Source organism: Nomascus leucogenys, chromosome 11 (genome assembly GCF_006542625.1).
Source record: "Nomascus leucogenys isolate Asia chromosome 11, Asia_NLE_v1, whole genome shotgun sequence".
In the NCBI taxonomy this organism is placed as follows: Eukaryota; Metazoa; Chordata; class Mammalia; order Primates; family Hylobatidae; genus Nomascus; species Nomascus leucogenys.
In genome coordinates, this window is record NC_044391.1 from 27,157,221 (window position 1) to 27,229,309 (window position 72,089).

The 72,089-nt window shown below is 37.4% G+C and overlaps 1 protein-coding gene across 2 annotated transcripts; it reads right to left on the minus strand.

Moving 5' to 3' along the window:
* Positions 1-6,200: 6,200 nt before the first annotated feature.
* SEM1 (SEM1 26S proteasome complex subunit) lies at positions 6,201-47,159 on the minus strand. Of its 2 annotated transcripts, none has more exons than XM_012510476.2 (3): positions 46,950-47,123; positions 31,835-31,928; positions 6,201-7,144 (listed from the first exon to the last, which is right to left on the minus strand). In XM_012510476.2, exons 1-3 carry the CDS (start codon positions 47,023-47,025, stop codon positions 7,045-7,047), a joined length of 270 nt encoding a protein of 89 aa, XP_012365930.1. In that variant the 5' UTR covers positions 47,026-47,123; the 3' UTR covers positions 6,201-7,044. The 2 variants fall into 2 exon arrangements, with proteins under 2 accessions (XP_012365930.1, XP_003252577.1); XM_003252529.4 differs by lacking the exon at positions 6,201-7,144 and adding an exon at positions 25,808-26,014 and having other exon boundaries at positions 46,950-47,159.
* Positions 47,160-72,089: the final 24,930 nt, after the last annotated feature.

Sequence of the window (72,089 nt, forward strand, 5' to 3'; positions counted from 1 at the left end):
TCCTGCCTGTGTCCTAGAGATACTGAAGATGTTCTTGATGCAAGGCCTATGTTCGTTCGGATCCCTGCACAGCACCCACCTCAGGGCTGTTCCAGATCACCCATGTGACCCCAAAAAATATGCTCCCCTAGCTTCCAAGTCTCCAGTCCTCTCCTCTTTAGGCCAACTTGCTATATCCATGGCAATCCATGATATTACTTCTGCCAAGTAAAAGCATGATGTTAACACATTGATTTGTGTATCAAAAATTCAACACCGTTGGTTTTAAAGTTTGGGCTGAAGGATGAGACAAACCTTCCCAGTTTCCTCAGAGGGATTCCAGCCTAACCCAAAGCCACAAATGTGGTTGGGACGGAACTCTCATTTATTCCAATCGTTGCATAAACATAGATAAAGAGGCATAATTCTCTTGAGAGATTTTCAAGGTCCTCCTTAAAGTGTGTTTCCCTCACTATTGTGGTTCTAAACTATAGCCACAGCCTCAAGACCAAATTACAGCCTTTGGCGGCCGGTTTCAGTCTGGTGGTTACGGCAATGAATTTGGAGTCAAGAATCCTGGAGTCTCAGCCAACTATTCCCTGGGTAACCACAAGCAAGTTAGCTGCCCTTGTCTCAGTTTTTCTATCAGTCAAATGGGGTAATTTTTCCTTCCTTCCATTTACTTCAACGGCGTAGGTTATGACAATTAATTACCTATTGGCCACAGTAAACTTGGAACTTTCTGTGCAGTAACAAAGCTATTGTCAGCTTTTTCCTTCAAAGCATAATCCCTGAATCTTGGGATTATTTTAGCTTTTGGATATATGAATGTCACCGCTGGAGGTTCATTCAGGGATGTTTTTTTTCTAGGGTTACTGAGCCACATACTCAATTGCCTTAGTGCTGGCAGATAGAAGCAGAAGAATCTTCCAAAACATTAAACCAAAAAGCCTGGATTCAGCTGAAGAGAACCACATTGCTAAATCATATGGGTGGCTTTCTTTAGTCCCAACTGCCTGAGCTTCCCCATAATATACACACCTAATACCACTTGAAAAATACTGTAAAGAATGTAGTTTGGTATTTGCAGGTAAATATGGCCTGGTTAAAATTTCCCATCTCCTCTTCCTGTTTGTGTAACACCAATATCGTTCTTTATCTGCCATGTCTCTATCACTTTTAGTTTTGAAGGGATCCTTTTTCACAATCCATAATTTAACACTGAAAAATTCTATTAGCTCCTTGTATACAACCAGTGACAGACCTGTGGAGGTGGAAACCCACCCACGAATACTACTTTTAGAGCAACTTTGAGAAAGAAACAACTTGAAAGTTGAATTCCTATAGCTGATAAAAGTGATAGCCATTGAGAAAAGAAATGAAATTGTAGAGTTAGCAGACATTTTATTTTAATTTTTGTGCATACATAGCAGGTGTATATCATATTATTTTTAAATGCTTAAATTACTATTTATATTGCTGGGTTTTCCTCTTTAGTATTGTTTTGTACGGCTGTCACTTCTGAATAAGAGTATAAATTTTGACAATTTAGTAGAATGTTACTGTTGCCACATAATGTAGATTATGAACACATTCCTGTTTTTTAGAATGGTTAGCTGACAATTGAAATAGAACAAATACACCTCATCACAATTATTCTTCTCTGCTATAAAATAAATAAAAATTATAGTACTGGGGATTTTAGCCAATTACTGTCCTCAACTTTAAATAGTGTGTTTCATTATTAATGCTTAAATAGATATATTCTAAAAAGGACTCAGTGAAATTAAGTATTGCATATACATTAGATACAACAGATTAATTTACCTTGATTCGTGTGGTGTAGTGTAAAGATTATTCATCAATCAGCTACAGATTCAGCTTCCCAGGTTTGTCTTGCTTCTTCCACTAACTCTCTTTGTGACTTTGAATAAGTTCCTTCATATGTCAGGGCTCCAATTTCCTGATTGTAACAGGTTCATTTGTGTTCCTTTCCCCTCTACCAAAAAAAGACATGTGGAAATCTTAACCCCTAGTACTTCAGAATGTGACCTTACCTGGAAAGGGGTTCTTGCAGATGTAATGAATAAGATGGTCCTACTGGAGTAGACAGGTCCATTATCCTATAAGACTAGTGTCCCTGTAAGAAGATGGCCCCCTGAAGACAGAGGCACACAGGGAGAATGCCATGGGACAACAAAGGCAGAGACTGAAGTTATACAGCTGCAAGCCAGGGAACATGCAAACCACCAGAAATTAGGAAGAGACAAGGAAGGATTCTTTCTCACAGGTTTCAGAGGGAGCATGGCCCTGCTGACACCTTAATTTCAGACTTCTAGGATTTCAGACTTCTAGCCTCCAGAAGCATGCAGCAATAAATTTCTGTTGCTTTGAGTCACCCAGTCTGTGGTACTTTGTTATGGCAGCCCTAGGAAACTAAAATGCTATCTTTAAATTGAGAGTGCTGAACTCTGAAAGCCTCATCCAGAAATATATTTTTATTTTTCTAAGTCAGGAGTCAATTTTTCTGTAAGCTTTTCCTGTAAAGGGACAGATGATAGGCTTTGCAGGTTATGTAGTCTCTGTCATAAATACTCAATTCTGCTGATTAAAAGCTGCCATAGATAATATGTAAATCAATGAGTGTGGTTATGTTCTATCAAACTTTATTTATAGACACTGAAATTTGAATTTCATGTAATTTTCCTGAATCAGAAAATGGTATAGAAAAAAATTCCCTACTACTTAATAATATACACGTGATTATTAGCTCTTAGGCCACACAAAAACAGGCGGGGTAAAGGGGGAGGGTGTGTGTGCTGGATTTTGTCTACAGATGCAACTTGTTGAACCTTGTTCCAGGCTGATAACATAAATTTGACCCACTTGGTCAAAAGCATGACAGAAAAGCAATATGCACTCTTTTACTTAAGACACGTAAGATAAGTGGCCTGACTTGTGAATGAGAATTGTATTCATGGAGTGATATCTGTCTATAATAAAAATATCTTTATGAACCCACCTGAGAATCACATTTCAAAATGCACGATAGTGTAGTAGTTTTTTAAAACTCCATTTTATTACTTTATCTCTTTTCTTTAGTATTCAAAGATATTTTGATAGTTGCACAAATATTAATAATGAAAACGATCACTATTTGTTGACACAGGGCTTCATTTGGCACTGTGCTAAATGCTGTACAAAATTATCTCATTAATCCTACAATAATCCTGCAAGTTACATAGTCCTTTACCTCCTTTACAGATGAGACTAAGTAACATGCCTGAGGCAACATGACTAGGACATAACTGAGCCAGGAGTAAATCAGGTGATTCTGACTTCAAGGTATACCATTGAAACAACTTTAAATACTATTGTTAATTTCTTGTTATGGTTGATTCTAAATTTCTAATGTTAATCAAGTAATAATAAAATCTACAATTTTATTACTAATAAATAATAAAATCTATAATTCATATTAACAGCAAATAATGGAAGAAAAATGTACTTCATTCTAACTCATTAAATTAGATCAAATATAACATTTGATTTCTTTGTCTCAAATACTGGAATTACAGGAGCAAATGGCCCAGACTTAATCTTAAGGCTTACTTAGCTTTGGAAAAAACATAAATTATGATGTAAAACTAGACACTGCTTTATAATATACTCTTTTTTAACTACCCAGTGACAGAGAAGGTAGAAAAAAAAATCAAACTGACCTGTTGATAGCATATGTGATTAGGTTATTCGTTCAGGTGTATTGACAGATGGCAGAAAATAGAAGAAAGGCTATAGATGCCAGGGAGATGGAGGGTGGTGTAATCAAATACAAAACCATCTGGATCCTGTCCCTGTGCGACCTAGTGTTTGTATTTAAGTTAAACTTTTTGTATCCTCATCTGACAGATCACAGACCAAATTTCTAAACTGAAGCATTCTTTTGGCAAACACAGAGGAGCAAAGCATTGTTTGAGGAAATTATATACTTCATTCATATAAAGGTTAAGTCAGTGAAATTATTAAAATGGTAGAACAGGGTTTGAGAGCTTAACCTGCAAGGATGCCATCATGCCTGATTTACAGAGAGCATGCAATGTGCCTGATATAAAAATGTCTGCAGAGTACAAACCCAGCAATCTGCTTTGTGTTACTTTCTAATAAATGTCAATGGGGAAACTGTATTTATAGCTTGAAATATAGGGAGGGAGAGAAATCCAGTATCTTGCCTCATGGAGATTTATCCTGTTTGTTGATTCCAGGAAAATGTCAAATCAGTACAACTGCTCCAAGGCTCTTGGTCTTCACTTCTGCACTGATTAAGCTGCATGCACGACATTTTGGGAATAATAAACTGCATTCATAATGTGCTGACTCAGTGAGAATAGCAAGCCCCACAGATTTCAATGAACACAATGTCCACAGCTATTTTGCAGCTAGACAAATTAAGACACCTTGAAAAAACAACCTGTTTCAAAACAAATTAGAATCAGAAATCAGCAATAAGACTTAAGTCTATCCCTTTTCTGGGACAGCTGCATTATGGGGTTTAATTTTGGTGACACTGTTTCAGTGATAGTTTAGTAGAAACAATTCTAACTTCCAAAGCTACAATAGATTTATGGAACTCTCACTACATCTTATTGAAAACCAGCTTTTACCCATTTAATTTGGCTTAACTGACATTTATGAAGAAGTTTACTAGATCTAGAGGTAAAAATGCTGAGTAAAGACAATCCCCACCCATGAGGACTTTAGAATCTAAAGAGGGGGAAAAACCCACAAAAGAAACTTCAGGGTAGATAATTTTACTTGAATGAGCCTAAAGAACAAGATAAAGATACTGAGCATGATGGAAAACTGAAAGAGAGGCACAGAGCTCAACCTGGGAGTTCAAAAAAGGCTTCTAAAAGAGGATAATGCAAAAAAATGAATTCTTAAAGGTAATGAACATTTAACCGATTGAAGAAGGGAGGAAAAAGCATCCTACCCTGGAGAAACTAAATAAGCAAAGTTGAGAGGTATAAGACATTGCAGAGCATGCCTGGAGAGGATGCTCCTCAGAGAGCAGAATTACTCATGTAAAAACTCCAATTTATGGCTATTCCTAATTGGAAAAACTAGGTATCTGGACAATATTATTAAGGGCTTTGGATTCACGGTGTAAACAGTAATTGGGGAAACCTGTTGTTATTACATAATGCCCATATCGGGATAGAAAATCTGATCCTAGAAATATCTCTTATAAAAATAGGTTTAATTTTAGAAAACCAAATATAGTACTCCCTGGCTGATGATATGGTCTGTGCTTGCTCTTAGGTCAATGTCCTCATTGGGTGAAAGTCTGTGGTAACTCCAAGTAAGACAAACAGAAGCTCAATGGCCTCTCATGTATAATGACCTGAAAATTATTTACTGAACATCCTGCACACCCAGTGATTCTTCCCAGGACTTCTGTGTAGTACTTTGCACTTCTATACCTTTTCTTTTACAAGGAAAGAATGAACAGTGGTGGGCAGGAAACCAAGAGTTGTGCCTGTTCTGCCCCAAGGTCACTGCTGGCCACTGAGCTGTAGAAGGTTGCAGGTAGCTACCCAAAAGTTTGATGGAAACAGCCTCCATTATTACAATAAATGCAGGCCCACCTAAGTATTAGCCTTGAGGGAAGACGTTGTAGGTAGGAGAAGGCAGTCGTCCAACACCTCCAGCTTCATCCCTGCTGAGTTTTTCCTCACTCTAGTTTTTTACGCTTTGATTTTGAGTACCATCACTTCCTGGATGGTGTGTCTATGACTTGGGCACTGGAGAAGGTTCTCCAGAATCAGACTGGTTCTCCAACTGCAACAGTCTGAAGTGTCCAAAAACACTTAGTATGAAAGAACAACAATACCACCACTGGAAGGACACTGTCTAGTTAAGCTAACAAAATAGTGGCTTCTCACCATCCCAAATCTGATTCTTAGGATAAACACTAACTCCAAAAGGAAATATAACCTCATTAGCATACTACATGCATACCTTTTCCCTGTCCTCTGTCCTGCCCCTGCAAGATGCAATAACACTTCCTCTTCTACAGGGTCAGACACCTGTTCACCAGAGTCCTTCCTGGCCAACACAAAGAAAACATTTTTCAGCTGTATGAGAGTAGTATAGTGGCCAAAAACCACCTGAGTCAGACTGCCTCGGTATCACTTACCAGAGGTGTGACCTTAAGTAAATCACTTGGTCTGTTTTTCTCTGTTTTATCATCTGTAAAATGGGGATAATGATACTACTTAGAATTTAGTGAAAAAATGCATGTTATATTTATCACACATACTATATAAAATTAATTATTATTAATAGTTTCTGTCTTTTAGGAGGCAGATAATTAATAAACTAATAAAACATGGAAGTCACTTCTTCTAATTTTTATTTTTATTTTTTATTTTTATTCATTTTTTTTGAGACAGAGTCTTGCTCTGTCACCCAGGCTGGGATGCAGTGGCGCAATCTCGGCTCACAGCAACTTCTACCTCCTGGGTTCAAGCAATTCTCCTGCCTCAGCCTCCCGAGTAGCTGGGATTACAGGCGTGCACCACCATGCCTGGCTAATTTTTATATTTTTAGTAGAGACAGGTTTCACCATGTTGGCCAGGCTGGTCTCGAACTCCTGACCTCAGGTGATCCACCTGCCTTGGCCTCCCAATGTGCTGGGATTACAGGCATGAGCCACTGTGCCTGACCTCCTTTTTATATGAAAGACATGACTTTCCACTGAACTCTGGTGACTGAAACAATAGGGTCACCCTTCAAGTAAGCCCGTTATGTAGCTACAGGAAGTATCATAATCTCTTACTACCCAACAATACTGCAGTATGCTAACCATAATCCTACCTTGCGCAGGCTGGACCTTCACCCAGGCTGCTCTCTTTGCCTGAAATGCTGTAGCACCACCCCACTCCCTCCTTGCTGACTCCATGCACATATCCACATGACTAGTGCTCAATAATAGCTCTCCACTCCTGTGCATCCCAGCTCTTTACATTTAGGTGGGGCCATGAACACATACAGGTTGATGATCTGTTAACAGCAGAGGAAAGCACTGCACATCCTTTCCTTTTGATGGAGAACATAGCAGCCATATGGGGTTTCACAGACCAATACCATCAAGAGTACAGTTGCCCTGGAAAACAGACTTTGTGTAAGCAAACTTTTAAGTATCAAGCCACTGTGATCTGTGGGCTGCTTGACCACAGCATAAGCCTGGCCCATCCTGAAAAATGTACACCCCTTATGCCCCAGTCCCATCCCCATCTCTACCTCCCCTCTCCCTGACTCCTGCCAGCCAAATTTTTAGATCATGACTTATATGTTCCTCAGATAAGCCTAATGGTCATTCTTTCTAGGTAGGTCCCACTCTTGCTATTCGCTATTACAGAGTCCTGTTCTTTCTTTAAAATTATTTTCCTCATTATTTGTAATTACATATTTACACATTTGTCTACTTCTGTCTTCCTTGTCTCCACCACTAGACTGTTAAGATCCACCAGAGATCTATAACTAGGGTCATCTAGGCTTTACTTACCAACAAAATAGGTAAATCAACCAGGGCTTAGAATATTACTAGGGCTTATAGAACAGTGTTTATACATATATTTTAATGAATGAACATCAGTCCATCAAAAGAAGTATACAGGCTGGGTGCAGTGGCTCACACCTGTAATCCCAGTGCTTTAAGAGGCCTAGGCAAGAGGGGGATCGCTTGAGCCTAGGAGTTAGAGACCAGACTGGGCAACATAAGGAGACTCCTTCTCTAAAAAAAAAAAATTAGCTGAGCATGGTGGTGCATGCCTGTGGTCCCAGATACTTGGGAAGCTGATGTGGGAGGATGGCTTGGGCTTGGGAGGTCAAGACAGCCGTAAGCCATGATTAAGCCACTGTACTCCAGCCTGGGCAACAGAGCAAGACCATGCCTCAAAATAAAAAAAATAAAAGTATACATACAACGCGTACAACGGCAGGAAATTTGTGGTTTCATAATAGGAATGATGAATCAGGGGAAGGACAAATTCCACTGAACCCTGTGCTGGGCCAGAAATTTTGTGCACAGAAGAAACTCATGGGCATTGAAAAATCACATCTAAGAGAAAAATCTGCAGACTCTTGAGCAAGAGCCAACGAATGGAATCCCTGTTATGCTCTCTTCCATCCTGGAAAGCTGTGCACAAGCACCAGGGTCCTCCATGGAGGAAGGAGGAGCAGGGGTGGGTGACATGGAAGGCTTTGGATCTTGTAGGAGCCTGGGGACACAATACCTCAGCCCACTCAACAGGCAGCATCGTTGATTGTCAGGACCACTTCTCTGTTATTCGTGGACATGGCCATCATCCTGAACCCCACCCCACCCCCCGAAAATAAATAAAAATCAAAAAAGGAAAAGGTGGAAAATATAGTTGCATTTCTGTCTTGGAGAGAAGAGATGATAAAATTTGAGGCCTTTTCTCCTTTCTCTGGAGAAAACTGTCTTCTGCACACAGTATGGGGCAAACTACAGAGAACCAAGAGGAATAATAAATTCATAGAATTGCATCTTGAGTATTTCACTATGAACTGTCACTTGATATTCTTTCCTTTTCAGGCCATCAGTTTCTGCCGTCACTTCTAGGCATAGAGAAAAGGACATGCACTAAAACACTGGGCCAGGAAACTGGTCACTTAAAGGCTGTTAGTTCTAACACTTAATGTCCCTATCTTTGGAGCAGTTTTGTATGGCAGCTACAACTAGATACCTTTAGGTGATATTAACAGCTAAGTATATAACAGACATTTACCATTTTATAGTTATCCAGCACCCAATTCTCTCCACACATACACAGCTTCCTAATAACACCCCAGTCTCTCCTTGGGGATAACTCAAATGGCATGTGGTCTTAGTGGGAGGACACTAAGTGCCAGCCTTTACTGTCATTTCCTACTTCAGAAGCTGAGGAGCCTGGTCCTTCCTCCACCAGCTCCCTGTTATAGCCAGGGGGCCAGGCAATCAATATCACTCTTGGGACTGTAAATCCTAAGTGAGTGATGCAAAGGAAGAGGACATGGACAGATGCCAAATCCTTTGCAGCAGCACCTGGGGTCCAGCTACTGAGTTAAAGCCTCAATCAACTTTAAGGTCCTGATGCCAGAGATGTCCTAGCTTCTGTTACTTTCTCAGGTTCCTCTTGATCTATGAACTCCAATATTCTGCCAGTAACTTATCATTTAGCATAACATATTTAGGGTTGGATTCTGTTGCAGGCAACCAAGAACTCACACCAGGGCTGTTATATATAGCTATGTAGGTTGTACTCTGTACAAGAGAATCCAGCAAAAGAAACCAGAGGCTGAAATCTAGCCTGAGCTCCATTTGCCAAATTCATGAGGCTAAATTATCCTGCAGGAAGGGGTGAAATTTTCCTGTTTACATAGAGGCATTGTTTAGGCTGGCAGTGGCCCTGCCCTTGACCCATACATCCCCATTTTCCAGTTGTGAAATAAAGACCTAGAGATTAAGTCATTGACAGTTTTATGATTACAGTAATGCAATGACATTGCACTGGGCTCTTCTGCTGCCTTTCTCTCTACCTATATATAGGTTGAATGATTGAACAACCTCTTTATTCCTGCCAGGAAAATGTGAAAGAAGGAATGTTCCTGCAACAATTCATCCTCCTATGATAAGGCTGACCACAGTCTGTTACCTATTATTTACCCACAATTATTAAAAGGGTTGAAATTTAAATGTAAAATATATGTATATTTAATACTCAGTGCTACACTACAGTTTTTAATAGTTAACCCTTTACATTCATTAACAATGGCAGAAAAACAAGTAAAGGACTCAAGAACTTTCCATTAATTCCCTACAAGCTACATTTCTGCCAATTTTATTGAGAGATATCATGGAACGGTAAAGATGACAAATTTTGCTGTACAATGCTCTATTCCAACCTCTTCAATTTTCCCATGACTGTTTTACATTTCCCATATCTTTTTCTCTCATTTTACATCACAAATTTATACAGAGGATCTATGGGCTAGTATATACCATGCCTAGCATGTGAACAGCATTTATTGTTAAGAAGGAAATTAGAGAGTCACCACTCCTTCCATTAGGAATCTAACAGTTATGCTTCTTTTCCTTTACAGAGTTTCCTTTTACCATATTAAATCCTCCAGTCTTCCTTTCATGTTACTTTAAGACACTGATCAAAATCTTTTGTTCCTACTTCCATTCCCCATAAAAGAAAATTAGATTTGTTTTCAGGCTTTAATCCGGCTAAGATAAAGCAAATCAGCACTGTTTTCATTACTGTCCAGTCAGTTCCATCAATCACCGAAGGGAATCACTAAAAGCAATCAGCGAACAAGGTCAACAGCACTCAGCAGAGGGCCGGCGCAATGGTACTTTAGCAGATCAAAATGAAGACTGGGAAAAGGATGACAGTGCTTCACAGCCCTAAGAGGCCCAGGACAGCTTCTCAGGAGTCATCTCTAAATGGGGAGAAGATAATCGAGAGAAGGGAATTATTTTTATTGTGTAACAGGTCTCCTGACATCAAGCTTGTTAAGGTAACAAAGAGCTAAAAGGTTCAGTTGATGGTTGGCGTCATCTTTTCTTGGTACAATGACTCAGGTTTTGGACTTTGAGACAAAGGCCTTAATTTCATAGATCTTGTTCTTCTCTAGCAGTTTGTGTTGTCACATCTGATAAATACAGAATCTCTCACAAAGAGATATAGATATCATTTAGAGTTAATTGGTTGCAAGCAACACAAGACAACTTTGATTAACTTAAGCAGAAAGGGGATTTACTGAAAGGATGTGAGAGAGTTATTAGAATCCATCATGAGATTGAAGAGCTGTGCCTGGAGATAGGATCAAAGGTGCTCTGGTGGGGAGAGGGTCTCAGAGCCGGAACTATTCAGTGGTCTGGGCTGAATGAACTGACAGTTTTCCTCATCATTATTATCTCTTTTTAAGACAGAAAGTCTTCAATTGGCTTCACCAAGACGGCAGAAAAATGAAAGAGGGTGGGGAAGGGGAGTAGGGAAAGGAAGTGATGGTATTAATTACCCATAAAAAATCTAGATGTTATTAGCAACATAAAGGACAATGTGTTCCCAGTAGTCAAGATAAAACCAATATCCACTATGGTATTAAAAAAGAAGTTTTCACCCTAAAGTCCAGGAGCAATCTACTTAACTTGCATTAACAAACATCACATAAAGCACACATACGTTTTTCATATGTGAACTAACAGACTAGTTTCAGTGAATACAATGCCTGACACTTGGTAGCTGCTCAATAAATATTTGTTGAATGAATAAATTTCTTTTGCAATGTTATTCTCATCCTTTCTTTATGCCATTTATATTTCCTAATATCTAGCAAATATTCCATATTCAAAATTGGTGAAATAGAACCTCTAAAAGAGAAAGCTCAATGCAGTGAGAAGAGTACCCAATTTGATTCATTTCTTGATTCTGCCCAATGTGACCTTGGGGACGGGTCACAATCGCTTTGAGGTTATTTCTTCATCTGTAAAATGAAGTGGTAGAGGTAGATGCTTTTTAAGCATCCATCCAATTCTATAAGTCTAACATCATAGTCACAAATATATAGATGACAGAGGCTCAGAAAACTTAGGAAAAATGTTTATAATTTTCACAGTATGAAGTGGTTGTACCCTGAATCTGGACAGAAAGTAAAACCTAACTTACTTGGTAGTATTTAGGAGAAATTGCCAATATTGTAGAACATCTAGATCACTGTTATCAAACTTTAAAAGAAAAGCAGCAGAATCAAGTTTTCAAATGAAATCGTATGCTGAATTCCAATGTCTAAAACAAATAAAAGTCAAACTATTCTGACTGAAACAAAAGAGGGGTGCCTAGAGCCTCATACACCCTTTCCCACAGTTTCCTGGGAACACCATTTGACATCACCCATTTAATTCCTGATTGACTATCCCTAAATTTTTCTGTACCTTGAAATAGTTTTAAAATGAGATATCAAATTTATTTGGATGAGAAAAATTAAGAAAAAAGCTTTCCATGGAAAAATAAAAGTATATATGCTCTCTTTCAGAGTCAGTTGACTTAAAGACAATTTTATTAGTCTACAACAATAAATTTTAATTTGTAAAGCAAAATAAAATCTAGCAGCACTGTTTGATACAATAGTCTTGGTCTAGTCCCTACATTATGAACTGGTATTATATAGACTTGTATCAAATGGTGAAAACTTAGTTTCCAAAACAAGACTTATTTAACAAGTTAAATTATAAAATATGAAGAAACTTCTTCAATATATAAATCATTAGCTTTAATTTTTTCAACTGTCTTACTTAAGAGGAATGATGTATATGTCTCTGAAACCAAAGTAATTTTGCATATGCCTTTTTTAATCACCAAAGAAGTAATTGTTGAAAGACAGTAAAAGAAATAAAAACAAATTGTCATCTCTGTGGCTCATTGTAGTGGCCTTATTAGCTTTAGCAAAAAGAAGCAATTGTTCTTCTCATAAAATCAGTATCCTGTGCATTCCACTACTTTGAAATATCATCATCAAAATCATTAAGACACACCCTATTAACTTGGACCATGGATTTCTATACATAAAATACCAACCATGAGTCTGTTTTTGAGTACGAGTTTTGAAAAATTAAAACATCTTTGTTAAATCTTTACTTATGAACCCTAACATAGACAAAAGCACATCATTTATACCTTAAATAAGGGATTAATCTTGGTGATCGATTTGTTGAACAGTTATTGAGCTTTAATGATGCCATATTTTTAATCAAAGCAAAAAGCTATGAAGATTTTTCTGAAAGACATTTCACCATAGGCAGCAACAAAAAAGTATATTTCTTAGTCATTAATGATCCGATTGACCTCTTTTGGCAGGACATAAGGTTTAAATTGTATAGGTACAAACAATTAGACGTGAAATGGCTTATTACACAGATTTGTGACTCACAATCAAGAAGGAAGGCAAAGCCCATCTCTCATTGTTATAAAAGGTCTCTACTGTTTCCTAATTTATGCTGATTCTGCCAATCATTCTTCTGATCTCTTGATTCAATGGTTTTAAGATTCACTTTATAGCAAATATTTAAGACACACCAAGTGATGTAGCAGATGTGATTGGTGCCCTGCCCTTATTTCTTCATCATTTACCACTTCCACGCAGGAAAGCTCCACTTTCAGCTGCAACTGTAATTCTGTCTGAATACTTTCTGTGGTAGCCAGAGCCTACTCTGCCTACACATGGGTCATAACAGAAGATCCTGGGGGATTTTCCTGAGTAACTCTCAACCAACGACTGACGAGTTGATAAATACTCTGGCTCCCCTCCCCTAGGACAGGATAACTCTAAGATATGTCGTATATAGCCTCCTAGAGTTCCCAGGTGGAACTGAAGTTGAATTCCCTATGGTATAGCTTGCTAAATATACACTCTTTTTTAGCTTCTCTGTCTTTCCTGACTCACTTCCCCACTCCCCTAGTACTTCTGTAATAAAATACTCACATTTGAATCCTTATCTCTATTCTAAGTTGCTTCTGAGACAAACCACAGTAAGACAAGGGGATATAAACATGAATACAATGGGAGTTCTACTTTTAAGGAATACAGTCTATAACAGAAAACCATTAATAAACACAACCAACAACAAAAAGAGTAACTAAGAGGAGAAATACACAATGTTACATTGTAAACAGGGATGTGCTGGCCCAGGCAAAGATGATAATCTAGAGTTTTAAATGTGTTGTGCACCACTGGAATGTTAGCTAATGGTTCTTCCTGTGATTCTAAATATTATCCTTATCAGTGAAAAGTGGCAAGACTTTCTCTAATAGTCATCTAGTCTAAGAAAGTCATCTTGCAAGGGTAACAAAGAGGGTAGGAGTATAAGCTTTCTTCAATTTCATGACAGCTGAAGAGGAATCAGAATAACATTATAGCGATTCTACCTGACCAGTGAATAAAAACTATAGCTAATATAAAATGGAATTTATCCTCGTATCAACCTTTTTGACAACCCATCAACCCTCAAGGCAAATATGTGGAGAATAAAATGAAATCAATATTCTGGCCATTGTTTGTCATTGGTTTCTGACACACAAGGAGTTGGCCATTGCAATGCAACAGCAGTGAACTAAAAAATCAGGCAGTATTGGAGAGCAATTTTTAGAAGGTCGTGTTGTAGAACAACCAAGTAGATACCTTAGCTTAAATGATCAGGGAAGGCCTGACTTAACAGGATGAGGACAAGCATCCCAGGGAACAAGTGGTGCAAAAGCACCTGGCCTTTGCATGTTCAAGCAACTGCATGTAGTTTAATCACTTTTTGCTTGGGTGATTTATCTTTGATTTACTCTTCAGAAGTGATCAAAATATGACAATACTGAAAATCAAGTGGTGTGTGTCAATAAGATTGGCAGGAGCCAGACTACATTGGGCTTTACAAGTAGTTTAGATTTTATGCTGCTTTAAGAAGCACTGACAGCATTTAAGGAAAACGGTGACATGATCTAAATTTCAACAATGTGGTGTTTTTTCTAGAATAGATTATAGGGCAGAAAGAGTAGAAGTAGGTAGACTGGCTAGGTAATAATTGCAGTAAATCCTAATAAGCAATAGTGATAATACTAATACTAGTAGTGGGAGTAGATAGATTCTCAATTTATCAGTTAAGCTGTTTCTGGGTACAAGTAACAAAACACCCAACCTAAGATGTCTTAAATAAGGACGTTTGGTTTTAGGTCTTACGTTTAAGTCTTTAATCCATCTTGAGTTAATTTTTGTATAATGTGTAAGGAAGGGATCCAGTTTCAGCTTTCTGTGTATGGCTAGCCAGTTTTCCCAACACCATTTATTAAATAGGGAATCCTTTCCCCATCGCTTGTTTTTGTCAGGCTTGTCAAAGATCAGATGGTTGTAGATGTGTGGTGTTATTTCTGAGGCCTCTGTTCTGTTCCATTGGTTTACATATCTGTTTTGGTACCAGTATCATGCTGTTTTGGTTACTGTAGCCTTGTAGTATAGTTTGAAGCCAGGTAGTGTGATGCCTCCAGCTTTATTCTTTTTGCTTAGGATTGTCTTGGCTATGCAGGCTCTTTTTTGGTTCCATATGAAATTTAAAGTAGGTTTTTCCAATTCTTTGAAGAAAGTCAATGGTAGTTTGATGGGAACAGCATTGAATCTATAAATTACTTTGGGCAGTATGGCCATTTTCACAATATTGATTCTCCAATCTATGAGGATGGAATGTTTTTCCATTTGTTTGTGTCCTCTCTTATTTCCTTGAGCAGTGGTTTGTAGTTCTCCTTGAAGAGGTCCTTCACATCCCTTGTAAATTGTAGTCCTAGGTATTTTATTCTCTTTGTAGCAACTGTGAATGGGAGTTCACTCATGATTTGGCTTTTTGTCTGTTCTTGGTGTATAGGAATGCTTGTGATTTTTGCACATTGATTATGTATCCTGATACTTAGCTTAAGTTGCTTATCAGCTTAAGGAGATTTTGGGTTGAGACAATGGGGTTTTCTAAATATACAACCATGTCATCTGCAAACAGAGACAATTTGACTTCCTCTCTTCCTATTTGAATACCCTTTATTTCTTTCTCTTGCATGATTGCCCTGGCCAGAACTTCCAATACTATGTTGAACAGGAGTGGTGAGAGAGGGCATCCTTGTACCAGTTTTCAAAGGGAATGCTTCCAGTTTTTGCCCATTCAGTATGATATTGGCTGTGGCTTTGTCATAAATAGCTCTTATTATTTTGAGACGTAAAACCATAAAAACCCTAGAAGAAAACCTAGGCAATAACATTCAGGACACAGGCATGGGCAAAGGCTTCATGACTAAAACATCAAAGCAATGGCAACAAAAGCCAGAACTGACAAATGGGATCTAGTTAAACTAAAGAGCTTCTGCACAGCAAAAGAAACTATCATCAGAGTGAACAGGTAACCTACAGAATAGGAGAATTTTTGCAATCAGACCATCTGACAAAGCATAGATTGTATCCTTTGTCTACCCTTGGATAGATAAATATCCAGGCTCTACAAAGAACTTAAACAAATTTATAAGAAAAAGACAAACAGCCCCATCAAAAAGTGGGCAAAGGATATGAACAAACACTTCTCAAAAGAAGACATTTATGCAGCCAACAAACATATGAAAAAGTGCTCTTTATCACTGGTCATTAGAGAAATGCAAATCAAAACCACAATGAGATACCACCTCATGCCAGTTAGAATGGCGATCATTAAAAAGTCAGGAAACAACAGATGCTGGAGAGGATGTGGAGAAATAGGAACGCTTTTACACTGTTGGTGGGAGTGTAAATTAGTTCAAACGTTGTGAAAGACAGTGTGGCGATTCCTCAAGGATATAGAACTAGAAATACTTGAAACAAGGATCTAGAACTAGAAATACTAGAAGAGTGGGTGAATGATATGAACAGACACTTCTCAGAAGAAGACATTTCTGCAGCCAACAAACATATTTAAAAAAAGCTCATCATCACTGGTCATTAGAGAAATGCAAATCAAAACCACAGTGAGATACCGTCTCATGCCAGTTAGAATGATGATCATTAAAAAGTCAGGAAACAACAGATGCCGGAGAGGATGTGCAGAAATAGGAACACTTTTACACTGTTGGTGGGACTGTAAATTAGTTCAACCATTGTGGAAGACAGTGTGGCGATTCCTCAAGGATCTAGAACTAGAAATACCATTTGGCCCAGCCATCCCATTACTGGGTATATACCCAAAGGATTATAAATCATTCTATAAAGACACAAGCATATGTATGTTTACTGCAGCACTGTTCACAATAGCAAAGACTTGGAACCAACCCAAATGGCCATCAGTGACAGACTAGATAAAGAAAATGTGGCACATATACACCATGGAATACTATGCAGCCATAAAAAGGATGAGTTCATGTCTTCTGCAGGGACATGGAGGAAGCTGGAAACCATCATTCTCAGCAAACTAACACAAGAACTGAAAACCAAACACTGCATGTTTTCAATCCTAAGTGGAAGTTGAACAGTGAGAATACATGGACACAGGCAGGAGATCACACACTGGAGTCTGTCAGGGGGTGGTGGACTAGGGGAGGGATAGCATTAGGAGAAATACCTAATGTAGATGATAGGTTGATGGGTGCAGCAAACCACAATGGCACATGTGTACCTATGTAACAAACCTGCACATTCTGCACATGTACCTCAGAACTTAAAGTATAATTAAAAAAATAAAAAATAAGGACGTTTGTAGGCTTGTTTTACAGGAAGCCTAGTCCTAGAACAAGCTCAATAACACCATCAAAGAATCCTCTTCCAGACTTTCTAATCTTCACCCTCAAACTGCAATAGCTGTTACATGACTGTCACTAGCAATTGAGACTACATGCTCCCTTATTTATATTTGGAGGGAAAGGCTGGCTTTATGTGCTATTTTATGAAGCAGGATTTTTCTTTGCCAGATGCTCCTAGCCCCCCTCTTGATTCATTGCCCCAAATTTATTTAAAGCTATCCATCCTTGTATTCAATCAGTTGTACGGGGCACGGGATTACTAAGACTGGCTTAAGATGAAGCAGACCCCCCAAGCTGGGAATGGTGTTGGCTTGCCTTGTGAAAGAAGGCTTGGCCCATGTGAAAGAAAGATGGATATCTAACGGTTGGGGGTGGGGGGGGGTGGCAGGGGAGATGAGGATTCATTAGGAAAGGGGAAGGGAAGAATGGAAAAGGCAAGCAGTGTACTAACTACATGAAATATGCATTTGAGGTAGAGTTGCTAGGGCTCACCAATGGATTGCATATTGGGAGAACAGAAGATTCAATAAATTTCTGTATTTTTGGCTTAAACGATTGGGTTGAATGTTGGTGTATTTACTGAGGTGGGGAAGACTGGAGGAAAGATCAGGTTTGAGAAGGATAATGAAGGCTTCTCATCAAGTTAATTTTAAGATACTCATACATGGAGAGGTAATCAAGTTGTTAGTTGAATATATGAGATTAGAGTTGCAGGGACAGGCCAAAACAGAAGAGATCTGAAATCATACATGTGGAATTTGTTTAAAAGCAACTGACACTGGTGAGATTACTAAAGAGAACATATGGATACAGCAAGAAGTAAACTCAGGACACTTAAAAGCAGAGTGCAATAGGAGCCATTAAGGTAGCTGGAAAATCCAAGGCCAGTCCCCCAGCATCATGTGTATGGGTGGAATGAGGGTGCTGCTAATTGTCTGCTCTCTGCCAAGTGGGTGGGATGTGTTACCTCTCTCAAAATGGGAAGTGTGGAACAGGAAGGATATAAATGTTTAAAAATATATGGTGCAGACGACAACATGCTGTAGAAAGCATTATTAATATAACATTCAATCTTTCAAAAGGGAGTTGGCTCATTATGATAGTCCTCTAAACTTTTAGTGGGAATAGGATGGACATGGCATCCCCTACAGCAATTTTATGCCAAGGCCTAATGAAAAATGCTGACCATTATTACATCTACAATTTCATTTCAAACAGAACTGAATTTTGGAAAATAATTATGAAAAATTACAAGGGAAATAAGGGAGTCATTGCTAACAGAAACATTTATGTCTGTATCAATAAAAACTTCTACCATGGAGCAAATTTGCAGTAAACTTCATTTTTTCTGTGTATCTACTCAACTAAAATTTAAGGAGCATTTATGTGAGACTATATTAAGTGCTGTTGAAAGAGAAACCCTAAGTTGTGCAGAATAGTCCCTTCCATTGAAGATGTTTTTTTGTTTTGTTTTGTTTGGAACCGCTTCCTGAGTGACTATGGGCACATTATTCAGCATCTTGGTGCTTTTCTTCATATATGACATGTACATGATAACATTACCTATCTCAGGGTTGTTGTGAAGATTAACACATATAAACAGCTGAGAACAATGTCTGGTACATAGTAAGCATCAGTTATTAAGGGGAGGTAAGGCAACTTCCACATAAGTGGTAGCATGGCTCAGTAAAAAAAAAAAAAAAAATTTTGATTACTACCACTATATTATCACATGCTAATCTTCAGCTCAACCCTGCAAGGATTCTTTCCATTTTATAGAAAAGGAAAACTGTTAACAGGCTGTTCTGAAACTTAACACACAACTAATAAGTGGTCTAATTATGAGTCAAACCTTGAAGTAACATCAGAACTCATGCACTTTCCAAAATATCATGCAAGAAACCCAAGAGTCCGGAAAACTAGATTCTGTATATGCCACCTATTAGCTGTTGCAATCCTGGGCCCTTTTACTTCCTAACTTACTCTGAGACTGTTTTCTATTTGACAAAATTGTTTACAATAAACAGGCCTCTCCTCCCTGCTTCACAGGGTGGGTCACTGTGAAGGTCAAATGAGAGAAATCTATAAATTGTAAAATTTCAAATAATTTTTTCATCTGCCTGACTAATCTCCTTTCCTACTTCAGATGTGTTTTTATCATCCTGATGCCAAATACCAATTTTCAGGTACCCAATCCTTAACAACTACTACCTAAATTTTGATATTTAATTAAGGACAAAACACTGGATAACTACAAATAACCCATTAAGGCCTCTGCTCAACTCTTATGAGGTTTCAAAATTATACCACAATAATTTAAAATCATCACATTAAGTGGCCATCATTCAGGCCATCACTTAGTAGTGTCAGTAATGTGACACTGTTAGGGTGACCACCTCCTGTAACCACAGACCAAAATACTGAGAAAATGCACATCAAAATACTTCTTAGCATGTTACAACATTAACATGGCTGCCTGTGCTTCATTATATTTATAAAAATATCACTTATCCATTCAAAACTTTTATACTTTCCAAAGTTCTTTGGTGTTCCTTATTCCATTTGATCATCTAGCAGTTCTGTTAGGCAGGCAAGGTAGGTTTACGCTCTTCAGACGATCAAACTACTCCGAGCTACGGGAGGAAATTCAAAACAATGGCAAAGAAGTTAAAAACTTTGAAAAAAAATTAGACGAATGGATAACTAGAATAACCAATGAAGAGAAGGGCTTAAAGGAGCTGATGGAGCTGAAAGCCAAGTTTCAAGAACTATGTGAAGATTGCAGAACCCTCAGTAGCCGATGCGATCAACTGGAAGAAAGGGTATCGCTGATGGAAGATGAAATGAATGAAATGAAGCGAGGGAAGTTTAGAGAAAAAAGAACAAAAAGAAACGAACAAAGCCTCCAAGAAATTTGGGACTATGTGAAAAGACCAAACCTACGTCTGATTGGTGTACCTGAAAGTGATGGGGAGAATGGAACCAAGTTGGAAAACACTCTGCAAGATATTATCCAGGAGAACTTCCCCAATCTAGCAAGGCAGGCCAACATTCAGATTCAGGAAATACAGAGAACGCCACAAAGATACTCCTCGAGAAGAGCAACTCCAAGACACATAATTGTCAGATTCACCAAAGTTGAAATGAAGGAAAAAATGTTAAGGGCAGCCAGAGAGAAAGGTCGGGTTACCCACAAAGGGAAGCCCATCAGACTAACAGCTGATCTCTCGGCAGAAACTCTACAAGCCAGAAGAGAGTGGGGGCCGATATTCAACATTCTTAAAGAAAAGAATTTTCAACACAGAATTTCATATCCAGCCAAACTAAGCTTCATAAGTGAAGGAGAAATAAAATACTTTACAGACAAGGAAATGCTGAGTGATTTTGTCACCACCAGGCCTGCCCTAAAAGAGCTCCTGAAGGAAGCACTAAACATGGAAAGGAACAACCGGTACCAGCCCCTGCAAAAACATGCCAAATTGTAAAGACCATCGAGGCTAGGAAGAAACTGCATCAACTAACGAGCAAAATAACCAACTAACATCATAATGACAGGATCAAATTCACACATAACAATATTAACTTTAAATGTAAATGGGCTAAATGCTCCAATTAAAAGACACAGACTGGCAAACTGGATAAGGAGTCAAGACCCATCAGTGTGCTGTATTCAGGAAACCCATCTCACGTGCAGACACACATAGAATCAAAATAAAGGGATGGAGGAAGATCTATCAAGCAAATGGAAAACAAAAAAAGGCAGGGGTTGCAATCCTAGTCTCTGATAAAATAGACTTTAAACCAACAAAGATCAAAAGAGACAAAGAAGGCCATTACATAATGGTAAAGGGATCAATTCAACAGGAAGAGCTAACTATCCTAAATATATATGCACCCAACACAGGAGCACCCAGATTCATAAAGCAAGTCCTGAGTGACTTACAAAGGGACCTAAACTCCCACACAATAATAATGGGAGATTTTAACACCCCACTGTCAACATTAGACAGATCAACGAGACAGAAAGTTAACAAGGATATCCAGGAATTGAATTCAGCTCTGCACAAAGTGGACCTAATAGACATCCACAGAACTCTCCACCCCAAATCAACAGAATATACATTTTTTTCAGCACCACACCACACCTATTCCAAAATTGACCACATAGTTGGAAGTAAAGCTCTCCTCAGCAAATGTAAAAGAACAGAAATTATAACAAACTGTCTCTCAGACCACAGTGCAATCAAACTAGAACTCAGGATTAAGAAACTCACTCAAAACCGCTCAACTACATAGAAACTGAACAACCTGCTCCTGAATGACTACTGGGTACATAATAAAATGAAGGCAGAAATAAAGATGTTCTTTGAAACCAACGAGAACAAAGACACAACATACCAGAATCTCTGGGACACATTCAAAGCAGTGTGTAGAGGGAAATTTATACACTAAATGCCCACAAGAGAAAGCAGGAAAGATCCAAAATTGACACCCTAACATCACAATTAGAAGAACTAGAAAAGCAAGAGCAAACACATTCAAAAGCTAGCAGAAGGCTAGAAATAACTAAAATCAGAGCAGAACTGAAGGAAATAGAGACACAAAAAACCCTTCAAAAAATTAATGAATCCAGGAGCTGGTTTTTTGGAAAGATCAACAAAATTGATAGACTGCTAGCAAGACTAATAAAGAGGAAAAGAGAGAAGAATCAAATAGATGCAATAAAAAATGAAAAAGGGGATATCACCACTGATCCCACAGAAATACAATCTACCATCAGAGAATACTACAAACACCTCTATGCAAATAAACTAGAAAATCTAGAAGAAATGGATAAATTCCTCGACAAATACACCCTCCCAAGACTAAACCAGGAAGAAGTTGAATCTCTGAATAGACCAATAACAGGCTCTGAAATTTTGGCAATAATCAAAAGCTTACCAACCAAAAAGAGTCCAGGACCTGATGGATTCACAGCCGAATTCTACCAGAGGTACAAGGAGGAACTGGTACCACTCCTTCTGAAACTATTCCAATCGATAGAAAAAGAGGGAATCCTCCCTAACACATTTTATGAGGCCAGCACCGTCCTGATACCAAAGCCTGGCAGAGACATAACCAAAAAAGAGAATTTCAGACCAATATCCTTGATGAACATTGATGCAAAAATCCTCAATAAAATACTGGCAAACCGAATCCAGCAGCACATCAAAAAGCTTATCCAGCATGATCAAGTGGGCTTCATCCCTGGGATGCAAGGCTGGTTCAACATACGCAAATCAATAAACGTAATCCAGCATATAAACAGAACCAAAGACAAAAACCACATGATTATCTCAATAGATGCAGAAAAGGCCTTTGACAAAATTCAACAACCCTTCATGCCAAAAACTCTCAATAAATTAGGTATTGATGGGACGTATCTCAAAATAATAAGAGCTATCTATGACAAGCCCACAGCCAATATCATACTGAATGGGCAAAAACTGGAAGCATTCCCTTTGAAAACTGGCACAAGACAGGGATGCCCTCTCTCACCACTCCTATTCAACATAGTGCTGGAAGTTCTGGCCAGGGCAATCAGGCAGGAGAAGGAAATAAAGGGTATTCAATTAGGAAAAGAGGAAGTCAAATTGTCCCTGTTTGCAGATGACATGATTGTATATCTAGAAAACCCTATTGTCTCAGCCCAAAATTTCCTTAAGCTGATAAGCTACTTCAGCAAAGTCTCAGGATACAAAATCAATGTACAAAAATCACAAGCATTCTTGTACACCAATAACAGACAAGCAGAGAGCCAAATCATGAGTGAACTCCCATTCACAATTGCTTCAAAGAAAATAAAATACCTAGGAATCCAACTTACAAGGGATGTGAAGGACCTCTTCAAGGAGAATTACAAACCACTGCTCAATGAAATAAAAGAGGATACAAACAAATGGAAGAACGTTCCATGCTCATGGGTTGGAAGAATCAATATCGTGAAAATGGCCATACTGCCCAAGGTAATTTATAGATTCAATGCCATCCCCATCAAGCTACCAATGACTTTCTTCACAGAATTGGAAAAAACTACTTTAAAGTTCATATGGAACCAAAAAAGAGCCCGCATCGCCAAGTCAATCCTAAGCCAAAAGAACAAAGCTGGAGGCATCACGCTACCTGACTTCAAACTATACTACAAGGCTACAGTAACCAAAACAGCATGGTACTGATACCACAACAGAGACATAGATCAATGGAACAGAACAGAGCCCTCAGAAATGATGCCGCATATCTACAACTATCTGATCTTTGACAAATCTGACAAAAACAAGAAATGGGGAAAGGATTCCCTATTTAATAAATGGTGCTGGGAAAACTGGCTAGCCATACGTAGAAAGCTGAAACTGGATCCCTTCCTTACACCTTATACAAAAATTAATTCAAGATGGATTAAAGACTTAAATGTTAGACCTAAAACCATTAAAATCCTACAAGAAAACCTAGGCAATACCATTCAGGACATAGGCGTGGGCAAGGACTTCATGTCTAAAACACCAAAAGCAATGGCAACAAAAGCCAAAATTGACAAATGGGATCTCATTAAACTAAAGAGCTTCTGCACAGCAAAAGAAACTACCATCAGAGTGAACAGGCAACCTACAGAATGGGACAAAATTTTTGCAACCTACTCATCTGACAAAGGGCTAATATCCAGAATCTACAATGAACTCAAACAAATTTACAAGAAAAAACCAAACAACCCCATCAAAAAGTGGGCAAAGGACATGAACAGACACTTCTCAAAAGAAGACATTTATGCAGCCAAAAAACACATGAAGAAATGCTCATCATCACTGGCCATCAGAGAAATGCAAATCAAAACCACAGTGAGATACCATCTCACACCAGTTAGAATGGCCATCATTAAAAAATCAGGAAACAACAGGTGCTGGAGAGGATGTGGAGAAATAGGAACACTTTTACACTGTTGGTGGGACTGTAAACTAGTTCAACCATTGTGGAAGTCAGTGTGGCGATTCCTCAGGGATCTAGAACTAGAAATACCATTTGACCCAGCCATCCCATTACTGGGTATATACCCAAAGGACTATAAATCATGCTGCTATAAGGACACATGCACACGTATGTTTATTGCGGCACTATTCACAATAGCAAAGAGTTAGAACCAACCCAAATGTCCAACAACGATAGACTGGATTAAGAAAATGTGGCACATATACACCATGGAATACTATGCAGCCATAAAAAAGATGAGTTCATGTCCTTTGTAGGGACATGGATGAAACTGGAAAACATCATTCTCAGTAAACTATCACAAGGACAAAAAACCAAACATCGCATGTTCTCACTCATAGGTTGGAATGAACAATGAGAACTCATGGACACAGGAAGGGGAACGTCACACTCCAGGGACTGTTGTGGGGTGGGGGAAGGGGGGAGGGACAGCATTAGGAGATATACCTAATGCTAAATGATGAGTTAATGGGTGCAGCAAAACAACATGGCACATGGATACATATGTAACAAACCTGCACATTGTGCACATGTACCCTAAAACCTAAAGTATAATAATAAAAAATAAAATTTAAAAAAAAATACAACATCAACAGGAAAAAAAAAAAGCAGAAACATATTTATGTTCAAAATCATTTTTAAGTATAACTTGTATTTCAGGCCACCAACCCCTATTTTGGTATCTGCACTGCATTGTTACATAAATTTTACAGTTGAAATTACTCAACATTACAGATTGATTGTAGTTCTTAGTGACAACATTTACATTTGAAAATATTCCTAAAAAATATCCCGTACATTTAAGTCATCACAAAGAATCCTTTACAAACCAAATTAAATCTCCCATTCACAAAAGTAGATGTGGCAACAGCTATCACTCTGTGAAAACTCAGTTGTACTAAATGAGCCTGCTATGTAGTACCTGAAAATATGCACTTGTTGATAAAGTATCTTGAGCCCACTTCCTCAATTTTAATAGAAGACACCATTCTTACTGTAATTAAACTACTTTGGACTTTAAGTACCAATAATATGCTAACAACCATTAATAATATTATTAATGGCTCAGGAACTAAGTAAATTACAGCAATTTAAAATGATTAATATTTTTAAAACACAGGTTTTGAAAGGTCACCTTATAAATGTCAGCAAATGTTGCCTAAGCTATCAAAATACAGAAGAGATTAAGGTTCAACATGATGTAAAAGAAATTCCTTATAAAATAGAAGTAACAATTAATTGATGTGGTTTAAGAAAAGTACTGAATTGGGAATCAGGTGAAATCTACTCCAGATCATTTAACCTGAGCCTCACACAGTTAACATTTAAAAAAAAAAAAAAAGAAAGAAAATTTCATAATATGCAATTTTACTTTCTATATATAATAAGGTTTTGGGAAATCTGACAAGAAAATTGATTAGAGGCAAAAGATTAAGACTTCTGAACCAAACCAAGATTATATCAAAACATTTATTTTTTTGTGTTACAAAAAACACAAACAAATCCAAGCAGATAATGAAATAAACACATTTTTTTAGTGTCCCATCCTGGGTTCTCTGTCCTACAATGTATTAAGCAGGTCAAGTTTAGATTACTTCAACACTTCTTCTGGATGCTATGAAGTCTCCATCTTATAACCATGTTTCTCTAGTTCAGCTCTACGATAAAACAGAAAGAACATCACTAGGTATTCTTTTAGAAATAATAAACAAACAAATAAATGAGCTATGCCTGAGACATCAGTTTACAATACCACTAAATAGTTTTATTTTTGTCTCTGAAAAAAAAAAAAAACTACATAAGAAAATTGGATATGAGTCAATATAATACTATAAAATTTTGCTTTTCCCATTAGTTAACTTATATTTTATCTTCCTTAATTTTCTTATAAGTCTATTTGTGGAAGAAATGTGAGGGACTTACTGCTATCCTTCAAATACTTTCCAAATTCCATATGAATGTTGTTCCTAATAAATATTTAAACATTAAGTTTTGAGACTCATTAACCTCAGGCAAAGTACACATCACTATCAAACCTTTAGGGATTTTATAATGATCATAACAGGTATTACTATATTACTGTTGTATATGCAGAAAGAATAAACAGATTGCTTTCCATATTGACATATATCTATTGCTCTAACCTTATTTGCCACAATTCAGATAAAAGTTTATGACAAAATTATTAGATGGCTAATCCATGATAAAACACTGAGTAAATTTAAAGTATGATTAATATGCTTTACATCATTACATCCAATAAGATAGACATTTGTTCTCAAGTAAATTTGGCTTAGACACCACCACACTATTTCAATGCAAACACATGACAGGAATAATGTATGGTATTTAGTATTCATTTCTCAAAACTCCTTTGCTTTCCTAAAATTTTTATAGTTATTTAGAATACAAATAGTGAGCTAATTTCCATAAATTATATCAAGGCCACAGATTGTTCAAATGAATCATCCTTGTTTTCTGCTAGGTTATAGTATGGGCTGGTGGTATAAACAATGGATTAGGAGTCAAGACTCCAGTGCAAGACTCTGACTCTGGCCCTTTCTTTGCTAACTAATTTGCTTCCTTTGAGCCCTTCCCCCACCCCTCAGGAAACTGGAGATTATATTATCTGCCCTTCATTTATAACAACTTATCTCCATTGTTTTGAGAGCTAAATGAGAGAAAGTTATACAAATCTAATGTAGTATACATTAAAATAAGAATCAAGGCTGAAAGGAAAAGCTAAAAGACTGTATTTCTGATGATCACAGAAAACCCAAATGTTTCATACAAAAACTCTTGCTGCCAATCTTCAGGGAATGTGATAACTGTCTTTGAATTTTATCTCATGCTAAAATTTTATACTTTATTTAAAATAAAAGTAATTTTACAACTTTCTTAAACCTTAGTTTTCTACTCTGTAGAATATTCACTTTAACAACAGCAACAAAAACAAACAATGAACAAAAAAACCCCAAAGTTCAACCTACAATTTAAGTAACAAGTATACCAAATCTGTCCTTCAGGTTTGTGTCTATTGGCTTTCCTAATGGGAGGTGGCTGGTCACCAACTGCATGTATAAATTGTTTATGAACACAAACAAGATGATGAAATGCTCTTCTATCAGCTAAATTCTTAGAGAAGATGAAAAGTTCTTTGCTAGAATTTAAAAAACCAAAAGAAAAAAATTGAGACCAACAAGTACAAAACAAAAACACTAATAATCATGAGGCTGCTGAATGGAAAAATCAACAAAGACAAAAATAGAAAACCTCAGCACAACTGTTAATATCATACAACACACACAGTGAACATACACTATCTGAAACAAAAACAGCAGCAGTCTTTGTGCAACAAAACAAGAAAAAAGACTAATGGCCACTAGCAGATTTGAAAAGTCCTCTTACTATCCAAGAAACTACTCAGCTTTATGACTATGGCTATATCTGATTTGGTAAATCAGGAACTATAATGGCTTTTTTTTTCTTTGAGATGGAGTCTTGCTCTGTCGCCCAGGCTGGAGTGCAGTGGCGCCATCTCAGCTCACTGCTAGCTCCGCCTCCTGGGTTTACGCCATTCTACTGCCTCAGCCTCCCTATAGCTGGGACTACAGGCGCCCGCCACCACGCCCAGCTAATTTTTTTGTATTTTTAGTAGAGACGGGGTTTCACTGTGTTAGCCAGGATGGTCTCGATCTCCTGACCTCGTGATCCGCCCGCCTCGGCCTCCCAAAGTGCTGGGGTTACAGGCGTGAGCCACCGCGCCTGGCCTATACTGGCTTCTTAGAGTTTTTATGTAAGACGTGAAATAGGGTTGAGAAAATCATACTACTACCTATTTCTCCTAATACATAAAGAAACAAACGATATCAGAAACTGCAAAAACAGAATGACTTTGAGTTACCTGGAAGCACAAACTGGCCTTATTCTTTCTACTTCTATCTGTTAAAGGTAATTACACGGAAAGAGAAAGAGGAACATGGAAAGTGGGTGGCCTGCTACATGGACAGTTTTTATTTAACACACACTTACCACAGTCTAAGCACTCTACACATATTAAATCACTTAAACGTTATAATAACTCTAGCAGTAAAGCACTAATTATCATCTGAGTTTTATGTGTGACAAAAGTAGGTCACAGAAAGACTAAGTGACTTGCCCAAGGTTCATATGGCTAAATAGGAGGCAGATCTGGGGTTGGAACCCCGGCAATCTGATTCACACTAGAGTCTGAGATGCCTCTACACTGTTAAATAGGATTAGGACCAAATAACATCAGAAAACAGTAAACCCCATTCTTTACCATGACTTATGATACTATGTTAAGGGTTTCCATGTACTCTACAGAAAAGACCAGGAAGAATAACTTTGTGTGAGTCTTTTAATCAAGACAAATTTTTTAAAGCAAAGATTGTGCGAGGCTGTGTTATTCAATACGGTAGTCATATGTGGCTATTTTAATTAAATAAAACAAAAAATTCAGTCCCTTAGCTGCACTAGCCACATTTCACGTGCTCAGTAGCCAAATGTAACTGATTGCTTCTATATAGCAGCTTCTCAAACATTTCCATCACTACAGCAAGTTCTATTTGACACCACTGGCAATGTGGAAACAATCTTAGTGAGGAAAAAACTCATGACTCAAATGGGGAAATAAAAAGAAAAATCTTATTCACTAATGGAGGCATCAAGATTTATATACCTCAGGCAAAAAACAACAACAACAACAAAAATAGATTTATATACCTATAGAAATCCACAAACCTAAAGGCAGAAACACAACAGAGTACATAACAGCACTGTGGGGGTGTATTATAAAAACAGTAAGCCACAAATATATAATGTTCTATTCCTAAACCAAGAAAAAGGCAACGTGTAATGATGTGAAATCTAATTATCAATACAGTTACTACTGAAAGTTTCTTGGTAAAAATTATAGCATTCAACAATGTATCAATTAGTTTTAAGAGAAAAGTGCTAATGAAAGACACAAAAGAAACAAAACTTCAAAGAAATTTGACTATTCTGAATGTCAAAGGAAGAAAACTTATTTAGCCTCAATTTAAAAATGTCAAAAACATATCAGGAAAAAAACTCTGACATATGATTAAGAACACAGAGTAGGGATCAACAGCATTTGGAAGACCTGAAAATAAATAGTCTAATAGCATAATGATGCCAAGGAGGAACAAAAGCGAATGCATATTTTTCAAAAGCTAGTAGGGTGTTCTCTAACGTGGCTCATTTTTTGGACATAAAACAAAGACAAATATAAAAAAAAGTGCATGAACTTGTACACACAGAATCAATCTGATCCTCGAAATAAACTGAAATCTGTAAAAAAGAAAAGAAGGGGCTTTTAAGAGCCATATATTGATCATGAAGAATGAGAAAGAACAGGTCCAATGCCTGAAACAGATGATGTAACATTAACAGATTTTAGAGAAAAAGCAGGATTATTGTTCAATAGCTATCATTTTTATCTTGTCCATAAAACTATAAAAGGAAAAACAACATAATTAAGACAAAACTGAAAACTAAGACAGGTAAGATAACTGCATTAAGGCAGTTTAAAATCTCAAGGCTCTGGATAATTACATCTCAGGGTACTGGAAGAACCAAAAGATGTAGTCAAAAATCAGTCAGCAATATTTGAGAAACGGAAATGAAAAATTGTAGAAGTATCAGTATAACAGTGAAAGGTAAATTATACTATTTCTAAAAAGGAGAAAGAAGTAGACGGGTAAAATTATTATCAGTCTCCAGCAAAATTCTAAAAGTCTTCATAGAGCCAATAAAAAAAATGCAGTGTAAGAGCTGGTGCTACTGCATCACTATTAGAAACCAAAGTTTAAAAATTTATTATAAACTATTTCACTTTCTGTTTGAACAAGCTTACTAGACTAGTAAATTAGAAGACTGGAATACATATATCTTCTATATCTTTATTTGAACAAAGTGATATGACAGTCTATTTATTCTTGCAGCCAAGACAGATAAATACAGGCTGAATCAAAATAAAATTAGGAGGGAAAAAAGTATCTTCAACAAATGGTGCTGGAACGACTAGACATCTATATGCAGAAGAATGAGCTGAAGCCCTATTTCATAACATATATAAGAATTAACCCAAAGAATGACATGTAAGAGCAAAAACTATAAAGCTCTTAGAAGAAAACAGAGATAAATCTTCATTACCTTGAATTTGCCAATGAATTCTTAAATATGACATCAAAAGCACAAATAACAAAAGAAAAAATAGATTAAAATATGGCTATAATTTAAAACAAAAAAGAAAAATAAGTTTTGGCAAGGATGTGGAGAGACTGAAACCTTCACACCCTGCTAGTACGAATGCTAGTAAGAATATAAATTGTTCAACTGCTGTAGAAAACAGCTTGGCAGTTCCTCAAAAAGTTAAATATAGAATTAACGTATGACCCAACAATTTCACTTGTTTATATATATATATATATACACATATAATTTCTTTACAAAAGAATTGAAAACAGGTACTCAAATATATGTACACGTATGTTCATAGCAGCACTATCCACAATAGCTAAAAGGTGGAAACAGTCTGAATGTCCATCAACTGATGAATGTATAAAACGTGGCATATCCATACAGTATTATTATAAATTGGAATACAATATGCAATATGGAACATGTATATGGAATATTATTCAGCCATAAAATGGAATGAAGTACCGATGCACAGTACAACATGAATGAACCTTGAAAACATTATGCTAAGTGAAAAAAGGTACCCACGCGAGGTCACAATATTGTATGATTTCATTTATATGAAGCTTCCAAAATAGGCAAATCCTTAGAGATAGAAAGCAGATCAGCAGCGGCTAGGGATTAGGGGAAGAAAGAATGTGGAATGACTGCTTAACAAGTACTGTGTTTCCTTTTGGGATGCTGAAAATACTGGAACTAAATAGAGATGATGGTTGCACAATATTGAGGATGTACTAGAAGCCACTGAACTGTACACTTTTAAATGCTTAATTTTATGTTATATGAATTTTACCTCAATAAATAAACGAAATCAGGTAGATTTATACATGAATATGACACAGTACATTCTCACAACCCCAATCTCCATTCCAGTTTGAGAATCACCAATCTATTAGGTCCTAGCACTCTGATCCTAATTTCTGCTGAGTTATTTGATATTGGTAGAAAATTAACATTGACAGAATTAAATTCCTAAGCATAAGAAATAGCAAATATGCTTCTATTTTACTACCTTTGTAAAAAGACCAGAAAGAATAAAAGTTGTATGCAATTACACAAAGTGTTCATGTTTAGAATCACAGGAGATGAAGACAGTATGTCTTACTTTACACAGTTCAAAAACCTATTTCAAAGATTAAGTTGCTTTTAAGAGGTTAATTATCTATGTAAATTACATATTCCATGCTTATAATTAATACTGAACTACAATAAAAATCTGGCTTAAAACTTACCGTAACTGATTAGAGAAGTCATCCTCTACATTGTCATCATCCCAATTATCCTCCCAGACATGTGCATCTTCATCTTCATCTAAGCCAGCCCAGTCTAAAAATAGAAACAGATGCTGTCTAAATATTTCTCATACATTATTTCCACAATTACAAAAATTTTGAAAAGCTTGCTACTGAACACTCACAATTCAAAAACAGCTAAAACCGTATCTATGAAAACTGGTATCTTCCTTAAATCTGAGCTTATGCTGTCTAGTTCTCTCAATTCTTGAGTTTGCAGATAATCTAAAAGAGAAGTTAATACAAAAAAATTCTACTTGCCATGGAAACTTACAATTTCAGGAGGATATTTACTTTACTGATTTTTCTTTGAACTCATTTTTAGAAGGTCGACTTCACAATCTTTCAAAACACAACACCAACAACCCTAAAGCAAGTTGAGTGGCAGGAAGATACCAGTGTGAAATTCAAAACTGCAAAACATAAGGATAACTTATATACAAATATTTAAAAGTAGACCAAACTGTAAGCCATCACTAGTATCTGCCTAATATAACTGATACAAAATTTATATTTTTAAAGGAAGAATAAACATAAATATGCATAAAGAATAATATTATAGTTTTTAGTTTTCTAGATTTTCTTCCTCCCTTTGGTAGTGGTAAAGGGGAGGTTTAGATTGAGATTTCAGCTTTTGTTTAGAATGGTGAGAAAGTACATATGTATTACCACTATTCTCTAACCTCAAATCTCAAGCTCTAAATATGCTATGTGGGTTGAGCCTGTAAATAGAAATTACCTATTTGATAGTTATTTTAAGGAGTCTTTATAAAGATATCTAATGGAGTTTTATGTCACAAAAAATAATTTAAATAAAGACTAGATACTATGTTCTTGAGTAAAGGGGGTGACATAACTCAAAATCACAACACAACTGTTTCAAGGTTGTAAGACAACAAGCAGATTCTACTCAGCTTGAACCACTTCCAACTAACCAGCTTCCTAAACTGTTAAGTAGGTCGCTTCCATCTGCACTGGTCCCTAAAAAGGAAATAATCATGTGTCAAAAGATTCAAGCCAGAAATATTAAATAGTATTTTACACTTTTCTGAGAACCTTTTAAGTCTTTGAAAAATACTGTAGAGCCTTATCTTTTAAAGCAACTATCTTTTAAGAAACAAAATTTTTCATCTAATTATGATTTGATTCAAAATGTTATTTCAATAGTTATTAAGTGATGCCTTCAAGTTGACTTTACTTCTTTTAACTTAGGGGAAAAATATTTAAGAATGGTACAATTTTTTTAGTTTATAAACTCTGAGGATCATTTACAACAAAGATAAAGTATCTCTCCCTCTTCTAATAACCATCTCACGCTATTTTAATGGCAGGGAAAGGAAAGGAAAAAGTAGAGATAAAGTCCCAGGAAAAAGGAACTGGCTCATGAAGAGGGGGAAAAAGAATACTGTGAGCAACATTTTAGGTAGAACATATAAAAAAGATTCATAACAATACCTCTATATTTCTTTGGTATTACTATATAGTACTTCATAGTTATGACACTACTGAGTAAACAAAGATGAAAGAGTTGGCCAAATTCTTTGTTAATTATCTGATAAATCTAGATAAACTCTGTAGCCTTAATACCATTATCGTAAGCAGTAAGAAGCACTGATGTCTATGTAATAGCATACTATCCTTCCAATTATCATAGATGAGGAATCTGAGAAATAACCTCTTTTCTATTACAACTTATTAAGCAGTTAAAATTAATATGAGCACTATTAAGAAAAATAGTGCTGACAAACCAGAATCTATTTTGGATGGATACTTTAAAGAGTATATTAACCTGGATTATGTACTTAACTATATTACATAAAAAGCTTATGTGATAGGGTATAATGCCCCAAAATAGTGTGTCCAACACTTACAAATTCTCTATACTATACATACGTTACAATATATGTAAGTTACAATACATACAAACTCTACTCAATATATAACATGAAAAAGCTGTAACTATTGTAATCTCTGGGTTTAGCTGACATCTTCCTGGATCTCTGAATTGTGTTTTAATTTTCAACTCTAACACTACACTGACAACCAAGCAATTTTAATCACTCAGTTTTAAAGGGTTAACTCCAGAAATAGTTTTGAAAAGGACAAAATATAACCAAACAATGATACCCATGATACCTGATATACCTCATGTCTAATGCCATCTTTCAATACGTAGATGGCTTTATAAAGCATACACTTTACCTTAAACACTAAATGCACTGCCAGAGTTGTGATTGATCATGTAAATAACCACAGCTGTATTTACTTCAATGTGTATGCCTCCAGGTGTGTACTGGTTTAAAAAAAAACCTATATTTTAAAAAATCAGAATTGGAAATAACCAGTAACAGATGCCTAATACATAAGTTTCTAGCAATTCTTATTTTAGATGTTGTCCCAAATTGGGCTTTCTTCACTTTGGCTAGTTGAGAATTACATCTGTGACTAGCTTTAAATTTAAAAAATCTCAGCTATCCAAGATCTCACACATACTTCACCTAAGTATCACCTTGACATTTAAGTACAAAAAGAATTTTCTCTCAACTTAGAAAATTCTTTTAATACTTACTTTCCCCTACTCTGCAACATACATTTCAAAATTTCTGAAAGGCATGAAATACAGCATTTTTGAGAAAAGTAAAACGAAATCCCACTCATACTAAATAGGGTTGCAAATGTTCTATTCTACACCAATTTTCAAGAGCATCAAATTCTTATTCCATAACAATAAAGGTATTCTGAATATAAACAACCTAATCTCCAACCAAGTTTCTTCAAATACAAAACATGCAAGTATATACAGAACATTACATGAAAAGAAAAATACCAAACTGAACATTCACCATCATAGGTGTCTGTAAAAGAGAAGAGCAATACTTACAAACAGCATCATTATACTCGTGAGTATGATAATGAAGCCACACCATATCTAGTGATTCTGAGATAAATTTACAAGTGTTCCTGCTGAGGTGTATGAAACAAATTTTTTTTTTCACAATTTCACTTCTGTAGGTTATCATAATGCAAACACGCGTATACCCTGCAGATCTAATGTCTAGTCAGTGACTAAGAAATCAATACCTAGCACTGCACCACTTTACTACTGTATTTTCTCTAACAAGGACCAAAACTGTTAGTGGAGAACTTCAAACAAAAAGCAAGTCATAAACAATGTTTTTATTGGCAGGTTGTTGGTGAGCTTTCAGTTGTGGCAGAGTCTGAAACAAAGGATCAAAATAACTTCACAATCATTCATAACTATTCTTACATTTTTTAAAAAGGAAATCCAAACCCAATTATTTTCATCAACAATTAAAAAAATATAAGTCTGGCAGAATGGTTCCACTTTGTTGGTTCTCTTTGTTGATTTGGGATTTTTTTTTTTTTTTTTACTTTAAGTTCTGGGATACTTGTGCAGAACGTGCACGTTTGTTACATAGGTATACATGTGCAACAGTGGTTTGCTGCACCCATCAACCCATCATCTGGGTTTTAAGTCCCACATGGATTAGGTATTTCTCCTAACGCCATCCCTCCCCTTGCCCCCCACCCCCTGACAGGCCCAGCTGTGCGATGTTCCCCTTCCTGTGTCCATGTGTTCTCATTGTTCAACTTCCACTTATGAGTGAGAACATGCAGTGTTTGGTTTTCTGTTCTTGTGTTACTTTGTTGACAATGATGGTTTCCAGCTTCATCCATGTCCCCGCAAAGGACAAGAACTCATCCTTTCTTATGGCTGCATAGCATTGCACAGTGTATATGTGCCACATTTTCTTTAACCAGTCTATCATTGATGGCCATTTGGGTTGGTTCCAAGTCTTTGCTATTGTGAATAGTGCTTCAGTAAACATACATGTGCATGCGTCTTTACAGTAGAATGATTTATAATCCTTTGGGTATAACCCAGTAATGGGATTGCTGGATCAAATGGTTACTTCTAGTTATAGATCCTTGAGGAATCACCACACTGTCTTCCACAATGGTTGAACTAATTTACACTCCCACCAACAGTGTAAAAGCGTTCCACATCCTCTCCAGCATAAATTTTTAAAAATGTATTTGTTTTTTCTTTGGCTTCCTGAATCTGGTAGATTTGTGGTTTTATTTTTAATTCCATAAAATTCACAAAAGCCATTACTCTCATCTTTTCCAAGCCCTCATGCCCTAGATTCATCTCATCTCGGTACCCTCATTCTGATCTACCCTTCACATTACTGAGTCAAGGGTATCCAATCTCAACTCCACTATGCATATTCTTAGACACACATGGGCAAAATCACAACCCCAGATTTCTTCTTATTCTCAACACCCCATATCAAACTAGTTGCTAATGCTTCATCACTTCTACCTCCCTTACTATTGTGGCATCATTCTCTTCACTTCATTTCTAATAATAATTTATTTCGCCCTTAGTCCTCACCTGAGTTATTTCGACAATTTGCTAATTAACTTCCCTGACTCTAGTCTATCTTTTCAAATTAATTCTGCTGGGTTAATGTTTCAGCATATTGCCTAAAGGAAACTTACACACATCACTGTCATAAGCAAAACAAACAAAACATTTTAAAAACCACTTCTCATCTACTTAAGGATTAAGTCCAAACTGGTCAGAGGCTTAAAGCTTTCCATGCTTAGGCCGCAAACTACCTGCATTTGCAACTACTATTTCACAAGCAAATACAATATACATACACATTTATTTTTCACTTCAAAGCACCTACACTTTTTCCCTTCTTTTGAAAACCCCTTTCCTACATTTCTTTTGAAAGCCCTGTTCAAAGGTTGCTACCTCACACTGTACATAACTGGAAGTAATCTGTTTCTTTTGAACTGCTGTTGCACTTGACTATCAGTTGAAGGAAACCAAATTACATCTTACCCAGAAGCCCAACAGGTAAGAGAAACAAAGGCAATGTTGCTCTCGTTTAATTGGGGTTAGGGAGAAAAGGGTTTGGAGTCCCAGCCCAGGATAAGCACTTCCAAAATACTAAAGCACTCTAGCTTGGTGTTAAAACCACTGATTCTTCTCTCCCTTGACAACTACTACTTACTAAGTTCAAAGACAAATATCTATAGTAGTCAAATTTGCCTCAAGACAGCCTCTAGTTAACTGTGACCTTGGGTAAATTAAATTTGGCTGATCCCTAGGTATAAAACTTATACCTCAAAGAGCTATGAAGACTCAATGACACTGTGTATGTAAAGCACTTAGTACTGATAAATGGCAGCTAATATCATTCTCTCTGTACTTTTCAGTACCAGATTTATAGGAAACACTCAACAAATACATGTCAAATGAATAAATCCTTTATTACATGCTAATCACTGGAAAGGCAACTTGTGGGATGAGAGAGGTGAGTAGAGAAACATGTCCTAGAATATAAACAATGCAATTTCCACCAAACATTACATGTACACCAGAGTACACAACCAGACAAAGGATTAAGGATATTTGGTAAACTGTAAATACTTATGAAGAAGAGTACAGTCGTCCCTCGGTATACTTGGGGTACTTGTTCCAGGACAGCCCAAGTATACCCAATCTATGCATACTCAGGTCCCATGGTTAGCCAAGTGGTAGTCAGCCCTCTGTACAGGTGGGTTTCATATCCCGTGAATATCGTATTTCCTTTTCCCATTTAGTTGAAAAAAATCTGTGTATAAATGGACCCTCACACTTCAAAACTTGTTGTTAAAGGGTCAACTGTATACAGTTTTTGAAACTTTTATTTTCCTCTCAATGTTTTCGCAGTTCATCACATCTTTCAATGAGTAATGTTTAACAACCAAGTAGTAACATTAGACACTACTTAAACCACAATTGCTTACTGCTTGCTCATTCCATAGAACCAATGAAATAGCTAACCAAATAGGTTTTCAAAGAGTTTTTCAGTGTTTAATATCCTGGTTCACACCTCTCACTATCCCTTCCCAAGCACCAGCATCTTGATTTGGGGGTTTTTCATTCCAATCTGCATGTACCCCTAAATAATGTATGTTACTATTTTATGTGTCTTTCTATGAATAACCACATTATTGTTTAAGTACTTGTGGAAAAACATTTAATGGCAATTTTTTTTAATTTACAAGTTTCTAATACTGCAAAATAAATCAATTATCAAATAACTCACAAATTTAACAAGGTTAATTTTGAATATATTCAAAATTACTAAATACATGTCAGACATAGCTCAAATTCTAAATAAATATTAAACATCATCCAAAATCCAAACTCCTAAGTACATTAGAGGGGAGAGAAAAAAGGAGACTAATGTTTACTGAATACCAACTTTGTACCAGACTCTGTTTACATACGTATCATTGTTCTGGACTAAATCTTTGTACCTCTGCCCCCGCCCCCCCCCAAAATTCTTATGTTGAAGCCCTCATCCTCAATATGATGGTATTCGGGAGGTAATCAGGATTGAATGAGGTCTTGAGGGTAGGGCTCCCATGATGGGATTAGTGCCTTAAGAGATACCAGACAGCATGCACTCTTTCATTCTGCCACAAGAGAACACAGCACAAAGGCAGCCTTGTGCAAGGCAGGAAGAGTGGCCTCACCAAGAACTGTATCGACCTACACTTTAATCTTGGACTCCACAGCCTCCAGAATGGGTGAGAAAATAAATCTCTGATGTTTAAGCCACCCAGTCTGTGGTATTTTGTCATGGCAGGCAAGGCCGACCATTACAATAATGTAATTCTTTCATGACTCTAATAAATATTATTAGCCATCTATTACGGATAATGAAATTGAGGATTAAGATGGTAACAGCTCAGAGAAAAACATAATGGTTAATCTTACTTAAAAAAATCCAAATCAAGGCCAGGCGCGGTGGCTCACACTTGTAATCCCAGCACTTTGGGAGGCCGAGGCGGGCGGATCACGAGGTCAGGAGATCGAGACCACGGTGAAACCCCATCTCTACTAAAAATACAAAAAAAACTAGCCGGGTGAGGTGGCGGGCGCCTGTAGTCCCAGCTACTCGGAGAGGCTGAGGCAGGAGAATGGCGTGAACCCGGGAAGCGGAGCTTGCAGTGAGCCGAAATTGCGCCACTGCACTCCAGCCTGGGCAACAGAGCGAGACTCCGTCTCAAAAAAAAAAAAAAAAAAAAAAATCCAAATCAAAATGATACAATTTTATTTTTCATTCATGAGGTCAGTAATGACTAAAATGTTTACTATCTAGTATAGCAAGCTTATGAGGGAAAAGGTGAACTGTAGATGGAAACATAAATTGGCACAACCCTTCTCAAAGACAATTTGAGAGCATCTGTCAAAATTTAAGACATGCCAGGTCTAAGATGAGGTGTCTAAGCCCAAGTAGAGCAAGGAGGGCATTCCTGGAGAGGGGCAGCATGGTGTGGTTGGTGTGTCACAGCCTGGACACCACACTAGAGGACGGGAGGGTGGCCTGGCATAAAACGTGGAGCCCAAGTGGGGCAAGAAGGGCATCTGTTGGGAGCAGCAAAGATTGGTTAGGAAGGGGGATGACCAAATAGACAATACATTGAAGATAATGGAAGCCAGGTTTCTCACTATTGGAGAAGAGAATAACAAATGCAGAAAGGGAAAAAACTAGAATGAATCCAGTAGTGTTGAACTGCAATTGGAGACATCTGAACCCATGGTTTTAAACATACACACACACACACACACACACACACACACACACTCCTGTACATCCCTAGTTCCTTCCACTTAGAGAGTCTGGGAGCAGGAATATCCCAAAAGCAATAAACATAAGCAGAGTGAAGACCCTGCATTCTAAATACCATTCTCCACTAAAAAGAAATCACATTGGAGAAATGGCTGATTTCAGGTATAAAATTAGTTTGGAATACACCTTGTGCCAGAATGCTAGGAAATGCACAAAGAATAATGTAGACATGGCAAAAGGATACAGAAGACAGCTTGAAGGGGTTCTGCATGTTCAAATATGGGACAATCTGAGAATCCAAATAATAGTTACAAATTATAACCTACTGAGTCAGAATCCACTAGTCCACACTGCTATACATTTTTTTAAAAATGAACAAGTTACAAGTTTGATGATCACTGGAATACTGTATTTACATAGTTTCAAAGTCCCTCCTCCAAAACTGCCTATTAGGAAGGGAAAATTAGTAACCTAACAATAGAAAGGCCTAAAAAACACCACCTTAATAGAGTGATTGAAGTGAACATCCCCAGTAATAGAACAAATGAGAATAATGTTCCACCTAAAAAGATGTCATAAGAACAGAGCACCAGGACTACAAAGTAGAACTTCTATCATGAGTAAATAGGCAAAGCTGAGGAACATTCTACAAAATATCTGGCCTGTAGTCTTCTTAAGTGTGAAAATCATGAAAGTTAAAGACAAACTGAGGAAACGCTCTAGACTAAGGAAGACTAAAGAGACATGACAAGATAATGTAACCTATGACTCTATAGTAAGACATTATTGAGACAATGGGAGAAAGCTGAAAGGGATCTGTGGGTTAGATCACACAGGTTGAGTATCCCTTATTCAAAATGCTTGAGACCAGAAGTGTTTCAAATTTTGTATTTTTTTGAATTTTGAAATACTTGCATTATATATTCACAACTGGGCATCCCAAATCCCCCAATCTGAAATTTCATGTTGGTACTCAGAAAGTTTGAGATTCTGGAGGATTTCATATTTGGGATGCTCAACCTATAGTAATGCATCAGTGCGTTAATTTCCTGATTTTGATGGTTGTCTTGTAACTATGTCCTTGTAGGAAATACACATTAAAATACTCAGGAGTGATGACCATCAGGTTGGCAACTTATTCACAAATGGTTTAGAGAAAAATGTTTGTACTGTACTTTCAACTATTCTGTAAGTTTCAGATTATTTCAAAATAAAAATTATATTATAAAAAGAAATAAAAATGAGTCTGACAATTCAATTTGGCAATTTCCTCTCTAGGAGTTTATCTTATAAATTAGTACACACACAAAAAGATGTAAACATATTCATTATCTGTAACAGAAAAAAAAAACAAAACAAAACCCAAGCAATAAAAACCCTAAAGTTATAAGGTTATTCACTGCAGCATATTCCTTTTTTTTTTTAAAGGCCAGGTTCAGTGGCTCACCTATAATCCCAGCCCCTGGGAAGACTGGTGGGAAGACTGCTGAGGCCATTAGTTCAGTACCAGCCTGGGCAACATAGTGAGACCAAATCTCTACAAAATACTTGAAAAAACAAATTAAGTGAGGTGGCACATGCCTGTACTCCCAGCTACTAGGGAGGCTGAGACAGAGGATCACTCAATCCCAGGAGTTCAAGGCCATAATAATCTGTGACAGCACCACTGCACTCCAGCCTGGGTGACCGAGCGCCAGAGCAAGACCTTGTCTCTTAAAAAAAAAAATACACACACAGACACACACACACACACACACACATATATATAAAAGAACCAAAAAAAAAAACAAAACCCTAATATCTATCAAGAAGGGACTAGTTAATTAGACTATTTAAGATGAACACAATGAGGGCATGAGGTAGATTTTTATATTGATGCAAAAATGTACCTGAGATACATTAAATAATAAAAATCAAGTAGGAGGAAATAGTATATATCGTATGTCTTCTGTGTGTGTATTTAAAGGATATATACAAACAAGTACAATTTATAAATACATTCTGGAAGGATACTAAAGAAAAAAACATTTAACGTTGGTTATCACTGGGGCATAAATAACTTTTTTGGGGAATGGTAGAGGGAAACTGTGTTTTTACTTTTTAATTTATACTCTCATTAAGTTTAAATTTTTACCATAAGCAGTTACTTACACAATTATCCTATATAATATACTACAAAAATATTTTAAAGGGGAAGTTAAGTAACTAGCATGAGGTGACTAGCTGAAAGTTTATGAACAGTAGATTTGAACCTAGGCCTAATCCTAGATTCATCATGCTTATTCTATTCTGGGGTTCAAAAACTTTCTTCTTGCACACAATTATCAAAAATGGACATTCAACAGGTACTCTTCAAATCATTATATAGATTACACATTTTTTCTTAAAAATTTTTAGTAACATGAGTTCTCCATTTCTTGCTATCACCACGTCACTAATTTAAACATTTGATGGTCATCTCCACTATATTACATTTAATAATGCAAAAATAGCAAAAGCCCTTGTTGGTACTAGGTAAACTGACTAGCATGGTGTGTGACATTATCAATACTGGTCACATCTATCTTCTACATTTACGATTCTAAGGAATCCTCCTATTGAATGTTTAGTCCTGTTGGTATATGATGTTCACATAAGTATTTCTCAATAGCATTTTTCACAGGGCAGTTCTTCCTCGTGCAGGCACAAATATAAAATCCTTGACCTCTACCCACTAAATGCTGGCAGTTTTTCTACACTCCTACCTGTCAAGTCAATGTGACATCCAAAAACACTCCCTTGGTTAAGAACCACTGTAAGATGTCATACTTTTTAAGGCACAGGTGATAGTGCCTCATTTATTGCAGAATGCTGGCAGCATTAGGGGATCACTAGTCTGTTGTCTGCCTCAACAGACAGATTCCCATCATAACACTGTCTTATCCAGAAATTTCTCAAGGGGCCAGAGGGCGAGGAGGTGGGTAGTATTCTGCTCCTGATTTCTTCAGACTATATAGCAATTTCACCTAATACAGAAAAAGTATAGAATACTTAGTATAATATCACTCTTGTAAATGCTATTGCTGCTGCAGGCAAACTCAATTTCATTCTAAATATTCTAAAAAAGCTTCTCTCTCTCAAAAAAAAAAAACCTTTCAATTCTGGCATAGGAAGAGAATAAAAGAATCTAAAGGAGCACTTGTGCTCTTCCCTCTTTTACTAGAATCCACATCTAATTGTCAGAGAAACTAATAATATTTTTTAACACTCTTTCAATAATTTGATATGAAAAAGTAGTCAAAGTTTTAAATAAATTAGGCTGGGCATGGTGGCTCACGCCTGTAATCCCAGCACTTTGGGAGGCCGAGGTGGGCAGATCACGAGGTCAGGAGATCAAGACCATCCTGGCTAACACAGTGAAACCCCATCTCTACAAAAAAAATTAGCCTGGCGTGGTGGCAGGCGCCTGTAGTCCCAGCTACTAGGGAGGCTGAGGCAGGAGAATGGCGTGAACCCGGGAGGTGGAGCTTGCAGTGAGCCAAGATCACGCCACTGCACTCCAGCCTGGGTGACAGAGCGAGACTCCGTCTCAAAAAAAAAAAGTTTTAAATAAATTATAGACTACTTCAGTTTTTGACTCTATCACCACCAACCTAACCGTATGATTTGAAAAATGAAATCTTCCCTAGACTTTTAAGTTGCCCTTTGGTCCTAGAATTCCAACCATTTTAAAGCTTCCAAAATCATATCGAAATCAATCATGCCCAGGACCTTGAATGTCTTCCTAATAAAGGCTGTTCTAACTCAGTTTAAGTAGTCAAGAAGTTGGAGGCTGTATACCACAAAGATCCTAAACATGATTTTTTAACAGCTCCTGCTTAATGACCAGTAGATTACACACCCACCAATTAGAATAATTGTGAGGAACTGTCAACGTAGCACCAATTCACAGGCTATAGAATGGGGGAAAAAAATAAAAGCAGCATTTGTACCTTCAGAGACTCCTTCCAGATGTTGCACTTTACACTGAAGGGCTATTGAGAAGAAACTATGCTGGACATGGTGGCTCATGCCTGTAATCCCAGCACTTTGGGAGGCAGAGGCGGGCGGATCACCTGAGGTCGGGAGTTTGAGACCAGCTTGACCAACATGGAGAAACCCTGTCTCTACTAAAAATACAAAATTAGCCGGGCGTGGTGGCACATGCCTGTAATTCCAGCTACATGGGAGGCTGAGGCAGGAGAATCGCTTGAACCCGGGAGGTGGAGGTTGCAGTCAGCCGAGATCGTGCCACTGCACTCCAGCCCGGGCAACAAGAGCGAAACTCCATCTCAAACAAACAAAAATAAAAGAGAGAGAGAGAGGAAACAATAAAAATTCCCTTTCCTTAAAATGATTAAATGGACATCCTACCAAACACATTCTTATGCAAGATGGGATGTAGCAACGCCACTCCCAAGACCCACTCCCAAAAGAAAATCTATTAGTTGAACCATCAGTAATGACTTTCATGTGGCAACCTCTATACTCCAAGTTACCCAAGAGAGTGGATAAAATCCACTTTCTGGAGCACTGAGGCTCAACAAAGCCTATGAAAGTAAGATCTGTTATAGACTGCAGAGATGTTCACAGGCTGCCTTAACAACAGCAATTTTAATTTGTATCTGTTAGGGAATTTGTAAATGGCATACTTACAAGAAAAATAATTTTCCAAAGTACAGAAAGAACTTGAAAGTAAATCAGGGCATTAATAATTGAAGCGAAAACTCAAATACCAAAAGATTGAAAATAGATCACTGTTTTAAAGTAATACTTTTCAAACTTTAATGTTTTTTCAAACATAACTCTTAGGAATCTTGGTAAAGCCCACACTGATTAAGTAGGTCTAGGTTTGAGGAATGATGAGATGCTGCAATTTTAACAGGCTCCCAGGCAATGCCAAGTCTGCTGTTTCATGGATCACATTTTGAATAGTAACAGACTCTAAACCTTGACTAGACCAAAACATGTCAGAAATGTAGATTCTCAGAAAAGAAATAATTCTTTGGTGATATTTTCCGAAGTGTTTTTCCTCTGGTTTTGTTATTCATCAGAACAATTTTCATGAGTAAATATTGAGTGGTTCAGATTGTGGGCTGATTTTCTCACTAATTCAAATTAAGAAAAACCTCTCCAAATCATAAACCAGAGAACAGAAACTTGAACAAAATAAAGGCATTAAAAATGTTTCTCACTCTAAAATGGAAAGTTTCCTGAATGAATTAATTCTACACATTTATACCTGAAGACAACAAACATTCTGTAAGGAGACCCATAAATGGTCAGTTACTTAATGTTAATAAACCAGTCTGTTGTGAGTCTTCTGTCCTTAGAATTTTTTTTTGCTTTTCCTTTTACCTTTTTGTTTTGTTTTACTATATAACTACTGACACTTTGCAAAATTGCTGCTCACATATAAACTTAGAACAAGCACAAACTACATTCACAAAAGCTGATGAAAGTTGCTGAAAAAAATCAAGTGTACCATCAGGTACATAGTTATCTCTAGATCGTTTTTAAGCAGTCAATTATCAACTACTCATTTTAAATGCGGGTTCATTCATCATTCATTCAACAAGCATTTGTTGACACCCTACTATGTATCAGGCACTTTGCTAAATGTTACAGATAAAGTTTGGATCAGGGAGTTAGACCTTTCAGATCCTGGCTTGGACATAATGGCAAGTTTTGTTTGTTTTTCTTTTTGTCTCTGAGCCTCCATATTCTCAGGGTGATAGTGATAATTAGATTACATAATATAAATAAAGTGCCTAACATTCCACCCTGTATATGATAATGAAGAATGCTATTTGAAGCACGAAGTTTGAGTAAGAAGTAGATCCTACCTTCAACAGGTCAGCTTTCTACGTACACAGCTCTATGTTGGCAGATTATGAAGGAACTTGAAAGCGAACTAAAGAAAACATGACTGAACAGATAAATCCATTACCAAAACAAAAAAGAATGCCTACAACACATAATTCCAGAACTGAAAAGAAATGTGCTTTGGGTTAGTTTACCAGTTTCTGTAGCATGTACACTAATGTTCTCTTCCACTAAACAAAGTAACAATACATTATAAATAGAACAAATGTTCCGGCTATGTGGTTTTACGCACAATAGGATCCCGATAGGGTATACAACTTGGGACAATTTTAGTGAAGTAGTAATTGCTTGATGCAACAGGTTGTGTACCCCATTAACCACAATTCTCTTTCTACTACCTTCAGAAAGTAATCTCCTTTTCTTATAAGATATTTACAAATCCTACTCATCAACCATCAGCCAATAAAGCAGCCTATTTTGAAAACCTAACTGGCAACAGCAATTTCACAAACAGAAGCAGTACAGCTGAAGTTAAGAGCTTTGGTGTCAATCAGGCCAGGTTTCCCAGTTCCAGTTCTATTATTTTTAACTACTTATGAGACATCAGGAACGTTTCTTAACCATTCCGAGCTTCAGTTTATCTGAAGAATGGCAATACTGAGGCCTACTTCTTATATTTATGAAAGTGGAATATGCTATTACAAGTAAAACGCTTAGACAAGTTCCTGAAAACAGCAGCCACTCAATAAATGTTAGCAATTTGCTATTACCTACAGTGAAGAAAACCAGGTCTTTAGTTTTGAAGCTAAAAAAAAAATGTATAAGGTTTAGGTTCTTTTTAAAAAATATTTTATTTTTGTAGGGAGAGGGTCTCGCTATGTTGCCCAGGCTGGTCTTGAACTCCTGACTTCATGTGATCCTCCTGCCTCTGCCTCCCAAACTGCTGCGATTACAGGCGTGAGCCACCATACCCGGCAAGTTTTAGGGTCTTATAAAGCATTAAGTTAGGTCACAGTTAAGTAATCAAAATGGTGAGGAACAGGAATAAGGCAATAATGTGTATTAAGCACCCAGTATCTTACCCTCCTATCCTACCTAATGAGGCTTCATTTGTAACATCCTAAAAGTTAAGCAGCATTAGCGTAACTACAATTCAATTCTGGAAAGGTTTAAAGACAAAGACTGCTAAAACAAAAAGAAAAGAAAAAGAGGTTATGTACACTTGAACTAAGTTTAAGTGGTGAGTAACCCAGATGAACAGTAAACGGATCAACCATCACAGACGCGGGGCTATGGGTCCAGACTCACGGTGGCTCCTCCCAGTGAGGAAGCCGAAGCCATTGGGCCTCGCCAGTGAGTCCCAGCGCGACACCCCAAACCCGAATCTGGGGCGCCACTGAGGGGTGAGCGTTAGCGCCTCGAGTGCCGGCCCTCGGAGTCCAAACTTCCCGCCGGTGCCCCCAGCTGGGCCCGAGCGCCCAAGCCACCTCCACACGGAGGCCTCAGTCACCGTCCGCGCGGCACAGAAACCGAGGCCCAGCGGTTACCTTCAGCAGGGAACTCTTCAAACTCGTCGTCTTCCTCTAAGAGACCTAAGTCTACTGGCTGCTTTTTCTCTGACATCTCGACTATCCGCGCCCAACACCTCACAGACCAGCAGAAAAGTTGCAACCCTCACTCTTCCTCAAGGAAACGCCACCGTCACTGCCGCCTCCGACGCTGACGCTGACGCTACCATAGAGACTCGGGGAAAGAATACGGTAGCAGCGCGAGGAATGCTGGGATACTGGAGGTCCGCCCAGCGCTTCCTGCGGGTTTAGCTCTTTTTCCGAGTTATAGAGGTGATTTTTTTTTTTTTTTTTTTGGTCTCTACCATGTTATTCGGACTCTCTGAATTGCCAAAGTTGAGATCCGTGTAGTTTTCCTGACTATAAAAGACTCATAATGTGTAAAACAAGCAAACAAAAAAACCCTTAGTTTGCAACCGAGGAACTCACTGCAGAGACTACAGTGTAACTGCAAACATTCATCAGCCCTTCACATACGTTATTACCTCCAGTCCTTAAGCCAGTTCCCTAAAGGTGGTGTTAAATGTCTCCACATCACGGAAAATTCAGGTTCGGAAAGAAGCAGCCGAAGTCACTCAGGTAGTGCTAGACAGCCGAAATGCAGATTTTTTTGCCTGGCTGCGATCTCCAGACTTTTCCATTAGGCAGTGTTTATAAGGTCTTAGAATTACTTTGTGGTAAATAGCTTTTTAAATAGAATTTATGTGGTGTGTATGTGTGTGTAGTAACTCTAGTTTACAGGTTATTATACAGTAATGCTATTTAAATATGGATTCGTGTAACATTTTATGGTGTTCAAAATATATCATTTAGAATTGTTTGAATAGCATTTGAATATTATTTTGAATACAGTAGTGAACTTCATGGAACTCTATATATAATATATGGATGTATATGGGTGAATATTATGGAATATACATACACAAATTGAGTATTATTGTAAATGTTGATGCATGTTCCAGATTATATCTATAAATGTCATTCCTTTATTCAACAATGTAAGGTCATACTGCTTACCAGGAGCTGTGCATCAAACATGTATAGACAAAGTCCCTTTCTTCAAGGAGCTCATATTCTACTCAGAGACATGTAAACAGATACATCACAATGAAACACAGTAATCCACTTGAATCTCCACCTTAATATTAGTGAGAAATGAACAGAGTGTTTGGGAATACAGAAAACTGAATGATTAAATGTAGAACAAACTTGGCCAAGAACTACAATTAGATGTAATTTTTAAAAAATGTATCTCTTATACTATTTGATTTGTATAGATTACTGAAAATAGTGGTATCTCACTACCAAAAAAGTTATGTCAGGTAATGCATATCTTATTTAGTGTGATTTAGTCATTATACAATGTATTTGTATTTTAAAACGTGTGCTCCATAAATATAGGCAATTTTCATTTGTCAATAAAAATAATTTTTAAAAGAAGGTAAAAAAAGATTTTGCCAAGGAGTCAGAAAACCCAAATTCTAGTTCCTGGACCTATTATTTATTTCATTTGATATATGATGAAGTTTGTATCAATCCTTAGCAAAAGAAAAAAATCAACAGCAATATGGTGATTTTTCCCCCTAAAACTATATTCAATTTAAAGAGAGGTTGTTGATTTAAAAATCAACAATCTGGCCGGGTGCAGTGGCTCACGCCTGTAATCCCAGCACTTTGGGAGGCCAAGGCAGGTGGATCACGAGGTCAGGAGATCGAGACCATCCTGGCTAACAGGGTGAAACCCCATCTCTACTGAAAATACAAAAAATTAGCCAGGCGTGGTGGCAGGTGCCTGTAGTCCCAGCTACTCAGGGGGCTGAGGCAGGAGAATGGCATAAACCTGGGAGCCGGAGCTTGCAGTGAGCTGAGATCACGCCACTGCACTACAGCCTGGGTGACAGAGCGAGACTCTGTCTCAAAAAAAAAAAAAAAAACCAAAAAATCAACAATCTTACGTTAACTTCGACCACCCCTGCCCTTTCTTCCATTGTACTGGTTCATGATATCCAGAATGCTGAAACTTAAATAACTTCTTATTTCAGATGACATGGGGCATGTTCAGGGTGGTATGGCCATAGACAATAACTTCTCATTTTAAATGTCATGGCACATGGCACAATGAGCAACTTTGCATTTCAAGGGTCATGGCACATGGAATAATTTTGGAAAATGATATTAAGAATACATATTTGCAGACCAGTTTGTATTATAAATCCAGTCTCAGTTCCTTCTAAAGGGGAGTTTAGACAAATTACTTAATTTCTCTGTAATACATTTTGGTTATTTGCAGTTACAGTTAAGATTAAAGGAGATTATGTATATAATGTGCATAGTTCAATGCCTGACACATAATAAGTGATCAATACATGTTAGCTATTATTAACTAAGGAACTTATATTTTTAAATATTTCATATTCTCCTTGTCAACCCTTAAAGTCTTTAAGTGTGTGTTTTGTTTCCTTGATGATATCTTTTTAATACTTTATGAGGAAGTCAGTCCCTCTAATAATGTACATTTAGTGTTTACTTTGTATCAGGCACTGGGCTAAACCCATTTTGTGTATTTACTTATTTAATCCTCCTCACAACAGCCCTATTTATATGGTTTGCTTCTGTCCTCACCCAAATCCCATCTTGAATTGTAGCTCCCATAATTCCCACATGTTGTGGGAGGGATTCAGTGGGAGGTAATTGAATCATGGGGGCCGATCTTTCCCATGCTATTCTCCTGATAGTAAATAAGTCTCACAAGATCTGATGGTTTTATAAAGGAGAGTTTCCCTATACAAGCTCTCTTGTCTGCCACCATGTATGACATGACTTTGCTCCTCATTCACCTTCAGCCATAATTGTGAGGCCTCCCTGGCCATGTGGAACTGTGAGTCAATTAAACCTCTTTCCTTTATAAATTACCTAGTCCCAGGTATGTCTTTATTAGCAGCGTGAGAACAAACTAATACAGTCAGTTGGTACAGAGTAATAGGGCACTGCTGTAAAGATACCTGAAAATATGGAAGCAACTTTAGAACTGGGTAACAGGCAGAGGTTGGAACAGTTTGGAGGTCTCAGAAGAAGATAGAAAAATATGGGAAAGTTTGGAACTTCCTAGAGACTTGGAGGGCTCAGAAGACAGGAAGATGTGAAAGTTCAGAACATCCTAGAGACTTGTTGAATGGCTTTGACCAGAATGCTGATAGTGAAATGGACTATAAAATAAATTCCAGGCTGAGGTGGTCTCAGATGGAGATGAGGAACTTGCTGGAAACTGGAGTAAAGGTTACTCTTGCTATGCAGAGAGACTGGTCATATTTTACCCCTGCCTTAGAGAACTGTGGCACTTTGACTTGAGAGAGGTGATTTAGGCTTATCTGGCAGAAGAAATTTCTAAGCAGCAAAGCATTCAAGAGGTGACAAAGCATAAAAGTATGGAAAATTTGCAGCCTGATGATGCAGTAGAAAAGAAAAACCCATTTTCTGGGGAGATATTCAAGCTGGCTGCAGAAATTTGAATAAGTAAAAAGAAGCAAAATGTTAATTGCCAAGACATGGGAAAATCTCTCCAGGACATGTCAGAGACCTTCATGACAGCCACACCCATCACAGACCCAGAGGCCTAGGAGGGAAAAGTGGTTTCATGGGCTGGGCCCAGAGACCCCTGCTGTATGTAGCCTCAGGACTTGGTGCCCTGCGTCACCAAGGTACAGTTCTGGCCATGGCTTCAGAGGGCGCAAGCCCCAAGCCTTGGCAGCTTCCACGTGGTATCGGGCCTGCAGATGCACAGAAGTCAAGAATTGAGGTTTGGGAACCTCCACAAAGATTTCAGAGGAAATATGAAAATGCCTGGATGTCCAGGCAGAAGTTCACTACAGGAGTGTGGCCCTCATGGAGAACATCTGCTGGGGTAGTGCAGAAGGGAAATGTGGGGTTAGAACCCCCACACAGAGTTCCCACTGGGGCACTGTCTTGTGGAGCTGAGAAGAGAGCCACCTTCCTCCAGACCTCAGAATGGTAGATTGACCAACAGCTTGCACCGTATGCATGGAAAAGCTACAGACACTCAACACCACCTTTTGAAAGCAGCCAGGAGAGAGGCTGTACTCTGCAAAGCTACAGAGGCAGAGCTGCGCAAGACCACTGGAACTCACCTCTTGCATCAGCTTGAACCGGATGTGAGACAAGGAGTCAAAGGAGATCATTTTGGAGCTTTAAGATTTGACTGCCTCACAGGATTTTGGACTTGCATGGGGCCTGTAGCTGCTGGATTTTGGACTTGCATGGGGCCTGTAGCTGCTTCATTTTGGCCAATTTATCCCATTTAGAATGAGTATATGTACCCAATGCCTGTACCCCCATTGTAGCTAGGAAGTAACTAACTTGCTTTTGATTTTACAGGCTCACAGGCAGAAGGGACTTGCCTTTTCTCAGATGAGACTTTGAACTGTGGACTTTTGAGTTAATGCTGAAATGAGTTAAGACTTTGGGGGACTGTTGGGAGGCATGATTTGTTTTGAAATGGGAGGACATGAGATTTGGGAAGGGCAAGGGGCAGAATGATATGGTTTGACTGTGTCCCTACCACGTCTTGAATTGTAGCTCCCATAATTCCTGCATGTTGTGGGAGGGACCCAGTGGGAGGTAATTAAATCATGGATGTGGGTCTTTCCTGTGCTGTTCTTGTGATAGTAATTACATCTCACAAGATCTGGTAGTTTTATGAAGGGGAGTTCCCCTGCACCTGCTCTCTTGTCTGCTGCAATATAAGACATGACTTTCCCCCTTATTTGCCTTCAGCCATTATTGTGAGGCCTCCCCAGCCATGTGGAACTGTGAGTCAATTAAATCTCTTTCCTTTATAAATTATTGAATATCAGGTATGTCTTTATTAGCAGCATGAGAACAGACCAGTACACCTACTGAGTACAATTTAAATCCATTTTATACTTGAGGAACTGAGACTCAGAGAGGTTGGTAATGTGGCCAAGGTCATAGTGCTAAGAAGTGGTGATGCTATTATATTCTAAGGACTTTCTTAAATGATAGGAAACAAACCATCCCGACGTGCAGAGAGGCAGACAGTTAACACCAGAACCCCCAGAATCATTTTCTTTCTGAAACATGAATGTAGACAGAAGTGCAGAAGGCAAAGAGGTAGAATGAAAAAGAAAATTGAACTCTAGGATTAACTCTCAATGACTAAGAAACTCTCAACAATCTTATGAAAAGCATTCATAGTCAAAACTTGCCTTCACTTACATATTATATCATATCTGTAATTGATTGAATAGTTTTAACTTTATAGATAGGAAAACAAGTTAGCAGTATATTTTGTAGTAGATGATTCTGTTTGTCTCAAGTAAATTCTTTTTTTTTTGAGACAGTGTCTCACTCTGTTGCACAGGCTGGAGTGCAGTGGCGCAATCATGGCTCACTGCAGCCTCAACCTCCTGGTCTCAGGTAAGTCTCCCACCTCAGCCTCACTGGTAGCTGTGACTACAGGTTCAGGCCACCATGCCCAGCTAATTTTTTGTAAAGATGGGGTCTCGTCATTTTGCCCAGTCTGGTCTTGAACTCCCAGGCTCAAGCAATCCTACTGCCATGGCCTCCCAAAGTACTGGGATTACAAGCATATGCCACCATGCCCGGCCTCAAGTAAATTTTTTTCCCTAAAAGTTTCATTAGGGATTCCTATGATATTAGTTATATGACAAATACCTGAATTCTTAAGTGGGCTATGGAGTGACCATTTAGTAAGTAGACAGAATGGACTATAACAGGTTGGACTATATAATGGATTATAACAGGTCTGTATAGAAAGGTCAACCTGTTATAGTCCATATCTATATCATGATATTAGGGATACTAATATCCCTAATATAAGATATTAGGGATACTAATATCATAAGTATCCCTAATGAAACTTTTAGGGGAAAAAATTTACTTGAGGCTGGGCATGGTGGCATATGCTTGTAATGCCTATCCAGGGAGAAACAGAGGATATTTAATGGTTGATGTCTAGAGGAAGGACTGATTTCAAAGGCACCTTCAATTTGACTTTGGGAGAGCAGAGCTAACTAGCCATGAAGGGTTGAGGAAGCTGACCTACACCTCAATTTCTAAGACATCCTTTCAAAGTATGTAAAAAGCTTGGTCTCCAAATTCATCCTTCCTGAGTTTAAATCAGGCTCTACTATTTGCTGGCTGTATCTCTAGGAAATTTCCCTTGTGTGCCTCATTTTTCCAATCTTTGAAATGGAAGTAGTAAAATTACTTTCCTCATAATGTTGTTAGGATTAAGTTACTGCATATAAAACTCTCCGGTGCCCAGCATATAGCAAATACACAGTAAGTAATGGTTGTTTGATAAAGAAAGGAGGATGATAATGCTGGTTCCTATCCTCTAGCAATGCATAAGCTTCTTCACAGAAGGGAAGTCGACTATTTCCAACCACTTCTGTGCTTGTCATCAAGATATACTGAACATTTGCTGTGCTGAGTAATGGAGCTATCTTTTTATCTGCTTTCTTTAACCTCTAGAACACAACCATTTGCTGTAGCTTCTTGTGAGTCTCTAAAGGGCAGGTCCTAGATAATATTATAATAAATCCTTAAAGCTGGTCTGCAGCACACTTTCAGGAACTTCCTTTCTCCACCAGGTCACAGCTTTTAGGCAGCTATCAACACCATCATTAAAATTCCACATATATTTGTAATAAATGCAAGTATAATTCTATTCAGAGAAAAATGAAATTCTAAAAGGGTTGGACAAACCAAGCCATATCAATTTGTAGCATTGGAAATGAAGAAGGAAGTGTATAAAGGATGGGACATTAGAAAGTTGTGATTAGGATATCTTTTGTAGGAAATTTCTTATTTCATGTAAATATATACCTGTCTGTTCAAATTTTCATTCTTTCTGGACCTTTAAAATATACTCACCTTTCTCCTGAAACAGATCTTAAAATTAAGGATATTTAAGAAAAGTGGACTCTAACAATGCAGGCAGATTCTGGATACTTGCAGCCAGCTCTGAACCCCATTGTGATACACGTTTGGGTTTATTATTATCATTGTGGTAAGAAGACTTAACATAAGATCTACCCTCTTCCATTTTTGAGTGCACAATACAGTATTGTTAACTGTAAGCACTATATTGTACAGCAGATCTCTAGAACTTATTCATTTTGTATAACTGTAGCTTTATAACCATTGAACAGCAAATCCCCATTTCCCTGCCCCCTAGTCCCTGGCAACTACCATTCTATTCTCTGTTTCTATTACTTGGACTATTTTGGATCCTGCATTTAAGTGAGATCATGCATTATTTGTCTCTTCTGACTGGCTTATTTCACTTAGCATAATGTCCTCCAGATTCGTTCATGTTGTTGTGTTTTACTTTTTTATACAGTTGCATATAGCAGGATTTCCTTTTTCGAGGCTAAATAGTATTCCACTGTGTATATATACCACATTTTATTAATCCATTCATTAGTTGATGGGCATTCAGATTATTTCTATATGTTGGATATTGCAAATAATACTACAATAATACTACATATTCATGGAAGTACAGATATCTCTTTGAGAGCCTGGTTTCAATTCCTTTGGATATATACCCAGAAGTGGAATAATTCGATCATATGGTTGTTCTGTTTTTAATTTTCTAAGGAAATTCCATACTGTTTTCCATAGAGGCTGCACCATTTTTAGACTTCCATCAACATCACACAAGGATTCCAGTTTCTCCACAACCTCACCAACACTTACCTTATTTTTTTTTATAATAGCCATTCTAACAGGTATGACATAATATCTCATTGTTGTTTTGATTTACATTTTCCTGATAAGTAGTGAGGTAGAGAATCTTTTCATATACCTTTTGGTCATTTGTATGTCTTCTTTGGATAAATGTTTATTCCAATCATTTGCCAATTATTTAATTGGGATATTTGGGTTTTTGTTTTGCTTTGTTTTGTTTGCTGTTGTGTTATAGAAGTTCCTTATGTGTGTTTGATATTAACCCCTTATCAGATAAATAGTTCGCAAATATTTTTTCCCATTCCGTAGGCTGCCCTTTCATTCTGTTTCCTTGGCTGTCGAGAAGCTTTTGAGTTTGACGTAGTCCCACTTGTCTATTTTTGCTTTTGGGATATTCAAAAAATCATTTTTAGACCAGTATGAGGAAGCTTTCCTCCTGTTTTCTTTTAGGAGTTTTACAGTGTCCGGTCTTATATTTAAGCCTTTAATCCACTTTGAGTTGATTTTTGTGTGTGATATGTTTAATGACTTGGTTTATGGGGGAGGAGCTTAGCTTTTCTTGGAAGGTGTATATATACCTGGGAACAACCCATACTCACATCTTTATTAGTATTATGAGTACTCTGTACCCAGTGATTGATTCTGGACTTTAGGAAGAATTACAATCCCAAATAGACGGAGCTTTTTTGGCTCTTTTGTCATAACAAAATGCCTGGACAAATGAAAGCATGAAAAATTATCATTGTAAACTCTCTAAAATATTTAGATCTCATCGTAGAACAATTAGTAATGAATAAAGAGACAGTTATTTAAAATCTAAATGCTAATAATGAGAAGTGCTTAATCTACCACAACATAAGAGCCCAGCCCAAAAAGACCCCATTTTGGACCAAACTACCTGTTCAAAAATTGGTATTTGCATGCCCAAGACTTGTTTGAAAAGGCGATTATGGTCTCACAGGTAAATCATAAGAATTTTTAAAATTTTGTAAATGCTGTATTTATATGACAGACAAGAACCACTCTGAAGGAATCATTATGGTTTGGGAAATGATATGCAATTTCAAAATCATCTAAATCATTTCAATTGCCTGTATTTACATTTATATAATGGGTATTTATAATGGTGATTATTTTAGAACTTACCTTGTTTTCCAGGATCTCACATTGGTTTCTATGGGAACGAGAATGGCTCTGAAGAGGAGCATTTTAAGAACTCTTTTCACATTCAGTGACTGCTAACTGAACTGTAAATTCTGTTTGTTAACGGTTTTTAACACTTAGATTTTAACACAGAAATAAAAGTTGGGCATTCTAGCTTCATAAATCATTTTAAATAATAAAAACTATTTTTATGAAACATCTGGCACATTTGAAACATTTGAAAAACAAAATAACTAGCTTTAGGAGCTAATAATCTGTTCACTTTATTAAATTCATTAATGATTAATCCACATTGGCCATGTGCTTGCTCTTAGAAAATTGTGTAAAGAAAAACTTCATCAGAAATATATTGTTTTAATACACTTTCTCTGCTATTTATACATATGTGTGTGTGTGTGTGTGTGTGTATATATATATATATATGTTTTCTTACTTGTATAAAATCCCTTAAAGTAGTATAAAATGTTCTGCATTTAAAGTTTCTTCTCTGCTAATACCTCACTCATCCTGTGCTATTATTTGCCCTGGTACCATGTTTTACCTTGACCATGAGTTGGGACTTTATCCATGTTCTTACACCAGTTGGAACTTATTTCTACTGTTTTTTGAAACAAGCTCATAAGTCTTTGAATTTCAATTTTTCTTTTTCTTGGAAGAAATTTTTAGATCATAAAAAGCCCAATGTGTAACTTATGGATTACGTTTGTTCAGTTTAAAACTGTATTTAATATTTCCTCACATTTCATGTTTTCCAATTGACTTTTTTTTTAATTCCCTGGAAAAATGAAATTTCAATATATCATTATTTAATTCCTTCTCAACATAATTAAAACCCACTAAAAATAAGAGAAGCCTATTCCAGAAAAGAGTGCTAAAACTCAAAATTTGTCTTGTACCCAAACTATAAAAGATGCTAGTTGAAAGCATATGCATCCCATAACCAGCTTATGTAATAGCTACTCCAGTTATTTATGATATAAGATCTGTGGCTTAAATCCGAAGAGTAAAGGTTGATGGCAGACTGCCAGGTGGGGTAGAATTAGCACTGGGTGATTTTGCCTTCCTTTTGATTGGAATGTGTTTGCTTGCTGTCAGCCTATCCCTGACGGTAGGCTGCCAGAGACTAGTGACAGTTTGAGAAGTGGAGCTGCTAGCATCGCTGTGACGAAGAGATCATTCTGTAACTCACGGGTCTGGTGTGAGCTCCATGGAATTATTTTTTTCTTCTTTCTTAAAAGTATTTTTCATTCAGATTTGATTTTATGATATGAATTAAGGATTGCCACACTTTGAAAAAAGGTGACGATAAATAAAAGAGAAATATGTAATCAAATGTTTTGAGAGGAATGATTAATTGATTTGCTATTCTATTTTTTTAAAGTTGATTTTGAATTGAAGTACAAAAATTGAAAAGTAAAATCAAGTCTAATGTTAATCATTAGAAGAGAAAGGGTTATCTTGAAAAGTATCTATCAGGCCTCTGAGCCTATATCTGAATCTGAAGGTGAGGCATATAATTGTCTAGCACAGAGCTACTCAAAGTGGGGTACCTGGACCAGTGCCTATAAAAGACAACTACAGAAAGTGAGCATAAACACTTAGAAACTCTTAGAGAAGTTTGACACTGCCACTTCATCCAACCCTGTGATTTAGTATTTTATAAAAATCAGCCCATGGCATTTTTGAATTTTAAAAATTTGCCCTTTACTACAAATGGAGATGGATTGATTTAGCATAAATTACTGTAAGCAGAAAAGAGTGTCATTTGAACTTCATATATTGAGAATAATTTATCCTGTGTGATTCTGTCTGAAAGCTGGGAAGTGAGGTGTTTTTTTCTCTGAAATATCTCTTTCTAGCCCTAGAATAGCATATTTATTTTCATAAGATTACAGCAAAGGAGGCTGAAGCTGATGTTGTTCTCTCCTTTTGCAGATATAAAAACAAAAGTACAAAGGGCTTAAGTGAGATGTCTGATATTACACAATTAACATCAGAATTTAAAATCAAGTTGAGTAAACAGCATTGCATAGAACTTATTTAATATTCTGATGAGTAAAACAAAAACCCCCTAGGTTGATTATGTCATCAAATTGGATATATTTGTAATTATATATGGCAGATGGCAGTGCTTTGTCTTAAGGTTTCTGAAGGAAAAGCATTGTGATAGTCGTTCAATGGGTGAACAGTGAAACTATACATACTGCAAACCAAGGTGATGAGTTGGAAGGAATTCAATAACCAAAACCAAAATTAAACAAAGAGAATGAAGAAAGATTAAGGTAGGAACACATAGTTTGGTTAAAGAACTAATAGAGCAGAAATGTAAGTCCACACCTCTCTGAAAGGTATAAAATTCCAAAAGAAAAAGGGTTGACCTTGGACTGTAAATAGAAGAAATAAAATGAAAATAAGAAAGGGAAAGTTTAGACAATACATTGTGAATTCTTGTTAATTGTCAGGAGTATTAGGTTAGTTGAGTGGGTGCCCAAAAGAATCTCTAAGGACATTTAAAACTTCATTGAACAAAGCCATGGACAGTGTATTGTGGTGAGCAAGAAGACTTAATGGCAGGGGGATGGTCTGGATCAACCATGAGGTGTTTTTCAGCTCTGATTTCTAGTATTCCATAGCTCTGTGAAGAATAGTTGCTGAATTGCTTGATCAACCCAGACAAATAAAACTCAACACAAGAATAAATTCCCAGACAAAACAGTAAAGTCAGCCAAAATTGAAACACACCCCTCAGAATAACAAAGAACCCCAAATCTTGCATCATACCCCAAAGACAACAAATTCAGTTTCTGGCAGCCTGCCCAGAAGAATAAATTCCAGAGACTAGATCCTTCACTGAGTAAGCCCAACCAACAGGTTGGGAGAGTTCAACTTCTCAGACACGCAAAACCTCCCAGCAGATATTAATATTAGAGCAGACTAAAACTGAAAGGGAAAAGTGATGTATTAAAGAGCTTGGTCTATGAGTGAACTAATTCCTCTATTCATTCTTCAAGGAGTTATTATGGAGTGCCTACTATCTGCCAACTACTATTCTGGGGTAGGGTACCTCAGTGAACCAAACAGTGAAGAGATCTGCCCTTGAGGAGTTTACGTTCTAGTGTGAGGAACAGTAAAGAACACGGTATGCCATATCTTCAGTAGGTGGGAAGTGCTAAGGGGAGTAAATAGCAGGCTAAGGAATATGGCGGGCAGGGGTGGGGGTGTGACAGAATGGAGGCAGATGGCTGCTTTTAATAATGCAATCAGGGTAGAACTCCTGGAGAAGGAGAGACATTTGAGCAAGACAAAGGCAGTGAGAGTAGTTAGCCAAGTGGGGACTGGGGAAAGAACATCCCAGGCAGTGAGAACTTACAAAGCACAGCAGGAATGGTGGAGCAAACCTGGTGTGTTTGAGGAATATGAAGGAATATTCTTCCCCACACTCACTCCCCTCCAGTGGGATGAAGTCAGAGAGACCTTGTAGGCCTTCACTAAGACCTTGTCTTTTATTCTGAGTAAACTACTCACATCTTGCTGTGAGAATCTTACAACCTCAGTGAAGAAATTAATGCATTTGAGGTGCCAGCCTCCTTGGGAAACCATTCACCCACACATCAGTGGTGTTTCTTTGTGCTCCTTCAGATTGTTCAGGTCATAAGTTATAAGAATGTCAGCATCTTACAGCAGCATGGGCCTTTAACATAAAAGTATGTCCTATAGGTACTGCTACTGAGAATGCAGGGAAAATCATGAATCTTTTAACTCTGGATGTTTGCTTTCATTTTTTTCTTAGACCAGCAATAAAAAATTTTAAAAATGATACTTATGATCTTTGTATGATGTTTGTACATATATGAAATATGTACTCTGTCACAGAAAATAAACCCCTAAATATCAGCAATTGTATTGTGGGTTTATATTCTATGAAACCTGATCTTTACTAAGGGCTTGATAAATGTTTAAAGGTAACTAGGAGCTTAAAGTTAGAAGACAAAAATGGATCTGCTTGTGAGAAGGAATGACAATATTAAAAGAATTTTTTGATGTTTTTGGATATTTGAAGATATTCGAAAATTAACGGCTAAGTTAGAAAAATGCTGTTAATGTTTATTCATGATTTGAAAAAAAGTGTGTTGAGTACCTGCTATGTGCCAGGCACATTTTCTAGACCCTATGGATACAACAGTGAGCAACACATAAGAGCCTGAAATCTAATACGTTCCTCTATGAAGATTCTCTTCAGGCAGTTTACCAGTTCTATTATAACAATATGTAGCTGAGGAGGTGGGTCAATATGAGACTCGTCTGCAAGCCAGCATCACCTGTTATGATGGGACATGGCTAGGAAATGATGCTTCATGACCTGTCCCCATCTGGTGATCTACTCTTTGGAAATCCTCAGGCAGAGACTACATCTCTGAATGTTCAGGAACTTGGAACTTGGCTCCAAGTCTTTGCTATTGTGAGTAGTGCTGCAATAAACATACGTGTGCATATGTCTTTATAGTAGAATGATTTATAATCCTTTGGGTATATACCCAGTAATGCGATTGCTGGGTCAAATGCTATTTGTAGTTCTAGATCCTTGAGGAATCGCCACACTGTCTTCCACAATGGTTGAACTAATTTACACTCCCACCAACAGTGTAAAAGCGTTCCTATTTCTCCACATACTCTCCAGCATCCGTTGTTTCCTGACTTTTAAATGATCACTGTTCTAACTGGAGTGATGATGGTATCTCACTGTGGTTTTGATTTGCATTTCACTAATGACCAGAGATGATGAGCTGGATACAGAAAATGTGGCAAATATACACTATGGAATACTATGCAGCCATAAAAAAGAATGAGTTCATGTCCTTTCAGGGACATGGATGAAGCTGGAAAACATCATTCTCAGCAAACTAACACAGGAACAGAAAACGAAACACCACGTTCTCACTCATAAGTGGAAATTGAACAATGAGAACATATGGGCACAGGGAGGGGAACATCACACACCGGGACCTGTTGGGGGGTGGGGAGCAAGGGGAGGGATAGCATTAGGAAAAATACCTAATGTAGATGATGGGTTGATGGGTGCAGCAAACCACCATGGCACATGTATACCTGTGTAACAAACCTGAACATCCTGCACATGTATCCCAAAACTTAAAGTATAAAAAATAATAATATATATTATTTTATATTTATACTTAAAGTATAAAAAAAGAAAGGGAAGAGAGCATGGTATTTGAGTTACAGCTGTGTTGTCTAATATAAAAGCCACTAGCTACATATGGCTATTAAGCTAGTGAAATGTGGCTATTCCAAATAGAGAAGTACTCTAAGTATAAAATACACTGGATTTCGATGACTTGGTGTGAAAAAGAGCATATAATTTTTTTGAGATATTTTACATTGATTGCATGTTGAAATTATACTTTTGATGTATTGGGTTAAATAAAGTATACTATTAGATGAATTTCTCTTTGTTAAACTTTAAAAAAATGTGCCTACTAGAAAAAATATACCTACATTTTATGTGGTTGACATTCTGCTGAGTCAGACATCTGCCTTTGATTCCCAGATCAGCTCAGTACTGTTGCATAATAATGGCTAACACTTGGAGTACTCATTAAGTGGCAAGTCCTCTCCTAAGCATGTTACCTGTGCTAAAACATTTCATCCTCACAAACAACCCTGTGACAAATCATTTTTCCAGATGAATAATTTGAGACACAGAACGGTCAAGAAACTTGCCAAAAGCTACAGATCTGGTGAGTAGAAGAGCAATTAGGCTTTTAAAGCTGTAGCTAATCCAGTGGCTCTCAAACCTACATGTACATCACAGTCACCTGCAGCGCTCTTTAAAACACAAATCTCTGAGCCCCCAGGGGTTTTGACTCAGTAGATGGGGCATAACCTGAGACTGCATCTCTACCAAATTTTCAGGTGATGTTGATGCTGCTGACTCGAGTACCACATTTTGAGAACTGTTGGCCTAATCAGTGCACTACACCACCCCTCTCCAATCTTTAAAGTCCTCAGCCTTTCTGAATCATAACTGTAGTTCTTATATTTACCTCATATGCTGTAAAATTCACCATTTTAAGGTGTACAACTCAGTGTTTTTTACTCTCTCCACAGCTCTGCAACTACCATCATTAATTCCAGAACATTTCCATCACTCCAAAAAGAAACTCAATACCCATTAGCAATCACTGCTGACTCCTGTCTCCCACAACCCAGGCAACAACTAATCTATTTTCTTTGTCTATTGATTTGCCTATTTTGGACTTTTCATATAGATGGAGTCATATAACGTGGCTTTTTGTGTCTGACTTCTTTTCCTAGCATCATGTGTTCAAGGTTCATCCATACTGTAGTGTATATCAATACTTCATTTTTTGACTGAATAATATACACTTGCATGGGCATACCTTATCAGTTGATGCACATTTTGGATAGTGTACATTTTTGGCTATTATGAGTTTCTATGAACATATATAGGTTATAAGTATGATGGGGTCCAGTAGGAGTGGAAATGCTGGCTTTTATGGTAACTATGTTTAACTTTTTGAGGAACTGCCAAACTGTAATCAAAGTGCTGCTCCATTGAATATCCCCATCAGAAATGTATGAGAGTTCCAGTTTTTCCACAACCTTAGCAATACTTGCCATTGCTCATCTTTTTATCATAGCTATCCTAGTGGGTGTGAAGTAGTATTTTACTGTGGTTTTGATTTGCATTTTCCTAATTTCTAATTGTGCATTGTTTTATATGCTTATTGGACATTTATGTATCTTGTTTGAAAAGATGTCTATTGAAAGCCTTTGCTCTTTTTTTTTTTTCAAGAGACAAGATCTCACTCAGTCACTCAGGCTGGAGTGCAGTGGCACAATCACGGGTCACTGCAGCCTTGATCTGAGCTCAAGCCATCCTCCTGCCTCAGCTGAGTGGCTGGGACTACAAGGATGTGCCATCATATCCTAATTTTTAAATTTTTTTATAGAGACTGGGTCTTGCTATATTTCCCAGAATGGTCTCAAGTTCCTGGCCTCAAGGGATCCTCCCACTTTGGCCTCCCAAAGTGCTGGGATTACAGGTGTGAACTACCACACCTAGCTCCATTTTTAAATTGGGTTATGTATCTTTTTACTGTTGAGTTATAAGAGTTCTTTATATATGCATACAGGTCCTTTACCAAATGTATGATTTGCAAATCATTTCTTCTATTCTGTGGGTTGCCTTTTTGCTGTCTTGATGGTGTCCATTGAGGCAGAATGTTTTTAATGTTTATGAAGTCCAATTTATCTAATTTGTCTTTTATGACTTGTGTTCTTGGGACATATCTAGAAACCAGTGACTAATCCAACGTCATGAAGATTTACTCCTATGCTTTCTTCTATGAAATCGTAATTCTTACATCTAAGTCTGTGATCTATTTTGAATTAATTTTTCCGTATGGTGTGAGATATGAATCCAACTCCATTCTTTTTCATGTGGCTATCCACTTATCTCAGCACTATTTGTTGATCACAGGTTCCTTTTATAATTTAAGAATGTTTTATAGTCTGCATTAATTATAATATTTTTATTAATATTAATTACAATATTTTTTTCCTCTCTAGGTGCTTGCCTGCTATGCTGTCAAAACTTTGTGAGCACTGTAATTAGGACAAAATGAATGTCCTCGGAATTAAAACCCCAAGTCAGTAATGACTGACCACAAAGTAGACTTGTTCAATTGCACCCCATCATTCACTGTTATATAATACGAAGTACCAAGATTCTTACCGTTATTATGTCATCCTATATTAATTCTTTCATTCACACATATAGGATGAAAAACAAAGGAATGTCTATCCTATATAATGTTCCTTTATGATTTTTGTAATACCATTTTACTGTTGTTTATGCCTATAGCACCCATTCAACTGATGTTATAAATACAAATTTGAAATGCGGTAAGTTACTTCCATATACTGTTGTAGTAACTGAATATAGAGAACAGACCAAAATCAGATGAATGCTAGAAAATAAACAAAAATGGGGGAAAAGAGGCAAGCTCTACCTAATTGGGACTGATAGCAATTAGTACATTATATATACACGGATGCTTCCTTTTCATAGGAAGTCATATAAATGGAATGTAAAACCCAATGCAGATGCTGTCCAAATATTGTGAGAGGGTTGCAATCAAAGGTGAAAATGTAGAATCTGAAAGGCATCAGTGCATCACTCCAGAAAAATGAGAATAACGTAAGATTTTTTTGGTATTTCCCCAAACTGATAGTGCCCAGACTTGTGACAGGAATATTTAGGTTCTTGGTTAGATGTAACTCTGCGGTGCCATAATTTCATAAAAGGAAATTTCAGCAAGCTGTCTCAACCTAAAAACATTCTCTTTCCTTTATTTCCTGGCTCAATTGTCATTTAACCCACTGCTGTCCTTAGCTCATTTCTGAAGTAGATATCTAGAGAAAAAAAAATTAACTCTGTGTAAATACTTTGCATTGTAAATTAATAAACTTTTCCGGTGACTTTATGGAACATAGGCCTAAATTCAGTTAGATGAGCTTCTGGATCTGAGGACTGAGTGAGGAAGGAAATCCTGGACTAGGGTTGAGTCCAAGCAACATTGCTGAGTAAAGTGATAATGACATTAGAAACCAAGCCACAGGGCCTTGTAAATGTGTTTCAGACTCACATTTATATTCAATGAAATTATGGTTATTCTCATGAGTCAAATGATAGAAAATGTGAAGTCAGATTCTCCTTTTTCAGTATATTGATTGAAGAACTCCTTGATACTCAGATAATTCTGGATAGGGATCTAATTATTCCAACAGTATGTTTATGGGGACTGACTTCTGTATTGTGAAAATGCCCACCAAATTTGGTAACACATACCTGAAAGTTCCTGAAACACAAATATTATTCACAGATAGGAACTCAATATTTCATCTTATTATTTATTCTGAACTTCACTCTTATGAAAAAGCCAAAGGGTGTCATCCTTTTTCAGGCTAGGGACTAAGGAGTTTTATTTTACATAATTTAGTAGGCTTTTACAATTCTCCCCATGCTTCTTATATCCTTTTCTGGTGTCAATATTCTTAGAGTACTTAGTTTAAACTTCTAAAGCAGAAATGGTGTGCATGTCAATATAGTTAGCAAGAAATTAGGGAGTATATTATCCACTCAAAGCAAGTCTTGGAGATGAGGAGAGAAAGAAATCTCTAGAGATATATGCAGTAGGGGCAGTCTTGAAGAGAAAAGGAATTCAGACTATGGAATTTGTCTTACAACTTTCAAGTCACATAGTATTAGAAATTAAGCCACAGAGGCTGGTGATACTGTGTTTCATAAAATTCTTTTTTTTTTTTTAAATTTTTATTTTTATTATTATACTTTAGGTTTTAGGGTACATGTGCACAATGTGCAGGTTTGTTACATATGTGCCATGTTGATTTCCTGCACCCATTAACTCGTCATTTAGCATTAGGTATATCTCCTAATGCTGTCCCTCCCCCCTCCCCCCTCCCCCCCTCCCCCCTCCCCCCTCCCCCCTCCCGTGTTTCATAAAATTCTTATCAGTAGTTACCACGTGTCCTAAGTCTTCATCACCATGAGTTCCTGGGGCCTACATGAAGGAAGAACAAAAGCCCTTATAAATTACCTTGGGCCAGAGACTGGACCCAGCAGCTTCCATAGAAGAATAGCCTGCCTATTTCCTGTTGCTCTCATTGGGTGAGATTCTCTTGAATTAAGCACCAATAGCAGAAACCGAAAGAAAAATAACATCACAGATGTGATGACCATACTGCACCCGGCCTGCCTAGTTTCTGGCATAGAACCCACCAGCTCTCCTTTCAGAACCTGCAGTCACCCTCACTGTCTTATGCCTCCTTCTGATTATATGTGGGGTAGCTTCTGCACATAAACCTCTGACTGATTAAACTCTACCCCACATCACCTGAAGAGATCAAGCAATGCTGTGTTAATGCTAAGGGCTCAGGGATGGTGAGCAGAGGCAAAGCATGCACAAATAGGAAAGCCACCACCTAGGTTCTTATGAAAAGCACGCATTTTTAGCATATTAGAAAAGCAAGCTGTAGTTAGCTTAATTCTGAATTCTGGGGCTAATTCCAAGCAAACTGAAACTCCCCATGTCCTGGGCAAAGCAAGTCTGTATGTGTGGTGGCCTTTACGTCTTCTTCCTAGGTAATCACTTCTCTCACCTTAGAATAGTGTGGCCAGGTTGCCAAGCACATTTTCCCTTGCATGGAGGGGGCTGATTCATGAAACAGTGACTTGCACAGGTGGGTCACAGTATGTCCTGGATTACGCGAACTAGCCGAGAGCCAGGGTGTGGGCTGTCTATGCAATTCTGCCCCCAACTTGTGTCAGCATGTCCTGGCATTTAAGTAAAGTTTAAGTGTGTGCTCATTTGTGTGAAGAAAAATTCAACAAAGGAATACAATCATTATAGGCCTCTGTATTGACAGGAAAGTCAAACCTGGTCAGCATTTGAAATGATTTAAAATTGATTATTTTAAAAAGCTCTGTTATTAGAATGTTAGCCCAAAAGTAATCCTTTTTATGTACTATTTATCTGTTTCATTTCATTAAACTTTATAAGCCTCCCACAAGGTAGAGTTTTATCTGTTTTACAGATGTAATCTGACTTGAAAAATACCATAATTAATCAATAACAACGCTAAAGAGAAACAGCCCCAAGTTTCTTAATCTTTATTTATGAGGGCAAGATGGGACAAGGCTAAATTGCTATGCTTTTCCCTGATAAACACATTTCATGTGACTTTTTTCTTTTCTTTTCTTTCTTTCTTTCTTTTCTTTTTTTTTTTTTTTTTTTGAGACAAAGTCTCACTCTGTCGCCCAGGCTGGAATGCAGTGATGCAATTTCGGCTCACTGCAACCTCCCGGGTTCAAGCAATTCTTGTGCCTCAGCCTTCCGAGTAGCTAGGATTACAGATGCCTGTCACCATGCCCAGCTAATTTTTGTATTTTTAGTAGAGACGGGGTTTCACCACGTTGGCCCAGCTGGTCTCAAACTCCTAACCTCAGGTGATCCACTTGCCTTGGCCTCCCAAAGTGCTGGGATTACAGGCGTGAGCCACCATGCCTGGCCTCATGTGAATTTTTAAAAATGCTATCTTGCTCTGTCCTTCAGATCTTTGAAGAAGCATGAGAACACAGAAAGGAGAATACACATTTTAGAATTTGTTTGAAGCAAAATCCTATCTATGTGCTCTTTTGTTTTATTCTTAAACGTTCTTACTTACAGCAGTTTTAGATTTTTTTAAAAAATTATGAAGATAGTATGGAGACTCCCATATACTACATATCTAGTCTTCCAAAATTAATGAAACAATATTATTATATATATTATTATTATAGTTAATATTTTATTCACATTTTCTTAATTTTTACCTAACATTTTTACCTTTTTCTGTTCCAGCTTCCCATCCAGGATAGCACATCACATATAGTCATCATGTCTCCTTAGCCTTCCCTTGACTATTGCAATTTCTCAGATTCTCTTGGTTTTTGATGACTGGTTTTGAGGAATACTTGGATTTTGCAGAATGTCCCTCTATTGATATTTTTCTGATGTTTTTCTCATAATTATACTGGGTTTATGTGTTTGGGGAGTAGGACCACGGAGGTAAAGTGCCATTTTCATCACATTATATCAAGGGTACTGTCAACATGACTTATTACTTTTGATGTTGACCTTGATCATCTGACTACGGTAGTTTGTTTGTCAGTTACATGCTCTTTTGAAATTTTATTTAATTATGTAGAATGATCTCTTCATTAAAAAATTTATTAAGTTTAATTTTAAATATCATTTACCCAAGCAGTAGTAGCATTAGAATTAGCTATCAATTGCACAGGTTACAATACATAGGAGATGACATTGCATATTTAGAAAGTGACAGGAGAAGGAATTAACACACCAGGAAAACTGGTTTCGTGAGTCTTAAAGTTCATCATCTGTACAAGTCGTATGGAGAAGGTTAATACTATAAGCTCTTCCTTAGCATATTTTACTTTGCAAAACATGTTGCAATATCACTCTAGTTATTTTTTTTTCAACATCCCTCTGAAGAAGCAAAGCAGAGCTGCCTTCCTTTACTTTCAGTGGCAGGCTTTGTAGTCAGAGATACTTGTGTTTGGTTTTGAGCTTAGCCCCACTTTCTATCTGAATCACCCTTGGAAAAAATTTCTGGGAGCACCTAGTCTATAAAATAGGCATAATAATACAAACCTTGTAGGAAAAGAATACATAAACTGTTTCAACCAAGCATCTCAGATACATACGAGACATTCAATAAATCTTCGTTCCATTTCTCTCCCTTCTTTCTCATCCTCTTTTTCCCAATCTCCAAACTTATAAATAAACACTTTAGGATCTGGGCATTATAAGGATGCATATTAGTATTAAAACTGACCATCAATTTTAATCAATCATGTAAATTTCAGCAAATGTAAAACAGCTTCAAACTAATGCTATGGAAATCTTATGGGAGTGGACTAACACAGTTGCTACCCAGATGTCAATAGAATCCCAGCACCATAGTCCTGAGAACCATGATTTCCAGTAGTACTTTTAATCATAATTCTAGATCTCCCATGTTCTACTTACAGTTTCTCACTTCCTTAAGAATAGTAAAAAAATGAAATTATAAGGCTTCAATCACAATATTTGAATATTGATTGTTAACATTGTTACATTGTTAGGGCTACCCTAATGTGGTATCTTGGTGATCCTCAATAATGTGAACTTACATGTAGAGAGGTTGCATCATGTGTACATGTAACTGATAAAAAGGCAACTGAAAATAAGGCAACTATGCATACTCAGGACAAAAATAAATATACCGAGAGAAAGGGATGGAGAAACAGTAGTTGTATCTGTCATTCTCTTCACTGAATGTAAGCCTTAGAGTAAGCATGAGATGTAACCATGAACACATTCTTCCCTTAGGCCGCCTCATTTCTTTTATACCTCTCATAATTCTGGAGTCTTGGCACACCTAGTGTGATTCTAGTTTTTAAAGGTATGTATTTTTCACATAACAAGGTCCCTAGATGTAAGCCAACTCCTTCGTCTGGCTACTATATTAAAGATGAAGGGAAAGTCTGTGTTGGAACTGTTGATCTCCAGTGTGGGGCCTATGAAGGTATTAATATTTTAATGGCCAATTTTGACTACAGTAGTCCCCTCTTATCCATGGGAATATGTTCCAAGACCCCCAGTACATGCCTGAAACCACAGATAGTACTGATTCCTAGATTACTATGACTTCTCCTGTGTATACATGCCTATGATAAAGTTTAATTTATAAATTAGGCAGAGTAAGAGATTAACAACAATAACTAATAATAAGATAGAACAATTTTAACAACAGACTGTAACAAAAGTAAAATAAGCACAAGCACTGTGATACCACCACAGTCAATCTCATCACCAAGATTGTTACTAAGCAACTGACATGTGGGTAGTGTAGACAGCGTGGATAAATCGAGGTGGGACGGAGCAGGAGAGAGAGAGATTTCATCAAACTACTCAGAACAATGTGCAATTTAAAGCATAAGAATTGTTTATTTCTGGGATATTCCATTTAATACTGCAGGTAATTGAAGCCATGAAAAGCAAAAATTGCGAATAAGAGGTCACTACTGTAATTGTACTTTTTACCTTAGAAACTAGTCCCTGTATAACTCCATTATTTCTTAAACTAATTTATATTTGAATACAAAATTATTCATAATATGATTTTTCATGGGAGGTGTTGTTCGATAAGAAAATATCTAGCTGATTTGAGGCAGACCCTGTAGCCCATTTGATTACAGGTACCCAGGCAGTAAACATTGATTTGCCCTCGCTGGACCTGCTCCATTCCCTCCCCACTTGTCATGGGGCACACAGCTTAGTGCATTAGACTTGTGCACCCCTAGATATTGTTCTGAGCGCTTTACTGACAAGGCTAAGGGGGAAGTAGCAGCACCATCCTGATTCTAAGCCTTCACCCCAGACCCAAAATTAGTTCCGAGAGAGCTCTCAGGACCCTACCTTTATTTGTTTCTTTTCTTTTTTTTTTTTTGAGACGGAGTCTCACTCTATTGCCCAGGCTGGAGTGCAGCAGTGCAATCTCGGCTCACTGCAACCTCCACAGCTGGGACTACAGGTGTATGCCACCATGCCCGGCTAATTTTTGTATTTTTAGTAGAGATGGGGTTTCGCCACGTTGGCCAGGCTGGTCTTGAACTCCTGACATCAGGTGATCCACCCACCTTGGCCCCCCAAAGTGCTGGGATTACAGGCATGAGCCACTGCACCCAGCCCCCTACCTTTCTTTTCCTCCTGCATTAATGTGAGGAAGGTTGATGTGAACAGATCTTCGCTCTACTTGGAGTCTGAGAATGATAGATAATTCTCTGGAAGTTGTGTGGGATGGGTAGAGAAGAATTATTCTCTTCTGCCATGCATGAATAAGTGGTTGTGTTCTCCCTCTTCTTGACCCCAGGAAAGGCTGAACCCAGAAATGGTGATGGAGAAAGAGCTCAGAGCTCATTCCTACCTTGTCTTAATTCGTATCTTCTTGTCCCAGGCTAGTACATAAATGGGATACCCAGTTAGGTGTTTGTGATAGGACCAGAGGAGGAAATGGCCACATGTACAACAGCATACAAAGGGGTAATATGAAGTAAACTGAGTGGGGAGGCATGGGCTACTTCCCATTCATAACAGCCAGGAATTCCATGGCTTTTTTACATCCATGAACATGCTTGTTCTCATGCCCCATGTTCTCTTTTTTTTTTAAAGAAAAATTTATTTCTCAACATAAGCTCCATCCATTTGAAAAGGCCGTGTTTCTGCTCATTTCTCTTATCAAACAATAAATTTTGTGACCATTTTGATGGGAAATCATCAGGCATCCACCCTAGAATCCTGACTTGGCTCCCTCAACTTCCCCTTAACCTCCAGTATTAAAAAATCCCCAAAAGGCCATCAATTTCAAGACACCATTGTAAATGTTGATACTGGTCATTCAGTCCAATCCTAAATACTGAGAGTCCCGGAAATGGATTTATGTGAATGCAGTGTCTTTTACATTATTAACTAAAGATAAAAAGGCCCCATTTAAAGATTTTTTAAAAATTAGAAAACAAAAAGAAGCCAAAATGAACCAAATCAAGGCTTTTAGGTGGATGCCCAACAATTTTCCATCAAAACGCCCATAAAATGCTTGTCCAGCGAGAGGAATTAGCAGGAATATCATGCCTATATCCTTATAGTACAAGAGAAAATACAAAACATATTCTCCTAGGGTCTTGTGGTGTGGTAGAGATACTCAAGCCCGAAAAGTAAGCATCTTACTGTCTCGTCAGGTGAATGACATTTCAAGAGCTCAGGATTAGGAGTCAGAAGACTCAGGTGCATATTCTGCATCTGTCACTTTCCGCTGTGTGGTGCTGAGCATGTTTCTAACTTCTCTTTGCCTTGGTGTAGCCATCTATAAAATGACTACAATGCGGCAGATTAAATGAAAGCATCTAGCATATTGGCGATTTTAGTTAAATCTGATTTTTTTTTTTTTTTTTTTTTTTTGGGACAGGGTCTCACTCTGTCACTCTGGCTGAGTGTAGTGGTGCAATCACAGCTCACTGCAGCCTCAAACTCCTGAGCTGAAGAGATCTTCCCATCTTAGCCTCCTGAGTAGCTGGGTCTACAGACTCACACCACATTCCTGACTATAAATCTGAATTTTAATCAACTTTGTGGAAGCTAATAATCTACTTGCCTCTGGAATAACTGACAGAAAGCTAAAGGGCATTCTTAGCTCTACACTTTTGGTGAAGGAACTGGGCTCATAATGTCATAGAAGGCAATTATTTCCACATTTTGTTTAAGGCTAGTTCCCAATTCAATTCAGTTATTTTAGGCAAGAATGTTTTCAAAAGGCTTAAGTGATATTATTAACAAATGGGTTATATCTTCTCTTCACAGAGTTAAGCCTCTAATTATACGTTGAGCTGATTTATTAGTACTGCAGGCTTAAACATTTCCTAACTATTAGGACTGACTAGAGACACGGGTTAACTGTCCACATGCAAGGAATCTGAATGACAAAAACACTGCAGAGGAAGAGGTGATGCATGGTGGATGAGTCACAAGGAAAGGC

Excerpts from the sequence above, each read along its gene's own strand:
- SEM1 (XM_012510476.2), bottom strand. The coding sequence starts at position 47,025 with ATGTCAGAGAAAAAGCAGCCAGTAGACTTAGGTCTCTTAGAGGAAGAC. Across the intron at positions 31,929-46,949 it reads TGAAGAGTTCCCTGCTGAAG|ACTGGGCTGGCTTAGATGAA; the intron begins GTAACCGCTGGG and ends TTCTATTTTTAG. Across the intron at positions 7,145-31,834 it reads GACTTCTCTAATCAGTTACG|GGCAACTGTACTCTTGATGG; the intron begins GTAAGTTTTAAG and ends TCTGTTTTCCAG.